General features: G+C 41.3%; 2 long non-coding RNA genes across 2 annotated transcripts; both read left to right on the forward strand.

The window, feature by feature from the left end:
• Window positions 1-3,002: 3,002 nt before the first annotated feature.
• LOC143809154 (uncharacterized) lies at window positions 3,003-40,220 on the forward strand. The gene is made up of 3 exons (XR_013222104.1): window positions 3,003-3,159; window positions 18,974-19,045; window positions 40,208-40,220. It is a non-coding gene; the product is annotated as an uncharacterized LOC143809154 (long non-coding RNA).
• Window positions 40,220-43,021, forward strand: LOC143809153 (uncharacterized). The gene is made up of 3 exons (XR_013222103.1): window positions 40,220-40,384; window positions 40,505-40,550; window positions 41,769-43,021. It is a non-coding gene; the product is annotated as an uncharacterized LOC143809153 (long non-coding RNA).
• Window positions 43,022-72,089: the final 29,068 nt, after the last annotated feature.

Here is a 72,089-nt window from a genome sequence, read left to right on the forward strand (position 1 = left end):
ACGACTTCCACTTGATGGATAGTGTGTTCATCTATAGCAGAGTGGGGTCTCCCTGGAATTGGAGCTGTTTGCACCGAACTCCGACCACATTTGAATTGACGATGCCAGTTCTTGACTATATCATATGATGGGGAATCATCACCATAAACCTCATTCATCTCATCGAACGTCACCTTTGGTGTGTGTGTCCTTTCAAGTAAAGGAACTTGATAACTGCTCTGTATTCTACTAGGTCCATTATCAAACCTAACACCACTTCAGCACCTGTAAAATCAAGACCATTATCAGTTCTGAGTTGCAAATTGAAACGTAACCTATAGAGACTTATATCATTACACATGTGCAGTTTCAGCATCCTGTGAAGTGGGTCAGGGGAAATCTTTAATGAACGCCCCTTGTATCTACAAAAGCTAAAGTTAGAGCAGCACTACATGAAAGATAAGATACTGCTGCAGGACTTGTGATCTTTGTATTGTTTAAATAAAATTTTGTGTTAGAAGTTTTTAAATGTTAATTTTTTAACTTATCACAATCTGTAATAATAATAAAAAACTCACAAAACTGAAATCTTGCAATTTTCACACCTGTTACTAGGGATTTTTTAAACTCCAACTTCATGATGTTTCAGGAAACAATACATGTACATAGCAACAATAGTCAGACCTCATCCCTATCTTTTATATTGAAGCATATAATGAGCGTCATTATGAGGTCATTGTGAAGGGAAGAGTGGCAGGGTCAGCTGTGACTTTGCCTGATGGGTGGATACTGTGATATCTTTTGTATATAGAAATGTTAGCTGCCATTTTAATCCTGTCTTGTTTGTAAGAAACCCGTCTGAAAACTCTTCCTGAAACCACAGGAAGGAATTGAATTAAAATGTTTAACACCATCTAATGTGCAGCAATGTATCTGGCTTCCTTCACACACTGTGATGTCACATATCCATTACTAATCCTATAGTAATTAAAGGGTTAAATAAACACACACACAGGCAGAAAAAAAAGTATTTTAATGAAATAAAACGCCACACAGTTTTGATCATCTTTTTATTGTCCTGCCATTCCAAGCAAAGCCATCGACCTTCTGAAATAAAATTAAAATAAAAAAGCAAAAGTATACTCCCTGATCTGTCGTAGTCCAATATAACGAGTGTCCCACGCAGTATCTGGGGGAGATAAAGCTTACAACCAAGAGCGCTGCTAATATTCATTCTATCTATCTACAGGAAGTTGTTTTTTTTCTCTGTGTGCACTCAACTTTATTGGCATGCACAAAGAGAAAAAATACGCATGAAAAAACGCACCAAAAACGCCGCAAAAAACGCACCAAAAATGCACCTAAACCTACATTTTTGGCGCAGATTCTTTCCTGCCAAGATGATCAGGTTTTTGCTGCAGGAAAAAAATGCAGCAAAAACGCCCTGTGTGAACTTACCCTTATAGTGCGTTGATCACAATTTTGCTATTATTGTATATTGAATATTGTAGTCTGTAAATACCCTGCTACCCACAATTTACTTTCTGTTCAAATCACCCCCTTTCTATATTCCCATCCAGAGAATAAATAGTTACGTTGGTTACTTCCGCCTTGTCCTTGTCTGCGTGTTGCATCCAGTGACCTGCTTACACATGTGCGAAATCACATTGCACACCTGCATCTTGTTCTGACATGTGCAGTGGGCTAATTAGTATCCCGAATATGGAGATATTATGTAGATGTTCCTGAGACCTACAAGGTGAGTCATATGAGCTATATTTAATTACTGTGTTTTTTGTTTTTTTGGTCACCTGGTATTTAACAGCATATTTAAGCACTATTACACTTTTTCTCTATGCTATGATACTTTCACTTACAGGCATTTTTAATGTATATGCACATGGTCATATATCTGTTTATTGTATTTTCATCTTTACTGTATATATATTTTTATGCATTTTTATAACATTGTATAATTAGCTTCCTAATCACTTTGCATTTAAATACATGCCATTTATATCCTATCACTGCTTGAGAAAGGTTAATACCTCAGAACCGAAACGTTGCCACTGCCAGTTTTTTTAACATATTGCTTAGGGTGCTATCTATCTATCTATCTATCTATCTATCTATCTATCTATCTATCTATCTATCTAATAGACTAAAAGTCTAAACTAGGTACGGACTGGGGTGAAATTCAGTCCTGGCATTTGAAATCACACAGGCCCATGTTGTCCCCGTCCCCATGAACCAGATGGGATATATTACTAATATTACCCTGGATGGAGGAAGGGAAGATTTTCTACAAGACTAATACTTCTAATGATACCCGTGGCCTGCTGGGGTAAGTGACGGAGTCAGCAACTTTGTGCTCCATCACAACTCTTAACAGTATGGGGGTCTTGAGGACACCAATTCTGTTAACAAAGTAGCAGACAAGGCAGCCCATGACCAGACAGGCCCTTCTGGCATTTGCCAGAATTGCCAGATGGCCAGTCCGGCCCTGGTTTAAACAATCTATCATCAACTGTTTGCACTTATATTTTTCTTTATATATTGAAAAAATAAGCACATAAATTCTAATAATAGTCGGAACAACACCTCTTGAAAAATGGCTGTGAGTCTAAAATGTATAATGAGCTGATCTTTGCATTAGAGATCATTTGCCTTCAGAAGCAATGGGCAATCTAGAGATGCTAAGAATAACATTTTATGGCTAAATGGAAGTTAGAAATATAGTAAGTGTGCAGTAAATTAAAATAAATAACATTTATTCCACAAATCAATCCATTACATATTTAATGTGCATGTTTCTACAAATAAAAAGGAAAGGAGTAAAATTATGAAAATAGAAGTGGATAACATATTTACTAAGGAATCTGTAGTCATGATAAATTATTAGTAAAAATCAGGGCAGGATAAAGCGAGTGTGTTACATATGGAATGTGCGCTATTTACTCTGCTGATAACCAGTAGATACAATTGTGATTCATTGTTAATGAGTGATAGGCTCGGAAAGTTGCACTGAGCACGTAAATGGTTCATGAATCACAATGTCTTTGGGTCCTAGGCACAGAACAGGCCATCCTGTTGTCCCACAGCAAGTCAATAGAGGCGGACACTGAAGACTGACAGATGACTTCCACTTATCAGCAAGGATCAGCTCAGCCTTCACTGGAGGTCAGTAATGTGCCATTCTCCAGAGGTAAGCAGCTGTCTGAAGAGTTGGGATTTTCTACAATATAAGTCACGCCATCCTTCATTGTTGGCTAATGCAATTCCAAAATCATCACACCGTATTAGATAAAAAAAACTTCTTTTATAAAGGTTCTACTATCATTATATTGTTTTTTTTCAACAAGCCTTTTACTTCTATTCCATTAATGTGCACATCTCATTTGTAGCTTTTAGTGAAATATATTTTCCATTCTACTGAAGTAAATGCTTATAATTATCTCTTTAATATTGGAGAAAGGCGTTGATCACATTTGAGTCATTCGTTTTGTTGTACTGGAACCATGATGGCTTTGGTGGATCCATTTTTAAATAGATAGCAAATCCTTAAGGGCTCATTGACCAAATTGGGGTTCACCAGGTTTTCTTGGGGTTTTCAGTTTTTTAATTACCAAGAATAGCACTGCAGTAAAAAATACCAGAAATGACTGGGAGACACTATCATGAGCTCTAGCAGTTGAATTTCTATTACTCATGTACACTGTTTCTATTAATTATGATTGTTAATTTATTATTTTAATATGAAATCTTCTTTAATTGTATAATAGAAATGATGTCACTTATTGAAGGAGTCCATGACCTCTGTTTAGCAATCAAGGGTTTCTAACATGACATCTTATTTAGGATCACAATGGCATTATTATCTCCCATTTTTTTACAATATGAATTGAATAATAATGTTTTTGTATTGTATTATTTTTATTCTTCTGTCTACGAGACGCTTCTATTTTTTCCTCAATTTACTTTTATTTACAGTTGCAGTACTGTGGCAAAACTCAAACTGTGTGAACAAAGCCCTATATCTGGTACCCATCACTCATAGTCTAGCATATAAAAAATGGACAGTGTGCATTATTTGTTTTCATAACGCTACTTTGGAGATGGAATAGTGCAATATGCTTTTACACTATCCAATTTTCCTACCGATGTATACTGGCAAGATAGATTCCAAAAGAGCACTTGTTTTGCTTTCATCTGACTATGGATAGAGTAGCTTGTATATCAGAGACTCTGTAAAAATGTTATTTTCATGGCTCGACTCCAGGACTGAATCTGGTGATCTCTGGCTGTGGGTTGGTTTCCCTCTCTGTTGGACCACAGCCTGTATTGTCTCTGTCCAACTGCTGCTCTTGTCTTTGCTGTGTTGCTTCTGTGCAGATGTTTCCACATCCTCATTTGGTTTGTCCTATCACATCTTGGTAGGGGCTATTTATGCTCATCATGCACATGCTGGTTATATTCCAACGTAGATGGATGTTTGAAGTCCCAGCCCCTGTGTCTCACCTTCTGTGTGCACTTCATTCTGTTGCTTTGGGTTACACTCTGTATATAGTTGAGGGCACAGTTATGGACACTCAGGGTCAGCCGACATTGAGAAGGGGCAACATTGCGGAATTTTAGGGTGCCAATCTCCTTGGTCATCTGTATGCGAACATGTGGTTTGCAGATTTAACATCTCCTCTAGTTTGTTCATCCCCCATTTGAGTGTTAGGGTTCAGTCAAAACAGTTATTTTGAAGTTTGACATGTTTTGACTGAAAAAAACAATCTAAAAATAAATGTTTTATAATTAAAAGGAATCTGTCAGTAGAATCTACCCTCCATTTGAAATTTGACATGTTTTGACTGAAGAAAATAATCTACAAACAAATGTTTTATAATTAAAAGGAATCTATCAGTAGAGTCGACCCTCCATCCATCTATCTGGGCATCCAGAGGAATCCACATTTTTTAATATGTAAATGAGTTGTTAAGATTTATGTTACAAACATATATCTCCCTGAGAATCTGCCTCCAGAGCTTATTATAAATGAAAGTGGGCATTACCAGTGTGAGACATGTTATGAGTGACAGACTGTTCTCCTGTGCAACATGTTTCACACTGGTAACATTCAACATAATTTTCATTTAAAATAATCTCTGCAGGAGATTCTCAGGGAAATCAGTGTCCCACTCATAGCTCTTAACAGTTCATTTACATATTAAGAAAAACACAGATTTCTAGGGAATAAGACATTGGATTGCAGATATCAAGGCTATTTTATTCAATTTTCTATGACCTCCAAACCCCTATAGATGGCTTAGGAAGGTTGATACTACTGACAGATTCCCTATAACTGGAACACATTTACTTCATATATTTGTTCGCTGTAAAGAAAATCCTTTCCATTAACCCGTTAACGACCGATGATATGCCTTTTAACGGTGGTCGATGATATGCCTTTTAACGGTGGTCATTAAAGGACCTTATTCCTCATCGCTGCTCTTTCATGACTCTCAGGAATAAGGGAATAGCGCCACATGGCGGCGGCAGCAATGTCTGTGGGTGTTAGCTGTACATGACAGCTGATACCCTGCTGTATTGGCCCTGGACACCTTTGAAGCTGATCAGAGCTGATTAGCCCCTTAAAAACCTCTGTCAAGTGGTTGCAAGAGGGTTGCAAGACCCACTTGCTTACTATCGAACCCCGCAATGAAAATCGCTGGTCCCGAAGGTTACCATGGTACCCTGAGGTTATATGATGACCCCATAGTACAGTGGCCTGTGAGATCCAGCTATAAGCTGGGTTTCAAAGGCTGTATCAGTAAAACACTGACATTCTCATGCACTGCAGTACACGAGTACTGCAGTGTATGAGACAAGAATAAAAGTTATACATGTCCCATAGTAGGACTAAGTGAAAAAGTAAAAAAGTTACATAAAATATGTAAAAAAAACACAAAAAAGCACACAAAAGTTTCATTGTACAAAGCGCAGCATTTATGATAGAACAAAAAAAAAGTACACATAATTGGTATCACCACATACGGAACGACCCGCTCTATAAAACTGGCATGTTATTTATTCCGTATGGCAAATGCCATAAAAAAAATAATTTAAAAAATGTCAAAAATGTCACTTTTTCATCACACTGATTCACAAAAAAGTGAATAAAAAGCGATAAAAAAGTTGTATGAAGAAAAAGTGGTATAAATGAAAACGCCAAACCATCCTGCAAAAAACAGGCCCTCATTCAGCAAAAAATTAAAACAGTTACAATTCTCCAAATATGATGATGCAAAAACAAATTCATTTTTGCAAAATATTGTTTTAGTGTGTATAAATAGCAAAGCATAAAAAATATATAAATCTGGTATCGCTGTAATCATACCAACCAGATGAACAAATCATTCTTATCACTTTTACAGCACGGTGAACGGCATAAAAAATAACAAACAATAACTGAATTGCTGTTTTTCATGAATTCTGGGTTTGAAAAATCAGAATAAAAAGCCATTAAAAAATATTATGGGCCTTAAAATGGTATAAAAAAATCTGCAACTTGTCCTGCAAAAAAAATAAGCCTTCATACAGCTCTGTTCGCCAGCTCTGTTCGCCAAAAAATAAAAAAGTAACAGCTCTCAGAATACAACAACGAAAAAAGCTATATTTTATAAACAAGCATTTTTACTGTGATAGCAGCAAAATCTTAAAGAGCCCCGATATAAATCTAGTATCGCTGTTATCACATTGACCCGAAGAATAAATCCGCTTTATCACTTATACAGCATAGTGAAATAAAAATAAGAACTGTTCTTGTACTGCTATTTGTTCACTCTACCTCCCAAAAATCGAACAAGGATCATCTCACATTTATCCTGCGATCTCCGCAGAGCGCTTACATAGGGATTTGTGTGTAAATTCCCCAAAACCGTGATTCAGACAAAACTTCAATGGAACATCTCACTCATGAAGCAGATGGAGTCACTTTGGACTGGTCTCTGTTCCGGCGGTGTCCCATCATCTTAGGTGTCTTTTTAGCGCACAAGTATGGATGACCACAAATCTGTGAATGTCTAAAAAGATGGATACCACCAGACCAGATGCCAAATGGAGTCCAAAATGCCTCCATCTTCCTCATTATGATGGGTGGTTCCATTGGGGTTTTGTCTGAATTGCATTTTTGTGAAGAAGGAGAAAGCGCATGTTTGTCTCTTACACACTCTTACATACATCCCTCCTAAAACATAGTCATCCCTGACCATACGGTACCTGAAAAATACCAAACAATTGTATAGGCATACTTTAAAACATTTAGCATAAAATTCAACTCTCTTTACCAGAGTCCTTTTCTGTTCCACATTGACCCTATTTCCATTAGGTTGGGACTCCAGAATTATAGATTAAAATTCTTTATTAATGCAGCGCCCCTTTTGGTCTACAGAAAGCATTGACTACCCAGCAGTCCATGGCTGCAGTTCCTTTTAACCCGGTAAATTCTTCAGATATTCATTTTGTCACAGGGGTCTGCCTGACTCTGGTCCTGACACCATGGGGACCCGACAAAGTGTGTCCATTTTTAAAACACAACAGCCCATTGGCCAACTTACACTAGCTCTGACATTGCAGGAGCTTAGTCCTTGCAGTTATGACTTGGATCAATACTCAGGTCATCCTGTTCCGTTTTCCCCCTCTCTCCTTTTCGAAGAGTGTGCTGCCCAATAGTCCCAGGGGAAAAGTTCAAGGTTAACCACAGTCAAAGTTCATGGGGGAATGGGACAGAATCCTTAGGGCAGTTGCCCACAGTCCTTTTCAGTTACAAAAGGGTGATTGACCCTAAAAGGGTCTTAGTTCTGTAATCTAGCAGGAGGATGCAAAACTTGCGCAAAAGAAATTGGAGGGGGAAAAAACACACACTGCACACATTGACAAATCAAACCTTCTGCCAGACTGGCCACCACAGGCTATCTCCAGTACTTTTTAGGGCTTCTTCACCTTCAGGGATGCAGAACAGTCCCCAGTTCCTCTTTGTGCAACAAGTAAGCTGTACTCCGGCCACCAATTAAAACAAAAATGGCTATACTCACTCCTGAGCATCATTGCAGACAGCATATTGAGCAGCTCCGTGGTCCTGTATGTAAATAAATGTGTTGCCAGAGCATGGTCCATTTTAGGATACCTCCCAATATTCACTGGGGGCATGACCTTGACTTGTGGGGGAATAGCACTTGAGGCACAAGCCAGGGGGGCCACACTGGCTTGACCAGGCTCTGGGGACTTATAGTATCAAGTTGATTGTGAGGCGATAAAGGCGATCTTAGGAGTAGGAGATTCATCAGTTTCTATGTGCCGACATGGGGCACGACATACATGGCAGGACTCCACCCAATTTGGGTTCTGATCCCTTTATACACAACATGTCCATCCTTTCTTTAGGTACAATGTAATGGGGTGGAGTTAATCTGGGAATGGCAGGGAGGTCAGTGCCATCTTTGTTACATACTTTTATATATAAAAACTTATTACTAGTGTTGAGCGATACCGTCCGATACTTGAAAGTATCGGTATTGGAAAGTATCGGCCGATACCGGCAAAGTATCGGAACTAATCCGATACCGATACCCGATACCAATACAAGTCAATGGGACACCAAGTATCGGACGGTATCCTGTATGGTTCCCAGGGTCTGAAGGAGAGGAAACTCTCCTTCAGGCCCTGGGATCCATATCAATGTGTAAAAGAAAGAATTAAAATAAAAAATAGGGATATACTCACCTCTCCGACGCAGCCTGGACTTTTCCGCCGTAACCGGGAGCCGTTGTACCTAAGAATGCGCGCTTGAAGGGCCTTAGATGACGTCACGGCGCTCTGATTGGTCCGTAGCGGTCATGTGACCGCTACGCGACCAATCACAAAGCAGTGACGTCACCTAAGGTCTTTCAAGCGCTTGAAAGACCTTAGGTGACGTCACTGCTTTGTGATTGGTCGCGTAGCGGTCACGCGACCGCTACGGACCAATCAGAGCGCCGTGACGTCATCTAAGGCCCTTCAAGCGTGCATTTTTAGGTACAACGGCTCCCGGTTATGGCGGTAAAGTCCAGGCTGCGTCGGAGAGGTGAGTATATCCCTATTTTTAATTTTAATTCTTTCTTTTACACATTGATATTAATCCCGATACCGATTCCCGATACCACAAAAGTATCGGATCTCGGTATCGGAATTCCGATACCCGCAAGTATCGGCCGATACCCGATACTTGCGGTATCGGAATGCTCAACACTACTTATTACCATGTTTTTCTTCCTTCAACTTGCCTCTAGTTACACATTTAGATGATTTCCACCATATCACCATATCTCAGCCTGATCTAACAAGCCAGCATCACTTAAACATCTTCTCTTCTCCTTCAATAATTTTTTCCAGAAATCTTCATTAAGCCTGCCACGCAGTGGACAACCAGATGCTGAACAAAACTTTTAATTTTACTTTTTAATTTTCTGCACAAATTTATTTCCTTTTTTCTCCTTTGCCTTTTTGACAGCAGCTCTACCTTGCACAGTCTGTCCCTTAGTGGACAGATTACCCATCTTCTGTCTTTTACAACAGGAATACTGGAGCTGAGAGGTAAAGCAGAGGGGACTCTTACCATTAGCTATGGTCTCTTTCTCTGTCTCTCCATGCCTGACATATATAATCAGTCAAAAACCATTGGCCCCTACTTCAATCAACTAATCGTTACAATCCAACCCCACGTACAGATGACCAGTGAAATGCCAAATCCACACTTCCCACAAAACATACAACACTGGAATTCCACACAGTAAACAAGGTCTCCTCAGGGTTATTTTTCTAACAGTAATGGACTCCCGTACTATGAAGAGATCGAATGACCTGCAACACACTTACCCAAAACACACTGAGGCCAAGACAGAGGGTTAAGTTCAGGTAGTGTAAAAATAAAGCTTCTTACCTTTTGCTGCAGCTGTCCTGAGTTGACCATCTGTGTGGGCACAGCAAAACGTTTGGATCAAGCTGTCATTGTGAGCTAGCGGGACCCCCTTTGGGCACCAGGTTTTGTCATCACCACATAATGTGGGACATTCTGAGACATTGTTCCTGTTCCAAATTAATTTGTAAAATCCAAATACGTTCAGGAGAGAGTCACGCAGAAACACACTTACAGGTGCTTCTCTCAAAATTAGAATATCGTCAAAAAGTTAATTTATTTCAGTAGTTCAATACAACATGTTAAACTCATATATTAGAGTCATTACAAACAGTGATTTATTTCAAGTGTTTATTTCTGTTAATGTTGATGATTATGGCTTACAGCCAATGAAAACCCAAAAGTCATTATCTCAGTAAATTAGAATAATTCACAAAAAAATACCTGCAAAGGTTTCCTAAGCATTTAAAAAGATCCCTTAGTCTGTCTCAGTAGGCTCCACAATCATGGGGAAGAATTCTGACTTGACAGATGTCCAGAAGGCAGTCATTGACACACTCCACAAGGAGTGTAAGCCACAAAAGGTCATTGCTATCCAGGACATGGGCTACAAGCAGAGGCTTAGCTAGGGTTTTGGGTCGGGGGCGAAACTTCTCAGTGGGCCCCTAACCAGGTAAACTTGATTACAACTCGGTGACGCACGCTAATAGTGGAGGAGAACCTAGGCAGATGACCGCGCTATTACTGAAAATAATCTACTATATAATTGTCTAAGGGTCACTTCCGTCTGTCTGTCTTTCTGTCTGTCTCTCACGGATATTCATTGATCGCGACCTCTGTCTGTCATGGAAATCCAAGTCGCTGATTGGTCTCGCCAGCTGCCTGTCATGGCTGCCGTGACCAATCAGCGACGGCCACAGTCCAATTAGTCCCTCCCTACTCCCCTGCAGTCAGTGCCCGGCGCCCGCTCCATACGCCCCTCCAGTCAACGTTCACACAGGGTTAATGCCAGTGGTAAAGGACCGCGTTATGCCGCGGGTAACTCAGTTATGCCGCGGGTAACTCACTCCGTTACCGCCGCTATTAACCCTGTGTGACCAAGTTTTTACTATTGATGCTGCCTATGTAACATCAATAGTAAAAAGACCTAATGTTAAAAATAATAAAAAAAAACAAAAAACCTGCTATTCTCACCTTCCGTAGTCCATCAATGCGCTCGCGCCTGCCGCCAGTTTCCATTCCCAGAGATACATTGCGAAATTACCCAGAAGACTTAGCGGTCTCGACCGATAAGTGATCTCGGTAATTTTGCAATGCATCCTGGGAACGAAAGATGGCGGTAGCCGCGTGCACATTACTAGAGGTTCGCTGGCTCTACGCTGGATCCCGACGGGTGAGTATATAACTATTTTATTTTTTTAACAGGGATATCGTGCCCACACTGCTAAATACTACGTGGGCTGTGTTAGATACCGTGTGGCTGCTATATACTACCTGGCCAGTGTTAGATACTATGTGGGCTGCATTATATACTACATGGCTGCTATATACTACCTGGGCAGTGTTATATACTACGTGCTATATACTACGTGGCCACTGTTAGATACTATGTGGGCTGTGCTATATATTACGTGGGCTGTGTTATATATTACGTGGCCAGTGTTACATACTACGTGGGCTGTGTTATATACTGTGTGGCTGCTATATACTGCGTGGCTGCTATATACTGTGTGGGCTGTGTTATATACTACGTGGGCTGTGTTATTTGCTGCGTGGCCTATATTAACGCATCGGGTATTCTACAATATGTATGTATATAGCAGCCACATGGTATATACCACAGGCCACGTACTACTCCTATATACTACGTGGCCTGTTGTGAATTCTGTTCTTGGGCTCCCTCCGGTGGTTGTAAGTGGTAGCGCTGCTGTCTCTGAATCGCAGCATTTATCAGGTGTGTTCACTTTTTGCAAATCTGACTGGGCTATTTAGTCTTGCTTCACCATTTAGTCAGTGCCAGTTGTCCATTGTTCCTGGAGGATTCACATCTCTGCCTGGTCTCTCCTGCTTTGCAGTTCTTTTCAACAAAGATAAGTTCTGGCCTTGATTTTTTGCTGTCCACATGCTGTGGCCTTATTGTTCAGTTCTTTTCCATGTTTTTGTCTTGTCCAGCTTGGTCTGTATAAGGATTTGTTTAGCCAAGCTGGTATCTCTGGAGATGCAGATATACCCTCCATATCTTTAGTTAGCTGTGGAGTTTTTGTATTTTCTGTGGTGGATATTTTCTAGTGTTTTAATACTGACCGCATAGTACTCTGTCCTATCCTTTCTATTTAGCTAGAAGTGGCCTCCTTTGCTAAATTCTGATTTCAGTCTGTGTATGTTTTTTCCCTCTCCTCTCACAGTCAATATTTGTGGGGCGCTGTCTATCCTTTGGGAATTTTCTCTGAGGCAAGATAGTTTTCCGTTTTCTATCTCTAGGGGTAATTAGTCCTCCGGCTGTGTCGAGATGTCCAGGGAGTGCTAGGTACATTCCATGGCTACTTCTAGTTGCGGTGTTAAGTTCAGGGTCTGCGGTCAGTACAGGTACCACCTTCTCCAGAGTACGTCTCATGCTGCTCTTAGGCCACCAGATCATAACAGTGGCCTGTGCTATATACTATGTGGCTGCTATATACATACATACATATTCTAGAATACCCGATGCGTTAGAATCGGGCCACCATCTAGTCTCTATATAAAGACCAACATGGATATTACCGCCATATGGTCAGTGGTAGATACCAGTCCTACAGAACATATAAGAGATCACAGCACAGTTACAGATAGTGACTTACCGCTGACGTTCTTTCTGATGGAATCGTTCACTTTTCCCTTCTTTTCCATCTAGCCCAGACCGACATGACTCTGCTGCAGAGAATACAACAAAGACATATTTCACTTCTCATATTCCAGCCCCATCACCCTCTGTTCCCAACCTGCACAAACTCATCATCCTGCTGATATCCCAATATTGAGCCGCTGCTGCTGTATGTGTCCCTATTATTGCACCTGCTGTGTGGTTCTCTGTGCCTTCTAAATTCTAAAGCAACCCTCTATAATATAGTAATACCAGGTGCAAGTGCCCTAGAAGACAGTGCCCATATTTTGCCCCTAGAAAGTAATATTGTCCTCTGTGTGCCCCTTTGATAGTCACAGTAACCTGAGTTCCCCTATAACAATCAGTGCTCACTTTACATTTAATAATGTCCCGAGTCTCCCCCTGTATAGCTCCCCTATACACAGTATGATGCTCTCTTATACACAGTACAATACCCCCTCACTGTATAGTACCACCCACACAGTATACTGACCCCTTAGTAGCCCCCAAACTGTTTGATGGCTCCAACACTGTATGATGGTCCCCTCACTGTAATCTCCACACTGTATGGTGGCCCCCTAGATAGCCTCCATATAGTATAATGCACCAGATAGTCCTCAATATAGTATAATGCACTCCCCATAGGCCTCCATATAGTATAATGCACTCCCCATAGCAAAAACGCTATTAACCTGCAGATATATGGATAATCTGCAGGTTAATAGCATTGCTAACCTTCTAGGTGCCTGAACTGTTTTCTCCCCTGTAGCATTCAGTTTGAGTCATGGGGATTGTGCCAGCACAGGTTCATTCATCACTCTAAGTATACAAAGCGGTGGCTGTAGCCACGCCCCTGGCCCTGACTGACCACCAGCATCAGAGCATTCGGCTAACTGTAGGCCCCAGTTAATAACGCTATTAAACTGTAAATTAACCCCATATCTGCAAGTTAATAGCATTCTAGATGGTGACAGGTTCCCTTTAATGTGTGCACATCACCTTACACCTACCATTCATAAATTATAATTTGAAAAATATAAAACACTATTAAACTGTTTTATAAAGTTAGTGTTACTTTGAAGCTTAAATATTATGACATATGTTTTTTCCCGTTTTTTTTGTCTATACCGGGATGAGTCCTATAGTACAATATGTCGTACAGTCGTAAAAATTATAGTAATTCTGATTTTGGGACACTTTAAGTATTAAATACAAAAATACAATTTTTTATAACATAATTTCCTAATTATAATTGCTTTGAAAACAAGGCTATCTATAAATACAAGAAAGGTAGTAAACATGTACAGTATTTTCAATTCCTCCATTTGCAATGCAGGTACAGGCTGCACAAATATGTTACGTAATGTATGTTAGAAAGATTTATGACAGTATATAGTCAGAATTACTGGCAGCTTTTTCTGTAAAATTCAGCCGGAATTCTGTGATATTCTGCCATTTGTAGAGGTAAGTCTTCTGAAATTTGAATTGACCAACTTGGACAAATGTCCTTCCAAAATGTGATTCTTGATATTGCGAAACTTCAAACTCACTATAACATCTGATGTCTCCTGGAACTGTCTAAAATCCCTTTAAAGTTATTTTAGGCAAATACATAATTAGGTTGTGGTAACCAATAGCCTATTTAACAGGACTCTGCAGTGTCAGACTTTTTAGGCTACTTAAATAGTATAAAAAGATCCAGTGCAGGCAGTGCAAATGAAAGAAGCTGTGGCTTTTTCACATGTGGAGTGCAAAAATTCAATCCATGTTCAACAAATGTCAAGGGACTTGATAAATAATAGTCTGCAAAAAGAATGTCTGGTTTGGCTTCTTATCTCAAATCATATGGCAAGGCTCAGTACATGGTTGATATTGACTTTTAGTATTGGTACATCCAATAGTGGAAATAGAGATCCAATTCAATTCTTCTCTGAGAGGTGACTTACATATTTAACTTCCCAGAGGAGCATTGCATGGCCTATAAGTCTTTTATGCCAGTTCGAAGCCTCTGATCCAGCCAAATCAAACCTCATTCTTTGCACTGATGAGTGGCAAATACCCCAAAACAAGTGTCTGGTTTGGCCTATTATCCTAAATCATGTGGCAAGGCTCATTAAAGGGTCAATATTGACTTTTAGGATTGGACATCTAATAGGGGGCGCTGGAGCTCCTGTCCTTTTCCTCTCTGAACATACATTAGTAAGTGAAGAAGCAATAACACTTTCACAAGCCAATTATCCCTTTATTTAGGGAACAGGAACAGGTGAGCTTTTTTTAATTTGAAGACGCAAAGGCTTCTCAACTTGTAGTGAAAAAATTATCACTTTTTTGCATTCTGCAAAAGGTTTGCTGTTTTTAAAATGAATGACATGCAAGCTTTGGTTTCAGTATTTTTCCTTCGAACAAAAACTTAGGAGAAATAGGTATTAAACTGTTTTCCTTGTTTGTAGTATGTCAAGAATAAAAATACAATTGTGTTATTAATGTGCTGCTACAGCAAAATATCACGGATCAATCAATTAACATTCCCACTGGTTCTGCAGGTTCAGTACCTCCCTATCACTAGACTCTTTGAATTAATTATTATTCACAGAAAGAGACTACCATGACCATCTTTAAAGGGAATCTGTCACCTACTTTTTCGTATATAAGCTTCGGACACCGCCATCAGGGGCTTATCTGCAGCATTCTGTAAAGCTGTAGATAAGCCCCAGATGTAACCTGAAAGGTAAGAAAAACAAGTAAGATTATACTCACCTCGGGGGGCGGTCCGGTGCGGTCCAGCCCGATGGGCGTCGCGGTCCGGATCCGGCGCCTCCCATCTTCATGCGATGACTTCTTCTTCCTTGCTTCTGTCTTGGCTCATGCACAGGCGTATTTTATCTCCCCTGTTGAGGGTGAAGGCACCAGGAAAGGTCCGAGAAGCCCAGCACCTGCGCACTGCAGTACTTTACGCTGCCCTCAACAGGGCAGATAAACTATGCCTACGCAGGAGCCAGGACAGAAGCAAGGAAGATGATGTCATCACATGAAGATGGGAGGTCCTGGACTCGGACCGTGACGCCCATCAGACCAGACTGGACCGCTCCCCCCAGGTGAGTGTAATATAAGTTGTTTTTCTTATCTTTCAATTTACATCAGGGGCTTATCTACAGCATTACAGAATGCTGTAGATAAGCCCCTGATGGGGGTGGCTGAAGCTTATATACGAAAAAGTAGGTGACAGATTCCCTTTAATGTGTTTCAGCACTGCATTAGTACACCTCAATCAGTTTAAGCCTTTATTTATCCCTATATGTAATGGCACTCAGAATGTCTATCCCTACACATTGGTTTTTCTAGACTTTGTGATTTAACAGTTACAAAGCAATATGGTGCCATGAGCTATAACTGTAGAAAAAAACATGGACCGCGAATACCAAAATTCATTCTTTGATCTAATGCCGCTAGGCAGACATTTACAAACTGAGGTTCTTAGTTTAACATTATGATCAGACTGTATGAAGCCCACTACCTCTGTCTGTCACAGTGAACCTCTCAGTGGGTCCATAGCCTAAAAGGTGCGGCACCGGGTGCAAACCACCATCTCAGCCACAGTGCACCAGCAGGGCCTGGTGACCTGATACTCCAAAGCACCTGTGCTGCGAGACTGAGTCCTCATAACTCCAGGCCACACCGCCCACAGGAACATTACCACAGCTACAATGGCCGCCACACAACACCAAAACAGGAGACTGCAATCGTAGTTACCTCTATTTCGTTCATCTCACCGACAGAGATCTTGTAGAAGGTGAGTTTTTTCACATCTATTCACCTGGTGTAGGTGCTGTGTGCATGGATGTGCGGTCCGTGTCTTTTTCTACAATTATGGAACATGGTGCCATGAGCCTAGTCTCTGCTCTGCAATTTTCAGCAGCATGTGAAATGGCGGATAGCATTTTTTTCCTTCTTAAATTGAATCACAAAGTATTCCTTTTTGCCAGAAACGGCGAATTTCAGGAATTCTACTCTAAGTCAATTTGTCATTGATCGATCGGCTCATTTCTAGTCAGTGAAAAATGCATCACCATCTAAGAGGAACCACCTCAAGACAGCACACAGTACGGCGCTTTGGCAGTATTAATACATGAGTGTTGATAGGGAAGATCAATATATGAAAATATCCACCATCAGACCATCCATCAATTCTTTGGAGATCTCGTTAACATACCTGATTTGAAATCACAAGCATTCTTCTCCTACCGCTTTTCAAGTCTGTGCCTATTGTAACCATTGTAGAAGAAAATATAAAGAAATCTTTATTTCATCATAACTATACAATAATACAATATTAACAATTAATACATTAAATAAGTAAATATACAGTGGGTACGGAAAATATTCATACCCCTTTAAATTTTTTATTCTTTGTTTCATTGCAGCCAGTTTGTAAATTCAAAAAAGTTCATTTTTTTCTTAATAATGTACACTCTGCACCCCATCTTGACTGAAAAAACAGAAATGTAGAAATTTTTGCAAATTTATTAAAAAAGAAAATCTGAAATATCACATGGTCATAAGTATTCAGACTCTTTGCTCAGGATTGAGTAGAAGCACCCTTTTGAGCTAGTACAGCCATGAGTCTTCTTGGGAATGATGCAACAAGTTTTTCACACCTGGATTTGGGAATCCTCTGCCATTGTTCCTTGCAGATCCTCTAAAGTTCCATCAGGTTGGATGGTGAACGTTGCTGGACAGTCATTTTCAGGTCTTTCCAGAGATGTTCAATTGGGTTTAGGTCAGGGCTCTGGCTGGGCCAGTCAGGAATGGTCACAGAGTTGTCCTGAAGCCACTCCTTTGTTATTTTAGCTGTGTGCTTAGGGTCATTGTCTTGTTGGAAGATGAGCCTTCAGCCAAGTGTGAGGTCCAGAGCACTCTGGAAGAGGTTTTCATCCAGGATATCTCTGTACTTGGCCGCATTCATGTTTCCTTCAATGACAAGTTGACAACCAGTTGTCCTAACCCTGCAGTTGAAAAACACCCCCATTGCATGATGCTGACACTACCATGGGATTGTATTGGGCAGGTGATGAGCAGTGCCTGGTTTTCTCCACACATACCGCTTAGAATTATCACCTAAAACGTCTATCTTCATCTCATCAGACCAGAGAATCTTATTTCTCATAGTCTGGGAGTCCTTCATTTGTTTTTTAGCAAACTCTATTTGGGCTTCCATATGTCTTGCACTGAGGAGAGGCTTCCGTTGGGCCACTCTGCCATAGAGGCCCGACTGGTGGAGGGCTGCAGTGATAGCTGACTTTGTAGAACTTTCTCCCATCTCCCTACTGCATCTCTGGAGCTCAGCCACAGTGATCTTGGGGTTCTTCTTTACCTCTCTCACCAAGGCTCGTCTCCCATAATTGCTCAGTTTGGCTGGATGGCCAGGTCTAGGAAGACTTCTGGTGGTCCCAAACGTCTTCCATTTAAGGATTATGGAGGCCACTGTGCTCTTAGTAACCTTGAGTACTGAAGAAATTCTGTTGTAACCTTGGCCAGATCTGTGCCTTGCCACAATTCTGTCTCTGAGCTCCTTGGCCAGTACCTTTGACCTCATGATTCTCATTTGGTCTGACATGCGCTGTGAGCTGTGAGGTCTTATATAGACAGGTGTGCGCCTTTCCAAATCAAGTCCTATCAATTTAATTAAACACAGCTGGACTCCAGTGAAGGAGTAGAACCATCTCAAAGAGGATCACAAGGAAATGGACAGCATGTAACTTAAATATGAGTGTCTGGGCAAAGGGTCTGAATACTTATGACCATGTGATATTTCAATTTTTCTTTTTTAATAAATTTGCAAAAATTTCTGCATTTCTGTTTTTTTCAGTCAAGATGGGGAGCAGAGTGTACATTAATGTGAAAAAATGAAGTTTTTGAATTTACCAAATGGCTGCAATGAAACAAAGAGTGAAAAATTTAAAGGGGTCTGAATACTTTCCATGCCCACTGTACATGCATATGTATAGATATATACATATGTACAGTACAGATCAAAAGTTTGGACACACCTTCTCATTTAAAGATTTTTCAGTATTTTCATGACTATGAAAATTGTACATTCACACTGAAGGCATCAAAACTATGAATTAACACATGTGTGATTATATACTTAACAAAAAAGTGGGAAACAACTGAAAATATGTCTTATATTCTAGGTTCTTCAAAGTAGCCACCTTTTGCTTTGATGACTGCTTTGCACACTCTTGGCATTCTCTTGATGATGAAAGGTCAGTATGTCATTTTTTTGTTTAATCGCAGCAGCAACATATGGGACATATTATTCTATGGAGCATCTTATGGGGCCATCAACCATTATGGAGCAGCATATGGGGCATAATATGTTATGGAGCATCTTATTGGGCCATCAACCTTTGTGCAGCATTATATGGGGCATAATATTCTATGGAGCATCTTATGGGTCCATCAACCTTTGTGCAGAATTATATGGGGCATAATATTCTATGGAGCATCTTATGGGGCCATCAAGCTTTATGGAGCAACATATGGGGCATATTATTCTATTGAGCATCTTATGGGGCCATCAACCTTTGAGGAGCATTATATGGTGCATAATATTCTATTGAGGATCTTATGGGGCCATCAACCTTTGTGCAGCATTATATGGGGCATAATATTCTATGGAGCATCTTATGGGGCCATCAACCTTTATTGAGCAGCATATGGGGCATATTATTCTATTGAGCATCTTATGGGGCCATCAACCTTTGTGCAGCATTATATGGGGCATTATATTCTATGGAGCATCTTATGGGGCCATCAACCTTTGTGCAGTATTATATATGGGCATAATATTCTATGGAGCATCTTATGGGGCCCATTAATAACCTTTTATGCAGCATTATAGGGGGCATATTTTAATATGGAGCATCTTATGGGGCCCATCATGAACTTTATGGAGCATTATATGGGGCTCCTGATTCAATATGGATATTCAAAAACACTTAACCTACTAATGTCTCAATTAATTTTACTTTTATTGGTATTTTTGAAATTTACCAGTAGCTGTTGCATTTCCCACCCTAGGCTTATACTCGAGTCAATACGTTTTCCCAGTTTTTTGTGGCAAAATTAAGGGTCTCGACTTATACTCGTGTCGGCTTATACTCAAGTATATACGGTATATGCACAGGGGCTCCTTCTTCATGCAGGTTTACAAATGAATTAGTAAGACAAGAGCACAACATTTAAGTGATATTACAACAGGACATTTGTTCATGAGGTAGAAGGGGGATGCCCCCTAAAGATAAGCCGAGAAAATCAAACTAGGGTTTTTGAGGCAGTTGGAATGTTCCCTTAGTTATGTGTAATCCATCTGGTGGGGGTGTGAATTGTGACCGTGTAATGAGTCATAAATCCAGGTGTTAAACAGAGTCCTATTGTCAAAGAATTGAACATACTGTATATACTCGAGTGTAAGCCGAGATTTTCAGCCCATTTTTTTAGGCTGAAAGTTCCCCTCTCTTCTTATACTTGAGTCATTGTCCCAGGGTGTCGGCGGTGGAGGGGGAGCAGCAGCTGTCACATCATACTCACCTGCTCCCGACGCATCTCTGCATGTCCCTGCTTCTCCGATGCGATGGTTTCTCCTGGCACCGGCAGCTCTTCCTGTGTTTAGCAGTCACATGGTACCACTCATTAAAGTAATGAATATGGATGCGACTCCACTCCCATAGGGGCGGAGCGCATATTCATTACTTTAATGAGCGGTACCAGTAACCGCTGAACACTGGAACAAGCTGCCGGCCCTGGAGAGACCATCGCATCAGAGAAGCTGCCAGGGACCACGTCGGGAGGGTGAGTATGACGGGGAGGGTGAGTATTGCGATATTCACCTATCCCCATTCCATCGCTGGGTTCTATCTTCCGCATCCTCTGGCTGTGAAGTTCAGGTCAGAGGGCGCCATGACGTTTTTAGTGTGCGCGTTGCCCTCTGCCTGAACAGTCACTGCAGAGAGCCGGAAGACAGAGCGGCATGCGGGGGTGGAACGGGGACAGGTGAATATCACAAGTGCCGGTGTCCCCTCCTGCTCAGGACAAGAGGTGAGTATGTCATTTTTTTTTAATAGCAGCAGCAGCATATGGGGCATAATATTTTATAGAGCATCTTATAGGGCCATAATCAACCTTTATGTAGTATTGTATGGGGCAAATGTTTCTATGGAGCTCCTTATGGGGCCATAAACAACCTTTGTGCAGCATTATATGGGGCAAATGTTTCTATGGAGCATCTTATGGGGCCATAATCAACCTTTATGCAGCATTGTATGGGGAAAATGTTTCTATGGAGCATCTTATGGGGCCATAATCAACCTTTGTGCAGCATTATATGGGGCATATTCTTGTATGAAGCATCTTATGGGACCCATCATAAACTTTATGGAGCATTATATGGGGTGTATTTTGTATGGAGCATTATATGGGGCTCCTGATTCAATATAGATATTCAAAAACAAACTACTGATGTCTCAATTAATTTTACTTTTATTGGTATCTATTTTTATTTTTGAAATTTACCAGTAGCTGCTGCATTTCCCACCCTAGGCTTATACTCGAGTCATTAAGTTTTCCCAGGTTTTTGTTGCAAAATTAGGAGTCTCGGATTATACTCGGGTCAGCTTATACTCGAGTATATACGGTAATTATCGTTTTGAATTCCCTAAATTCTCTCTGTTTTCCTTAAAATTACCTTTTAGCATTAAGACTTTTAAATCTGTCATGTTCAACTCTTTGACAATAGGACTAAATTTACCATTCATACCGCCTCTTCATTTCACTGTATACATGTATATATATATTTATATACACAGCTCTGGCAAAAATTACGAGACCACTGGAAAATGTTCAGTTTGTCTGATTTTTCTCTTTATAGGTATATTTTGGAGTAAAATGTAAATTTTTATTTTATTCTATAAACTATTGACAACATGTCTCTGAATTTCCAAGCAATAAATTTTGTATTTTTTTTCTGAAAAAGAAAAATGGTCAAAATTAAAAAAAAACCCAGTGCTTTCAGACCTCAAATAATGCAATGAAAACAAGTTCATAATCATTTAGAAACAACAATACTAATGTTTTAACTTAGGAAGAGTTCAGAAATCAATATTTTGTGGAATTACCATGATTTTTAATCACATCTTTCATGTGTCATGGCATGCTTTCCAGCAGTCTTTCACACTGCTTTCAGCGCAAAAATGTAGGAAGTTCTTCTTTGTTTGATGGCTTGTGACTATTCAGCATCATCTTGATTACATTCCAGAGGTTTTCAATGAGGTTCAGGTCTGGAGATTGGGCTGTCTATTACAGGGTTTTGATGTGGTGGTCTCTTAATTTTTGCCAGAGCTTTATATACACACACACATTGGCGACATTAAGAATTTTTTTGATACACTGCCGATTTTGCAAGTTTCCCCACCTACAAAGAATGGAAAGGTCTGTAATTTTTATCGTAGGTACACTTCAACTGTGAGAGACAGAATCTAAAAAAATGTTCAGAAAAATCACATTGTATGATTTTACATAATTAACTTGCATTTTATTGCATGAAATAAGTATTTAATACAATAGAAAAATAGAACTTAATATTTGGTACAGAAACCTTTGTTTGCAATTACAGAGCTCAGAAGTTTCTTGTAGTTCTTGACCAAGTTTGCACACACTGCAGCAAGGATTTCAACCCATTCCTCCATACAGATCTTCTCCAGATCTTTCAGGTTTTGGTGCTGTTGCTGGGCAACATTGAGTTTCAATTGCCTCCATAGATTTTCAATTGGGTTCAGGTCTGGAGACTGGCTAGGCCACTCCAGGACCTTGAAATACCTCTTACGGAGCCACTCTTTAGTTGCCCTGCCTGTGTGTTTCAGGTCATTGTCATGCTAGAAGACCTAGTCACAATCCATCTTCAATGCTCTTATTGAGAGAAGGAGGCTGTTGGCAAAAATCTCAACATACATGACCCCATTCATCCTCCCTTCAGTACTGTGCAGTCATCCTGCCTCATGGTTGGGACGGTGTTCTTGGGGTTGTACTCATCCTTCTCTTTCCTCCAAATTCGGCGAGTGAAGTTGATAAAAAAAAAATCTATTTTGGTCTCATCTGACCACATGACCTTCTCCCATGCCTCCTCTTTATCATCCATATGGTCATTGGTGAACTTGAAACGGGCCTGGACATGTGATGGCATGAGCAGGAGGACCTTGCGTGCCTGCAGGATTTTATTCCATGACAGCTAGTGTGCTACTAACGGTAATGTTTAAGACTGTGGTACCAGCTCTCTGCAGGTCATTGACCTGGTCCTCCTGTGTACTTCTGGACTGATTCCTGACCTTTCTCAGAGTCATCCTTACCCCACGAGGCGAGATCTTGCATGGAACCCCAGAACGTGGAAAATTGACAGTCATCTTGTGTTTCTTCCATTTTCTAATAATTATGCCAACAGTTGTTGCTTTCTCACCAAGCTGCTTGCATCTTGTCCTGTAGTCCATCTCAGCCTTGGGCAGGTCTACAATTTTGTCCTTGGTCTCCTTAGACAGCTCTTTGTTCTTGGCCACAGGGAAGAGATTGGAATGTGATTGATTGAATGTGTGGACAGGTATCTTTTATACAAGTAACGAGTACAAACCGGTGCAATTAATATAGGTAATCAGTACAGTGTAGGAGGGCTTTTTAAAGAAAAACTAACGGGTCTGTGAGAGCAAGAATTCTTGCTGGTTGGTGATCAAATACTTATTCCATGCAATAAAATACAATGTAATTATGTAAAAAATCATACAATGTGAATTTCTATATTTATTTTTAGATTCTGTCTCTCACAGGTGAAGTGTACCTACGATAAAAATTACAGACCTCTCCATTCTTTGTATGTGTGAAAACTTGCAAAATCGGCAGTGTATCAAATACATATCTTCCCCACTGTATGTATAAATACAATAGGGCTCGATTTAACACCATATATATTGTATAGCAGGGAATGCTATTAATGTAGTCAGTGCATATTTAATAGGCAATGTATCTGTATCCTCTCCAGTTACATGTGGGCGCAGGAACAAAAAACATACTACACCACCTACACTTATAGCAGCAGGTCTCTATAATATCTGAATTGCCGGTCAGCTAAATGTCAACATTTTTCTCCTATCATAATAAAGCAGAGGTTGATCATTTCAGGATGTGATACTTGATATACCTTATAATCATGTTATACTTATGTTTATTTAGTTCCAATCATCTCTCAGCAACTGTATGCTTTATTGATCAATATTCCCAGTCACCCTGTAATAGACCAAATCGTCTGCTGTGCTCTCTAATGGGAAGGAGCAGGCCTATTAGTGCCCAGGTTATGGGAATCAATACGCCTGTAATCTTTTTAGAACATCACTGTCACTTGTATCACAGCACTGCTCTATCAGGCATCAGCCAACTATGTACAGCAAATGTCAAACCGCTTTATACTTAGCATCACCTATCACATTCAAGCAGAAGTCTATACAGACATACACACTGCTCATTTCACATAACGTTCCTGGTATAGCGCTCTGTATATCTATTATCCAATGATCGCACAGGCTCGGGATTGTTTAAGCAATCAATATATAACAACTGGTCAATTGATTCGAGCATTTAGATAATTCTAAGAATTGTACTTAGGTTAATAGTCTGTCATTTCAACATGGCAATTGATTATTTTTATAAAACATGTCAAAATATTCAAAGTATCTCTTTCTTTCTATAAAAAATTAGGAGCAGGAGTATCTAAATACATACAGTGGGCACAGAAAGTATTCTGACCCCTTTAAATTTTTCGCTATTTGTTTCATTGCAGCCATTTGGTAAATTCAAAAAAGTTCATTTTTTTCACATTAATGTACACTCTGAACCCCATATTGACTCAAAAAAACAGAAATGTAGACATTTTTGCTAATTTAATAAACAAGAAAAACTGAAATATCAAATGGTCATAAGCATTCAGACCCTTTGCTCAGACACTCATATTTAAGTCAAATGCTGTCCAGCTCCTTGTGATCCTACTTGAGATGGTTCTACTCCTTCATTGGAGTCCAGCTGTGTTTAATTAAACTTATAGGACTTAATTTGGAAAGGCACACACCTGTCTGTATAAGAACTGATTGCTCACAGTGCATGTCAAATCAAATGAGAATCATGTGGTCAAAGGAACTGGCCAAGGCGCTCAGAGACAGAATTGTGGCAAGGCACAGATCTGGCCAAGGTTACAACAGAATTTCTGCAGTACTCAAGGTTCCTAAGAGCACAGTGGCCTCCATAATCCTTAAATGGAAGAAGTTTGGGACCACCAGAAGTCTTCCTAGGCCTGGCCCTCCAGCCAAACTGAACAATCGTGAGGGAAGAGCCTTGGTGAGAGAGGTAAAGAAGAACCCCAATATCAGGCTCCAGTGATTCAGTAGGGAGATGGGAGAAAGTTCCACAAAGTCAACTATCACTGCAGCCCTCCACCAGTCGGGCCTTTATGGCACAGTGGCCCTATGGAAGCCTCTCCTCAGTGCAAGACATATAAAAGTTCGGATAGATTTTGCTAAAAAACAAATGAAGGACTCCCAGACTATGAGAAATAAGATTCTCTGGTCTGATGAGACGAAGATAGACCTTTTTGGTGATAATTCTAAGCGGTATGTTTGGAGAAATCCAGGCACTTCTCATCACCTGCCCAATATAAGCCCAACAGTGAAACATGGTGGTGACAAGATCATGCTATGGGGGTGTTTTTCAGCTGCAGGGACAGGACGACTGGTTGTCATTGAAGGAAACATTAATGTGGCCAAGTGCAGAGATATCCTGGATGAAAACCTCTTCCAGAGTGCTCTGGACCTCAGACTTGGCAAAAGGTTCACCTTCCAACAAGACAATGATGCTAAGCACACAGCTAAAATAACAAAGGAGTGGCTTCAGAACAACTCTGTGACCATTCTTGACTGGCCCAGCCAGAGCCCTGACCTATACCCAATTGAGCTTCTCTGGAGAGACCTGAAAATGGCTGTCCACCAACGTTCACCATCCAACCTGACGGAACTGTAGAGGATCTGCAAGGAACAATGGCAGAGGATCCCCAAATCCAGGTGTGAAAAACTAGTTGCATCATTCCCAAGAAGACTCATGGCTGTACTAGTTCAAAAGAATGATTCTACTCAATACTGAGCAAAGGGTCTGAATACTTATGACCATGTGATATTGCAGTATTTCTTTTTTAATAAGTTTGCAAAAATTACAACATTTCTGTTTTTTACCAATTGGCTGCAATGAAACAAACAGTGAAAAATTTAAAGGGGTATGAATACTTTCCGTACCCACTGTACTGTATGTATATATATTTATATTTGTATGTATTGACATCACTAATTGAAGAATAATAAAATAACAATATAAAATAATTAGTTCAAAGTTGCTGTAGCAAAAATTAAGAGATCACCACATCAAACCCCTGTCATAGGCAGCCCAATCTCCAGACCTGAACCCCATGGAAAACCTCTGGAATGTAATCAAGAGGATGATGGATAGTCACAAGCCATCAAAGAAGAACTGCTTACATTTTTGAGCCAAAAGCAGTGTGAAAAACTGGTGGAAAGCATGCCAAGACGCATGGAAGCTGTGATTAAAAATCATGGTTATTCCACAAACTATTGATTTCTGAACTCTTTCTGAGTTAAAACATTAGTATTGTTGTTTCTAAATGATTATGAACTTGTTTTCTTTGCATTATTTGAGATCTGAAAGCACTGTTTGTTTTATTTACATTTTTTAACCATTTTTCTTTTTCAGAAAAAAAATACAAAATTTATTGCTTGGAAATTCGGAGACATGTTGTCAGAAGTTTATAGAATAAAAGAAAAATTTTACTCAAAAATATACCTATAAAGAGAAAAATCAGACAAACTGAACATTTTGCAGTGGTCTCTTAATTTTTGCCAGAGCTGTATATATATACAGTACAGACCAAACGTTTGGACACACCTTCTCATTTAAAGATTTTTCTGTATTTTCAGCACTATGAAAATTGTACATTCACACTGAAGGCATCAAAACTATGAGTTAACACATGTGGAATTATATACTTAACAAAAAAGTGTGAAACAACTGAAATTATGTCTTATATTCTAGGTTCTTCAAAGTAGCCACCTTTTGCTTTGATGACTGCTTTGCACACTCTTGGCATTCTCTTGATGAGCTTCAAAAGGTAGTCGCTGGGAATGGTCTTTCAACAATATTGAAGGAGTTCCCAGAGATGCTTAGCACTTGTTGGCCCTTTTGCCTTCACTATGCGGTCCAGCTCACCCCAAACCATCTCGATTGGGTTCAGGTCTGGTGACTGTGGAGGCCACGTCATCTGGCGTAGCTCCCCATCACTCTCCTTCTTGGTCAAATAGCCCTTACACAGCCTGGAGGTGTGTTTGGGGTCATTGTCCTGTTGAAAAATAAATGATGGTCCAACTAAACACAAACCGGATGGAATAGCATGCCTGTCATGGTTCCCAATGGCAAGGGAACGTAAGAAACATATAAGCAATGAACGAGCTCTCGGGTGATGGAAACTATAGTTGACCGTGAGCTAAATCTACCACACAACTAACAGTAGCCAGGGAGCATACCTACGGCTTCCTATATGCCACGCGCCAGCCGGAGGACTAACTACGCCTGGTAGAGGAAGAAACAGACCTGGCTTACCTCTAGGGAAATACCCCAAAAGATGATAGCAGCCCCCCACATGTAATAACGGTGAATTAAGAGGAAAAGACATACACAGTATGAAAGTAGATTTAGCAAAGAGAGGTCCACTTACTAGATAGCAGAAGGATACAAAAGAGGACTTCACGGTCAACTGAAAACCCTTTCAAAAACCATCCTGAAATTACTTTAAGACTCCTGTGTCAACTCATGACACAGGAGTGGCAATTTCAGCCCGCAAGAGCTTCCAGCTACAGAGAATTACAAAAACTGCAAACTGGACAAAAGGTACAAAACAAAAGGACAAAGTCCACTTAGCTGATCAGCAGACTAGTAGCAGGAACATGCAACCGAAGGCTCTGGTTACAATGATGACCGGCAAGGAAATGACTGGAGAGCAAGGCTAAATAGGAAACTCCCAAACACTGATGGAAGCAGGTGAACAGAAGCAGCAAAGTGCAAACAAGTCACCAGTACCACCAGCAACCACCAGGGGAGCCCAAAAAGCGGATACACAACAGTACCCTCCCCTTAAGGAGGGGGCACCGAACCCTCACAAGAACCGCCAGGGCGATCTGGATGAGCCCTATGAAAGGCACGAACCAAATCCGAGGCATGAACATCAGAGGCAGTTACCCAAGAATTATCTTCCTGACCATAGCCTTTCCATTTAACCAGATACTGAAGTCTCCGTCTGGAAATACGGGAGTCCAAGATCTTCTCTACGACGTACTCCAATTCACCCTCCACCAGCACAGGAGCAGGAGGTTCAGTAGAAGGAACCACCGGTACCTCATATCTCCGCAACAACGACCGATGGAACACATTATGGATAGCGAAAGATGCCGGGAGGTCCAAACGAAAGGAAACAGGGTTAAGAATCTCCAAAATCCTATAAGGACCGATGAACCGAGGCTTAAATTTGGGAGAAGAAACCCTCATAGGGACAAAACGGGAAGACAACCACACCAAGTCCCCAACGCGAAGGTGGGGACCAACACGACGACGACGGTTAGCAAACTGCTGAGTCCTCTCCTGGGACAATTCCAAATTATCCACCACTTGTCCCCAAATCCGATGCAACCGATCCACCACCGCATCCACTCCAGGACAATCCGAAGATTCAACCTGACCAGATGAAAAACGCGGATGAAACCCTGAATTGCAAAAGAAAGGAGAAACCAAAGTGGCAGAACTAGCCCGATTATTAAGAGCAAACTCCGCCAACGGCAGAAAGGCAACCCAATCATCCTGATCCGCAGACACAAAACACCTCAAATAAGTCTCCAAAGTTTGATTAGTTCGCTCCGTCTGGCCATTGGTCTGAGGATGGAATGCAGACGAAAAGGACAAATCAATGCCCAACCTGGCACAGACTGCCCGCCAAAATCTAGACACGAACTGGGTACCCCTGTCAGAAACGATGTTTTCTGGAATACCATGCAAGCGAACCACATTTTGAAAAAACAGAGGGACCAACTCAGATGAGGAAGGCAACTTAGGCAATGGCACCAAATGAACCATTTTAGAAAAACGGTCACACACCACCCAGATGACAGACATCTTCTGAGAAACAGGGAGATCCGAGATAAAGTCCATAGAGATGTGCGTCCAAGGCCTCTTCGGAATAGGCAAGGGGAACAACAACCCACTAGCCCTAGAACAACAAGGCTTGGCCCGAGCACACACATCGCAAGACTGCACAAAAACACGCACATCTCGAGACAGGGAAGGCCACCAGAAGGATCTAGCCACCAAATCTCTGGTGCCAAAAATTCCCGGATGACCTGCCAGAGTAGAAGAATGAACTTCCGAGATGACTCTAGTGGTCCACTCGTCAGGAACAAACAGTCTACCAGACGGACAACGATCAGGTCTATCCGCCTGAAATTCTTGCAAAGCACGTCGCAAATCTGGAGAGACAACAGACAAAACCACTCCATCCTTAAGGACACCAGCAGGTTCAGAATTCCCAGGAGAGTCAGGCTCAAAACTCCTAGAAAGAGCATCTGCTTTCACATTCCTAGAACCCGGTAAGTACGAGACCACAAAATTAAACCGGGAAAAGAACAACGACCAACGTGCCTGTCTAGGATTCAGGCGCCTGGCAGACTCCAAATAAATTAAATTCTTGTGATCAGTCAAAACTACCACCTGATGTCTGGCACCCTCAAGCCAATGACGCCACTCCTCAAATGCCCACTTCATGGCCAAAAGCTCCCGATTACCAACATCATAGTTTCGCTCAGCGGCCGAAAATTTTCGCGAAAAGAACGCACAAGGTCTCATCACTGAGCAGTCGGAACTTTTCTGCGACAAAACCGCCCCCGCTCCGATCTCGGAAGCATCGACCTCAACCTGAAAGGGAAGAGAAACATCAGGCTGGCGCAACACAGGGGCAGACAAAAAGCGGCGCTTAAGCTCCCGAAAGGCCTCCACGGCAGCAGGGGACCAATTGGCAACATCAGCACCCTTTTTAGTCAAATCCGTCAGAGGTTCAGCAACGCCAGAAAAACCAGCTATAAATCGACGATAAAAATTAGCAAAGCCCAAGAATTTCTGGAGACTCTTCAAAGAAGTAGGCTGCGTCCAGTCGTAAATAGCCCGAACCTTGACAGGGTCCATCTCAATAGAAGAAGGGGAAAAAATATACCCCAAAAATGAAATTTTTTGAACCCCAAAAACACACTTTGAACCCTTTACACACAAAGAATTCTCCCGCAAAACCTGAAAAACCCTCCTGACCTGCTGAACATGAGACTCCCAGTCATCAGAAAAAATCAAAATATCATCCAAGTACACAATCATAAATTTATCCAAATATTCACAGAAAATATCATGCATCAAGGACTGAAAGACAGAAGGTGCATTAGAAAGGCCGAAAGGCATTACCAAATACTCAAAATGGCCCTCAGGCGTATTAAGTGCGGTCTTCCACTCATCTCACTGAGTAAGCACAGACCACCTACGAAATTTTTGGCAGTATATCTCCGCTTCATCTTGCCCTTGAGATAGGGCTATCAAAGCTTTTTCAGCTTGAATCTCCAAATTAGGTTCCTCATAAAGCAACCCTAAAGCCAGGAAAAACGCATCCACATTGAGCAACGCAGGATCCCCTGGTGCCAATGAAAATGCCCAATTTTGAGGGTCACCTCGCAGCAAAGAGATTACAATCTTAACCTGCTGGACAGGATCTCCTGAGGAGTGAGGTCTGAGAGAAAGGAATAATTTACAATTATATTTGAAATTCAAAAACCGAGATCTATCTCCGGAAAACACCTCTGGTGTAGGGATTTTAGGTTCAGAAATAGGAGCATGTATAACAAAATCTTGTAAATTTTGAACCTTCGTAGCAAGATTATTTAAACCTGCAGCCAAACTCTGAGGATCCATCTTTAAACAGGTGAGTTCAGAGCCATTCAAGGATTATAAGGAGAGAAAGGCAAAGGCTGTAATTAAAGCTGAAATACAACTGATCCAACTATGGAGCAAGCATAGAGGAAAAAGGGAAAAAAAAAAAAAAATTTACAGACTACTTTTTTCTCTCCTTTCTTCTGCCAATAAGTTTAACACAGGCCGGTCATACTGTCATGGTTCCCAATGGCAAGGGAACGTAAGAAACATATAAGCAACGAACGAGCTCTCGGGTGATGGAAACTATAGTTGACCGTGAGCTAAATCTACCACACAACTAACAGTAGCCAGGGAGCATACCTACGGCTTCCTATATGCCACGCGCCAGCCGGAGGACTAACTACGCCTGGTAGAGGAAGAAACAGACCTGGCTTACCTCTAGGGAAATACCCCAAAAGATGATAGCAGCCCCCCACATGTAATAACGGTGAATTAAGAGGAAAAGACATACACAGTATGAAAGTAGATTTAGCAAAGAGAGGTCCACTTACTAGATAGCAGAAGGATACAAAAGAGGACTTCACGGTCAACTGAAAACCCTTTCAAAAACCATCCTGAAATTACTTTAAGACTCCTGTGTCAACTCATGACACAGGAGTGGCAATTTCAGCCCGCAAGAGCTTCCAGCTACAGAGAATTACAAAAACTGCAAACTGGACAAAAGGTACAAAACAAAAGGACAAAGTCCACTTAGCTGATCAGCAGACTAGTAGCAGGAACATGCAACCGAAGGCTCTGGTTACAATGATGACCGGCAAGGAAATGACTGGAGAGCAAGACTAAATAGGAAACTCCCAAACACTGATGGAAGCAGGTGAACAGAAGCAGCAAAGTGCAAACAAGTCACCAGTACCACCAGCAACCACCAGGGGAGCCCAAAAAGCGGATACACAACACATGCCGCTGCAAGATGCTGTGGTAGCCATGCTGGTACAGTATGCCTTGAATTTTGAATACATCTCCAACAGTGTCACCAGCAAAGCACCCTCACACATAACACCTCCTCCTCAATGCTTCACGGTGGGAACCAGGCATGTAGAGTTCATCCGTTCATCTTTTCTGCGTCGCACAAAGACACGGTGGTTGGAACCAAAAATCTCAAATTTGGACTCATCAGACCAAAGCACGGATTTCCACTGGTCTAATGTCCATTCCTTGTGTTCTTTAGCCCAAACAAGTCTCTTCTGCTTGTTGCCTGTCCTTAGCAGTGGATTCCTAGCAGCTATTTTACCATGAAGGCCTGCTGCACAAAGTCTCCTTTTAACAGTTGTTGTAGAGATGTGTCTGCTGCTAGAACTCTGTGTGACATTGACCTGGTCTCTAATCTGAGCTGCTGTTAACCTGTGATTTCTGAGGCTGGTGACTCTGATAAACTTATCCTCAGAAGCAGAGGTGACTCTTGGTCTTCCTTTCCTTGGGCTTTCCTCATGTGAGCCAGTTTCTTTGTAGCGCTTGATGGTTTTTGCCACTGCACTTTGGGACACTTTCAAAGTTTGCCCAATTTTCCCGACTGACTGACCTTCATTTCTTAAAGTAATGATGGCCACTCGTTTTTACTTACTTAGCTGCTTTTTCTTGCCATAATACAAATTCTAACAGTCTATGCAGTAGGACCATCAGCTGTATCCACCAGACTTCTGCACAACACAACTGATGGTCCCAACCCCATTTATAAGGCAAGAAATCCCACTTATTAAACCTGACAGGGCACACCTGTGAATTGAAAACCATTCCAGGTGACTACCTTTTGAAGCTCATCAAGAGAATGCCAAGAGTGTGCAAAGCAGTCATCAAAGCAAAAGGTGGATACTTTGAAGAACCTAGAATATAAGACATAATTTCAGTTGTTTCACACTTTTTTGTTAAGTATATAATTCCACATGCGTTAATTCATAGTTTTGATGCCTTCAGTGTGAATGTACAATTTTCATAGTCATGAAAATACAGAAAAATCTTTAACCCCTTTCTGTCATTGGACGTACTATTCTGTCCATGTGGGGTGGGCCCTACTTCCCAAGGACGGAATAGTACGTCCAGCGCGATCGGCCGCGCTCACGGGGGGAGCGCGGCCGATCGCGGCCGGGTGTCAGTTGACTATCGCAGCTGACATCCGGCACTATGTGCCAGGAGCGGTCATGGACCGCCCCCGGCACATTAACCCCCGGCACACTGCGATCAAACATGATCGCAGTGTTCCGGCGGTATAGGGAAGCATTGCGCAGGGAGGGGGCTCCCTGCGTGCGTCCCTGAGATGATCGGTACAAGGCGAAGTGCTCACCTTGTACCGAGCGTCCCCTTCCTGCAAGCCCCGGATCCAAAATGGCCGCGGGGCTGCATCCAGGTCCTCAGAGCAGGCGCCGGGAAGCCTGGAGCTGTGCACGCCAGATCGACGATCTGACACAGTGCACAGCAAAGTGTCAGATCGGCGATCTGTCACTTTACTGTGATGTCCCCCCCCCCCCCCCCCCCGGGGCAAAGTAAAAATGTAAAAAAAAAAAATTACATGTTTAAAAAAAAAAAATAAATTCCTAAATAAATAATATTGTTCCAATAAATATTTTCCTTTAGCTAAATAAAAAAAACAAAACAATAAAAGTACACATATTTAGTATCGCCGCGTCCATAACGACCCGACCTATAAAACTATCCCACTAGTTAACCCCTTCAGTGAACACCGTAAAAAAAAAAAAAAAAATGAGGCAAAAAACAACGCTTTATTATCATACTGCCGAACAAAAAGTGGAATAACACGCGATCAAACAGACAGAAATAAATAACCATGGTACCGCTGAAAACGTCATCTTGTCCCACAAAAAACAAGCTGCCATACAGCATCATCAGCGAAAAAATAAAAAAGTTATAGTCCTCAGAATAAAGCGATGCAAAAATAATTATTTTTTCTATAAAATAGTTTTTATCGTATAAAAGCGCCAAAACATAAAAAAATGATATAAATGAGATATCGCTGTAATTGTACTGACCCAAACAATAAAACTGCTTTATCCATTTTACCAAACGCAGAACAGTATAAACGCCTCCCCAAAAGAAATTCATGAATAGCTGGATTTTGGTCATTCTGCCTCACAAAAATCGGAATAAAAAGCGATCAAAAAATGTCACGTGCCCGAAAATGATACCAATAAAAATGTCAACTCATCCCGCAAAAAACAAGACCTCACATGACTCTGTGGACCAAAATATGGAAAAATTATAGCACTCAAAATGTGGTAACGCAAAAAACATTTTTTGCAATAAAAAGCGTCTTTTAGTGTGTGACGGCTGCCAATCAAAAATCCACTAGAAAACGCGCTATAAATAGTAAATCAAACCCCCCTTCATCACCCCCTTAGTTACAAAAAATTAAAAAAATGTATTTATTTCCATTTTCCCGTTAGGGTTAGGGTTAGGGCTAGGGTTAGGGCTAGGGCTAGGGTTAGGGTTAGGGCTAGGGCTAGGGCTAGGGTTAGGGCTAGGGTTAGGGCTAGGGTTAATGTTAGGGCTAGGGTTAGGGCTAGGGTTAGGGTTAGGGTTAGGGCTAGGGTTAGGGCTAGGGTTAGGGTTAGGGCTAGGATTAGGGCTAGGGTTAGGGGTAGGGTTAGGGTTAGGGCTAGGGTTAGTGTTAGGGTAAGGGCTAGGGCTAGGGTTAGGGTTAGGGCTAGGGTTAGGGCTAGGGCTAGGGTTAGGGTTAGGGTTGGGGCTAGGGTTGGGGCTACAGTTAGGGTTAGGGTTTGGATTACATTTACGGTTGGGAATAGGGTTGGGATTAGGGTTGGGATTAGGGTTAGGGGTGTGTCAGGGTTAGGGGTGTGGTTGGATTAGGGTTTCAGTTATAATTGGGGGTTTCCACTGTTTAGGCGCATCAGGGGCTCTCCAAATGCGACATTGCGTCCGATCTCAATTCCAGCCAATTCTGCGTTGAAAAAGTAAAACAGTGCTCCTTCCCTTCCGAGCTCTCCCGTGCGCACAAACAGGGGTTTACCTCAACATATGGGTATCAGCGTACTCAGGACACATTGGACAACAACTTTTGGGGTCCAATTTCTCTTGTTACCCTTGGGAAAATACAAAACTGGGGGCTAAAAAATAATTTTTGTGGGGAAAAAAAAGAATTTTTATTTTCACGGCTCTGCGTTATAAACACTTGGGGGTTCAAAGTTCTCACAACACATCTAGATAAGTTCCTTGGGAGGTCTAGTTTCCAATATGGGGTCACTTGTAAGGGTTTTCTACAGTTTAGGTACATTAGGGGCTCTGCAAATGCAACGTGATGCCTGCTGACCATTCTATCTAAGTCTGCATTCCAAATGGCGCTCCTTCCCTTCCGAGTTCTCCCATGCACCCAAATGGTTGTTTTCCCCCCCACATATGGGGTAAAACTGGGGGCTAAAAAATAATTTTTGTGGGGAAAAAAAAATAATTTTTATTTTCACGGCTCTGCGTTATAAACTGTAGTGAAACACTTGGGGGCTCAAAGTTCTCACAACACATCTAGATGAGTTCCTTAGGGAGTCTACTTTCCAAAATGGTGTCACTTGTGGGGGGTTTCAATGTTTAGGCACATCAGTGGCTCTCCAAACGCAACATGGCGTCCCATCTCAATTCCAGTCAATTTTGCATTGAAAAGTCAAATGGCGCTCCTTCCCTTCCGAGCTCTGCCATGCGCCCAAACAGTGGTTTACCCCCACATATGAGGTATCAGCGTACTCAGGACAAATTGTACAACAACTTTTGGGGTCCAATTTCTTCTCTTACCCTTGGGAAAATAAAAAACTGGGGCCGAAAAAATCATTTTTGTGAAAAAATATGATTTTTTAGTTTTACGGCTCTGCATTATAAACTTCTGTGAAGCACTTGGTAGGTCAAAATGCTCACCACACATCTAGATAAGTTCCTTAGGTGGTCTACTTTCCAAAATGGTGTCACTTGTGGGGGGTTTCAATGTTTAGGCACATCAGGGGCTCTCCAAACACAACATGGCGTCCCATCTGAATTCCAGTCAATTTTGCATTGAAAAGTCAAATGGCGCTCATTCCCTTCCGAGCTCTCCCTTTGCACCCAAACAGTGGTTTACCCCCACATATGGGGTATCAGCGTACTCAGGACAAATTGTACAGCAACTTTTGGAGTCCAATTTCTTCTCTTACCCTTGGGAAAATAAAAAATTGGGGGCAAAAAGATCATTTTTGTGAAAAAATATGATTTTTTATTTTCACGGCTCTGCATTATAAACTTCTGTGAATCACTTAATAGGTCAAAGTGCTCACCACACATCTAGATAAGTTCCTTAGGGGGTCTACTTTCCAAAATGGTGTCACTTTTGGGGGGTTTCAATGTTTATGCACATCACGGGCTCCCCAAACGCAACATGGCGTCCCATCTGAATTCCAGTCAATTTTGCATTGAAAAGTCAAATGGCGCTCCTTCGCTTCCGAGCTCTGCCATGCGCCCAAACAGTGGTTTACCCCCACATATGGGGTATCGGTGTACTCAGGACAAATTGTACAACAACTTTTGCGGTCCATTTCCTCCTGTTACCCTTGGTAAAATAAAACAAATTGGAATCGAAGTACATTTTTTGTGTAAAAAAGTTAAATGTTCATTTTTATTTAAACATTCCAAAAATTCCTGTGAAACACCTGAAGGGTTAATAAACTTCTTGAATGTGGTTTTGAGCACCTTGAGGGGTGCAGTTTTTAGAATGGTGTCACACTTGGATATTTTCCATCATATAGACCCCTCAAAATGACTTCAAATGAGATGTGTACGAAATAAACTTTGGCACTCAACTTATGATGATGTGAAATTTTAATGGCAGCCACTTGTACAAACGTTTCGGTCAGACATATTGACCTTCTTCAGTGTACTGGTCTCACAAAACTTTATTTGTGTGTGGCCTGAGATCGGATTGAGGTCCTATATGTGGATCCTATGTACAAGTATGAATGAAGATACGTCGGTGAAGGACAGTATGAAGATGTACCAATGCTTGTCTGGGATGGGTCCAAGGAGGCACAAACTAGTGTAATATCCAGGGATATGAACCTGTATATAAGTAAGCAGCATGGATCCAAAGTAGACAAAAATGTGGAGTCCCTTGTCGGGAGAGGCAGGAGTATGGACATAGAACGCGGTGTCCGCCGCTTGTTCCGAGGTGTCACTGCCATTAAACTTTCACATCATCATAAGTTGAGTGCCAAAGTTTATTTCGTATATAGCTACTGGTTTGGGAACCTTCTTTGTGCACCTCTACAGCTGTGCCACGTTACACTACACTTCAAATGAGATGTGGTCCCTAAAAAAAATGGTGTTGTAAAAATGAGAAATTGCTGGTCAACTTTTAACCCTTATAACTCCCTAACAAAAAAAAATTTTGGTTCCAAAATTATGCTGATGTAAAGTAGACATGTGGGAAATGTATTTTGTGTGACATATCTCTATGATTTAATTGTATAAAAATTCAAAGTTGGAAAATTGTGAAATTTTCTAAATTTTCGCCAAATTTCCATTTTTTTCACAAATAAACGCAGGTAATATCAAAGAAATTTTACCACTATCATGAAGTACAATATGTCACGAGAAAACAATGTCAGAATCACCGGGATCCGTTGAAGCGTACCAGAGTTATAACCTCATAAAAGGACAGAGGTCAGAATTGTAAAAATTGGCCCAGTCATTAACGTGCAAACCACCCTTGGGGGTAAGGGGGTTAAATGAGAAGGTGTGTCCAAACTTTTAGTCTGTACTGTATATCCACACTCCTGCTCCTATTTAAGAATATCAAGATATTTTGACATTTTTTATAAGAATAATCATTTGAGATATATGCATCATTTGAAATATATATATATATTTGTCTATATATATATATATATACACAGTATATATATATATATATATACATATATATATACATATTCACATGTACAGTACCCTAGAGTTAATAGTACCCTAATAGTTAATATATCCATAATAAGTAAATATATACACTGCTCAGCTATAAAGATATACTGTATATGTTTAGCTCAACATTGTTGTGTTTTTATATATATATATATATATATATATATATATATATATATATATATATATATAAATTCAGCACACCCAAATCAGATGCGAGAAAAAAAGAAGAATTTTTATTGACGTTTCGATACATCCACTGATCTCCAGCGCTTCATTCGGTCTTACTAATACTCCACTGCTCAGGTGTAACTGATTTTTTTCTTTCGTCCTCAAGAGCTCGAAATAATTTCTGATGAAAGCCTAATTGTGGGGCCGAAGCTTGAAGTGTTCAATCAGTGGATGTATCCAAACATCAATAAAGTTTCTTCAATTTTTTTTGCATCTGATTTGGGTGTGCTGAATATATTTTTAGATAATTGTGGAGTAGTATCCGATTCGTGCACCCCTAAATATTGGAGTGCTGCGTTTATATAGTGCCGTGTTTATATATATATATATATATATATATATATATATATATATATATATATATATATATGTACATATGTTTGTGTGTGCATTTATACATATATTTTGTTATGTATACATATATATATTTATATATGTATACGGTATATATATTCAATTCAAAGAAGCTTTATTGGCAGGACCAGATAAACATTAGTTTTGCCAAAGCACATTACAGTAGGGAATAGGGAGTAGGGACTGTTTAGCTATATATAGCTAAACAGTATCCAGATATCCAGATAAGTGATGGATGCAGAACCCACATGAATAGTGAACAGTGCCCAGATACATTTTATGAAGGGCCCAGATACATAGAGCATATAGTGCCAAGTTAGTGACAGCCATTGTCCAAATATCATCCTACTGAGTTCTAATACATTCCAAGTTCACATATATTGGCAAAATACTCAGAAGAATAGTCTCCAAATGCCTATTGCTGCAATTGCTGTTATTGTCATGCCATCTACATTTTGACTCCATTTAAGTCAGTGGGAATTTTAACAATTGAATTAGGATACCCAATGAGAAACAACCAAATGCCATCCAAGTCTGTGTGAATATAATAATGTCCAAATACATAAACTGTAGATTTTTGTTTTATTATTTATATTTTGTAATTAATGCAATTAGCTAAGTCACTTCTATATTAAAGAGTATAATAAATATCTTCTATCAAATCTATTCAGGGAAAAGGAGCATTTCACTGTTAGACTGTTGCTAAAATACTGACGGTAAATGTCATTTGTAACCTTGATTGAAAAAAAAAAAATAGTAATTTTGTTTCCTCATGTGGCATCAAAGGCTCCTTGAGAATGATGTTTTCATCTCTTCTGAGTGGAGCATTTGACTTGCAGAGCAAAACTGTCGTTTATGAAAATTGATTGCATCAGACCACCAAAGATTACCCCAAATAACTGGTTGGAGGCTTCAGAGCCGCTTGATTCGAATCACTTTAAAAGGCCAGTAGCATTTTCTGCTTTGGTGATTCCCAATTTTGCATGAAGCATATGATAAATAATCAGCTCAGCTGGCATGTGCTGTTGCAAAGTTCCCAACTATTACTACACAGGTCTTGTCACCGGAATTCTCACTGTGGTTACCCAAGTGGAAGGATCTCTGAACGCCGGGAGAAATCGGCTCAGCCTCCTCATTTAGGGCTTAAATATTGTCTTATACTTATTGCATATAAGATGAAGTTGTCTGTGTGTAAGTGCTTCTTTTAGTAGAAATGGTAGGGGGGCGAGAACCTGGGGCAAGATATATGGAGTAAGAGGGTCGGGAAGGGAATCAAAGGTTCTAGTGTCTCAGATCTTTACATTTCAATATTTCTAGTCAATAAAAAATATTACATCTAAAATTTATATATTCAAGAAAGCAATTTCCCTTTCATTTGCAAGATTGAGAAGAAGGAATAATGGATAGATGGATAGAAAGACAGATAGATAGATAGACAGACAGACAGACAGACAGACAGACAGATAGATAGATAGATAGATAGATAGATAGATAGATAGATAGATACTGTAGATGTTTGTGTACCATGAGTTTAAAAAATGGTGAAAAAATGTATTTAGTAATTAAAATAAATGTATATATACATATATTTATACATAAATTAGGTTTGTGTATTTTGATCTACTGTCACATCAATTTTTACTCAATATGACCCAAAGTAATATAAAAACTGGGTTAAAAAAAATTGAAAATTCTAGCTATTTTCTAAATAAAAAAATGGTAATTTTGGTTTACTATCTAGCACCAGTCATATAACAATTCTGTTTCTTTATTCTCAGTGGTATATGGCAGAAAATGAACATCTGAAAGAGCACCTAAGAAGTGCACCCAAAAGTCATCATCCTATGTAACATCTCCCGTTCACTCCATGTCAGGAACTCGTTTAAAGCAAAACAACAGGTAGAAGCCCACTATCTGGCCTCGAGCCCCCAGAAGACGATCCCCTCCCTTTAATGGTAAGCAGCCAGTGCACAGACTTGTACAGGATAATTGTTGGAAGGAAATGGGAGAGAAGATGAGAGACCAAATCAGAAAGAAACAATCTGAAATGCTCTTCTGTCTCAAATCACTGGTAGACTAGGCACCAGAAGACTGCAGCTGCTGATGGACAGATCCTTATTTGTAAGTATTTAATGTTCCTTAGGAAGCACTTCTAAAAGAAATTGGTATGTAATGACAGCTCTCACTGGAAGACAGGCCGATTATAAAATGCACTAACTTATCTGGTATTCAATTGAAAAGTAAATGGATGCAAGTAAGGTGAGAGTTCACTACCAATTCAAATATTTTGCTTTAACAGGCTGTAGCACTCCTGCTTTAATTCAAGCAGAAACACAAGTATGAATAATCAAACTGGATGATGCTCGTCGCAAACCTTTGTGCCTTGCACCATTTCAAATGGTCATTGAAGCTTAATGGCAAAAAAATTTACATTATCTCTTTAATTTGTATTCTGTGCCTTCCTCCCGAGTGATGTGATTGTGATTTTTCTGAAGCCCCGCTGTATTATTTGGATGCTAATTCCACATAGTGCATATTCTGGGCCCAATTTCCTATGTGTATATACACTTGTATATGTGTGTGTCTATTTAGCTATTTATGTCTTTTGCCTTTATTTCATTTAAAAAAAAAAAAAAAAAGCTAGTTACGAAATAGGCTATCAAGCCCGTTCTTTGTTGCCACTCCTAATTAGAGTCAACAAGAGCTTTGCAAAAGTAATACAAATCCTCAAGAATCACGAGTACTGGATTAATGCCTGTCAATCACGGAACATCATTGCACTCTTGATGTCTTTTATAGCATGTCAGTCTTGTTCTTTCCCACCTCTTCGCTCTCCTTCATATCCTTGCCCTTTCAGTAACACAAACGCAAACTGCACAATTGTACAAAACACACAAAGACATAAAAACAAAGACATAAAAACACATGCACAAGCAGCCAATAAAACACAGCCTTAACACACTGCTTCATTTATATCAACAAAATACCAACATATTATTGGGAAATAGGAAAAAAACTGGAAAAAGTAATAAAAAAACCCAACAGGACATGTTTGAATAAGGATTACAGCCACAAAAAGAATATATTTTAGTTTTAACAACAAGAAATCCACTCTTAGCAGCCAGATAATCATAAAGAGATGAATGGTTTATTGAGATACATGAGGTTGCAAGCCAAACACAACAACTATAAGGCCCCGAGGGTGTTCATTGCATGTAATATATGCACAAGCTAATTTATTATACTGTGACTAATTTCCATTTCTTGTGCTTAGAGTTGCCTTGCTAATTACAGGGATGTTTTCTTAAGTTTGGTAATTATGTTTTTTGCTTTATACAGGCAACAGAGGAAATGAGTAAGGGTGAATTTTGCTCGGCACTCAGAGGCAGATGCACCCAAGTGAGAAGAAATCTGTGTCAGACCCTAACAGGGACATCATATCTAATCAGAAGATCCAAATCTTTGATCAGTCCAACAGGCTGCAATGGGATGTATTTTTGTGAAATATTTGATATAGCTCTATATAATTAGATTGGCTGCCTTAATTAGAGGAGGGAGAGAGAGAGGAAAAAAATGGAGCTTTATTTCTAAATAGGAGCTGTGTCTTTTGCGGTGAGCTGTGATGGTTTGGCGGACTGATCCCAGGAGGTCTCCTATACAAGGCTCGCCTCCTGCTGAGAATATACACTCTTCTGTGTTTTAACATCCAAATCAGTCCACCAAGGGTATTTCGAAATTCACAACATTGTTACAGGGTCTTAAGGCATAGAGTACAAACAGCTCCGGGAAAAATAACTGCATTTTTTTTTATATATCTTTGCTCTTTAAAACATCGCATAAGAGATCACAAGTTGCTCAGAAGTATGGGAAGAGATTTCTTCAAGAGCAAGAATATTAATGAAGAACAACATGGAATAGTTGTCTCTTTGTAAATGCATGTATCATACCGTCATGGGTGTCTGAGCACCCAATAATATAAACCTTTTTTATCATACAGTACAGTGTACACATGTTGCTGAAAAGGACATTATTGACCTGCGTACAGGGATCGTGCACATTGATACTGAGGAGGCTTCAATGATTAACAATCACTGATAGGATGCCTTTTAGTCTGATTTCTTACATCTCTAAATATATTTGTATCTCATCTTGTGACTCTGCTCATTCATCTCTCTTCTTCCAACACTAGACCAGTTTTAAAGAGATATTCTAGTTAGAACAAGGCCTTATTTATATGCAGGACTGGTGATTACTACATGTGACTACTGAGACCTCCATCAATCACCAGAATGGGAGACTTGTGCCCCCTTTTAAATGGAGAAGCAGTTACACATGTACTTTGCTACATAATTCATTTATGTTTGACCTATATACAGTGAATTGAGTGGAAGTGCACATGTAGGAGCCACTCAAACAGGGCCGATGAGTCTTCTATTGTGGCAGCCAAGTGGTGGTCGAAGAAGTAGGATTAGTGAGTTATCACCTATCCTGAGGAATCCTTTGATGTGCTTCTACAAAACTGGAAGCCAACAGACTAACCAAAACTGGTGCACTCCGCTAATCATTTTTACAGTTTAAATTGTTTTCTTGTTAATAACTCCCCTCTACAAAATGAAAACTAATTGAGTTTGGTTATTGATTGCTTTGTCTTTTGTTGAACCAAAGTATCATTAAGTGAGCTAAAAAAAACTTCCAAAAAACAGCACAGCATGTCATATCTGACATTAAATTTTTAGGTCTCACCTAGCATTCTAGGTGATTGTTCAGGGTGAGCAGTGTGGACTGGAGGTGATGTTGCAGTGGAGCAGGTCATGCAAGATGCCACGTGGATCAGCAAGCTCGACGACAGCAGGGCAGGCAGGCTGGACAACAGACAAGTGGAGCTGCAATTACCAGATAAAGCAGAGCCAGTTGTGTGGCTATACATCAGGACAGTAGATGTTTAGGCTATATGGTTACTGCTTGCACAGATGCTGTTACACACAGAAATAGTAGCTGTATAGACAACCTGTGGCTGAGATATAGTCACTCAATGGAATAAAAAAGCTGAGCACATGGGTAGGATAGAAATAGCAGAGAGGAATAATAACAGGATCCTTGATTGAAGAGACAAAAAAGTATGAATAGCACCAGATTTTGCAGAGATGAATTATCAGTAGCAAAGTTGAGAATGCAAAAGCACCAGGATTCAGAATACTGAGCTAGAAAGCACTTGCAGATTCATGGATTGTGTTCAGGAAAGATTATTAGACACCTGGTTGGAGCAAACTGAAGTGAATGAGGAAGCAAACTGCAGAAAAACACGCGGTCACTGGGAACCATGGTTCCTTAAAGGGAACCTGTCACTCCCAAAATGGAAGGTGAGCTAAGCCCTCTGGCATCAGGGGCTTATCTACAGCATTCTGGAATGCTGTAGATAAACCCCCGATGTAACCTGAAAGATGAGAAAAAGAGGTTAGATTATACTCACCCAGGGGCGTTCCCGCTGCTGGTCCGGTCCGATGGGTGTCGCGGTCCGGGGCCTCTTATCTTCATAGGACGACGTCCTCTTCTAGTCTTCACGCTGCGGCTCTGGCGCAGGCGTACTTTGTCTGCCTTGTTGAGGGCAGAGCAAAGTACTGCCTCTCTGATCTTTCCCGGCACCTGCGCACTGCAGTACTTTGCTCTGCCCTCAACAAGGCAGACAAAGTACGCCTGCGCCAGAGCTGTGGCGTGAAGACAAGAAGAGGACGTCATCGTAAGAAGATGGAAGGCCCCGGACTGGACCGCGATGCCCACCGCAGCGGGACTGCCTCTGGGTGAGTATAATATAACCTCTTTTTCTTATCTTTCAGGTTACATCGGGGGCTTATCTACAGCATTCCAGAATGCTGTAGATAAGCCCCTGATGCCGGTGGGCTTAGCTCACTTTCCATTTTGGGGGTGACAGGTTCCCTTTAATTCTCTGGCTGGAAACTTCTGTAACTTCCCTTAAAAGATCTAGGATTATGATGTCAGAGGTGTTTGTTGAGTTACCAAACACAAGGGCAGAGGGAGTTGGCCACAGGAGAAGGAGAAAAGACCCAGCACTGAAGCCATGATAGGTGCCAAACAAAATTTAAATGGTTACAGTGTTTCACACAACTTGATCTCGTTTGATGCGCTCCTTTCTGTCAAGCTGCAAACAGACATAACGGAGAGGCTGGATTTCAGTTCATGGCAGACATGCCATTGTATGAAAAAAGTGAATGCCTTGTTGTTACAGAGAAATAGAATTGTGACAGTTTCTGGACATATTTGGCTGCTATATGGACCAAAAGCAATTGTAACTTGTTGGGTTCTAGAGCAACAAGACCATGCTTTTCTACAGATTTTGTGTAAAAGTATGGGTACGCTTTGAATGTAGTTCAATATGGCTACCATATTTGAACAACAGTTAGACCAAAATGCATGACTCTTATTATTTTTTGCAAATTTTACATGGTGGATTTAAAAGTTGATGGACTATATAGAACTGAGAATATTATGTTGATTCTTTATTATTTTACTTTTGCTCTACTGTTCTCAAGTCCTTATCCCACTTTTAAAAATGAATAGTTAAAAGGAAAAAAAAGCAATGAAAGATACGACTGACTGGTATAAAGGTACCATAAGTTTTTTCTGAACAACTAAGTGGATTTTTGTGGTTGGTCAGCAGGAACAAAGTCACAAGGCTGGGGCTTGTGAAACTAAAATAACTTCACTGCTAGGCTTGTATATCTTTCTAAGGGAAGGCACAGGACTTAAACATTTTGCAATACTGTTACATGATTCACTTCAGCATTGTTTGTACAAATAACAAATGGAGCCCTGAGGTGCTTTCCCTTCTGTTCTGCTCTATCACAATAGTGTGGGTACTATAATTCCTTTTATACTTCCCTCCAGTGCACACACGTTTCTAGTCACTCGAGTATGCTTATCTTGGTTCCACACCTCTGAGTTCTCACATACAGTAGTGCTTGAAAGTTTGTGAATCTTTTGGATTTTTCCATACTTCTGCATAAATTTGGCCTACAACTACATCAGATTTTCACAGCACTCCTACAATTAGATAAAAAGAACTAAATCAAACAGGTAAAAAATGTTCGGATCTCACATGTCTGAGAGTGTCAAAACTGTGAACTTTTAGAATTAGCAAATAAATTGAATGTGAAATTATAGACTGGGACTTTCAATCAATGGGTTGACAAACAGATGTGGGTGGGCAACCTGTTTTATTTAAAGAACAGGGATTTTTCAAAGTCGGATCTTCACAACACATGTTTGTGGAAGTGTATTATGGCACACGCAATTGAGATGTTTGAGGACCTAACAAGAGTTGTCGATGATGGCTGGAAATGGTTACAAAACCACCAATCCGCAATCAGACAGATTGTGTACAAATCGAGAAAATTCAAGACCATTATTACTCTAGCCAGTTGTGGTCAATTGACAAAGATCTCTCAAAGAGGTAGGGGGACAATAGTCTTCAGGTCAAAAAGGAACCTAAGGTAACTTCTAAGCAACTAAAGTCTTCTCTCAGAATAGCTAATATTAAAGATCTTGTATCCACCATCAGGCGGATACTGAAAAGCAATGGTGTGCATGGCAGGATTTCACAGGATTTCATCTGCTGTTTTCTTTAGACAACTTGGATAAGCTAGAAGCCAATTGGAACAAAATTTTGAGGATGAATGAAACCAAAATGTAACGTTTTGGTTTAAATAAGAACCACTATGTTTGGAGAAAGTAAAATTGTCATTTAGTGAATAGGTACTGTGGGCCTGTTTGTTGGGCTCTCCATGCATGTGTTGTGACTGTCACACAGCCGTTACACATGCAGCTACGGCACTGAACAGCTGATTATCGGGAGCGCTTCAGGTATCCAGGTTACCGATAGCTATTCTAAGCTAAGCGCTGTAGATATTCGGATAAGCACTTATCTGAAGCTATTCGATCAACCCTAACAATGACCCAAAGCACACAAGTCATTCTACAAAAGATAGGCTATAAAAAATAACTATTAAGTTTTGAATTGGCCAAATCAAAGTTCTGAACTTAACCCTATCAAAATTTTGTTGAATGAGCTGAAGCTGGCAGTTAAGCAGTTACGAACCTAAAAGAGTTGAAGCTATTTTGAAGCACGGAATGAGCTAAAATTCCTCCAAGCTAATGTACGGGACCAATCAATAATTTAATTGAAGGGGTTAATATACACATTATGCAGAACTTGTAACAATTCAGAAACTATGGTACATATCAGGAAGGTAGGGAAGGATTCATAAACTTATAACGGCAAAATCAGTGCCTCTCTATTCTATTCGGTAAAAAGAATCAAATTTAAAGACAAGTCAAAGAGTTTCATTGAGTATTCTTGTTTCAACATGAATCTTATCTAATCCTCCATAACTATCATGGCTTCTATGGAACAAAGAAAACATGACAAAAGTTTGAAGAGAGGGTTATTGTTTTATCTGGTGCCAAGTTCTAGTAATGACATGGTATCACTGGTGCCACAAGTGAACAATAGTATCTAGAGCTTCCAAGTCCTGGGGCACCACATTCAGGGTGACTGAGCTTCACTAGGTGGGCAACACTGCTGCACAATGCAAAATTCTCCATTGCTACTCTCTTGCTCAAAAAAATAAATGAACCAAGCCTAGTTAAAGCCATTTATTGTTTAATTTAGATTTTTCACCTGTACATTTTGTATTGTAGAAATATCAGAATAAAGAGATGCAGTCACTAAGTCATGGTACAAGTAATTTAAAACACATTTATAAGACCAATTGTAGAAAACATGTTCCTTGTGCTAAAAGTCTTAATCACAGGGATTTAGTTTTGCAGGAAAGTGTTTGCCCCTGTCCAAGTGTCTGGTGTTATTGTATATTTAGGTTTTGCAATAGTCATTGTGTTTATCACATTAAGTGCCTTGGAGGGATTTTCCATTTTAAGAAAATTGGACCCCAAATGCTTTTTTATACTTAACATAAAAAATATTGTACTCACTTTCTCTGGGTTCAGAACCGACTCCCTGATCTGGTCTCAGTATTTTGGCTGTAGCAGTGATTTCATGTACACAGGTCACATCACCGGGGCAGCTAATCACAGAGCTTGAAGGCTAGCGCCATCTACATCGGCAGAGCATTGTTTATAAATTTAGGGGTGCCAGTGAGTCTAGTGGGGGAACTAGACAAGAGAGTAAAGTAGTGTATACTTTTCTCTTTGAAGTTTTTGAGATAGCTTGAATATATACTTTGATGGGGCTGTGCCATTGTAGTGCTAATATATTAATGACCATCAGGAACCCATATTGGTGGTCTGTCTTTAAAGACTCCTTTAAACAGCCTGTCTTTGAAGATCCCTTTAAGTCTTCTTTAAGAGATATTTGACAGTAACAGTATAGTTTTTATTAGTTCTGTAGCTCTCTTGACATCTGGTGATTAATGTTAAGGTACCTTCACACGAAGCGACGCTGCAGCGATAGCGACAACGATGCCGATCGCTGCAGCGTCGCTGTTTGATCGCTGGGGAGCTGTCACACAGACCGCTCTCCAGCGACCAACGATGCCGAGGTCCCCGGGTAACCAGGGTAAACATCGGGTTACTAAGCGCAGGGCCGCGCTTAGTAACCCGATGTTTACCCTGGTTACCAGCGTAAAAGTAAAAAAAACAAACAGTACATGTTCACCTGCGCGTCCCCCAGCGTCTGCTTCCTCTGCTTCCTGAAACTGACTGAGCTCCGGCCTTAACAGCACAGTGGTGACGTCACCGATGTGCTTTCACTTTCACTTTAGGGCCGGCGCTCAGTCAGTGTCAGGAAGCAGACGCTGGGGGACGCGCAGGTGAGCATGTACTGTTTGTTTTTTTTACTTTTACGCTGGTAACCAGGGTAAACATCGGGTTACTAAGCGCAGCCCTGGGCTTGGTAACCCGATGTTTACCCTGGTTACCAGTGTAAAATATCGCTGGTATCGTTGCTTTTGCTTTCAAACACAACGATACACGGCGATCGGACGACCAAATAAAGTTCTGGACTTTATTCAGCGACCAGCGACATCACAGCAGGATCCTGATCGCTGCTGCGTGTCAAACGAAACGATATCGCTAGCGAGGACGCTGCAACGTCACGGATCGCTAGCGATGTCGTTTCGTGTGAAGGTACCTTTAGTCTGAGTTAGTCTGTTATCAGTGTCCAGAGAGAACATGTTTATAGTACCAGCTAATTACAACAGTTCGCTATCAGTGTGCCTGTGTGATTAATGCTAGAGAGAAACAAGTATTATTATTATTATTCAATGTGTAAGGCTAAGTTCACATTTGCGTATATGTCCGCAGCGTATCATCTGCATGCCAAAATGCATATTTACGCAGCATTTTTTATCCGCATCAGCTTACACATGATGGCAACACAAATGCTGCTTGTGCATGCGTTTGTATGCGGTTTGCGGTTTTTGCCTGTGTTTACATTTTTATGCACATGCGTTCGATATTTCCAGGATGGCGTATCTCAATGGGCGTGTCTCAATTAATTACTGGAAATGCACAGTCTGAAGTACGCAAGCGCATGCGCAAAGACATGCGTACGCATGCGTTACAATAGACAGTAATACTTTTTTTAATGCACTCATCCACATACGCATGCCTGCGCATATTTGATGGATTTTTGACACCTCCAAAAATGCAACATGTTGCGTTCGCCGGGCCCAGCCGCACACCTTGAAAAGATGCATGCGTACGCTAAAGCATGCGAGCGCATGCAAATGCATGTCCATGTGTACACCATGTTAAATATATGTACGCATGACGCATGCGGATGTATGCGGATCAAACGCTGCGCGAACAGACGCAAACGTGAAACCAGTCTAAGTCTTTGTATTATGGTAGACTATTCGGTGCCAGGAAAGCTTTTGGGCATCTTCTGTGTGATGATGTATTTGTCTGGGCTAGAGTGACATCTGAAGAGCTGGCCACTCAGAAGAGAGATACTATACTGGCAAATAGAATCTGTTAGAGCTTGTGTAACACTTGATTATGTAAGCATTTTTTCAAAAGTAAAGATATAAGCTGGTGAAAACTTCAGCTATGATAGAAGCCTGTAACCTATAGATCGGAAGGGGACGCCCGTGTGGATCTACAGTGTGGATATCCCAGGAATTCTCTGTCTTCGCCGTTTGGCTTCTCGCGGTTGACGTTAAGGATAGATGATGCTCTTTCCTGGTGAAGTTTTTCTTGTGTCGTGTGTAATGTAAGTATTTAACCATCCCAGGACTACTATGTCTTTGGATAGATGATGCTCTTTTCCTGGTGAAGTTTTTCTTGTGAAGTATGTAATGTAAGTATTTAACCTTTTTAATGTACATTATGCAAAAGTGTACACAATACCACACTATTTCCTATATACTGTAATCATTGAATTATTGTAATAAAATTAATTGCTTCTTTAAAGCCATATCTGAAAACAGCCATATATTACGAGATCATGCTCTAACTCCTATCAATAGAATAAATCCTTAACGACCAGAGGTATTTTTGTTTTTGCATTTTGTTTTTTGCTTCCCTTCTTCCCAGAGCCATAACTTTTTATTTTTTGGTCAATATGGCCATGTAAGGGCTTGTTTTTTGCAGGACGAGTTGTACTTTTGAAAGATACCATTGGTATTAATATATGTACTGGAAAATGGGAAAAAAATACAAGTGTGGTGAAATTGCAAAAAAGTGCAATCCCACGGGTGTTTTTTTTTGCCATTTTTTATTAAATGCTAAAACTGACCTGCCATTATGATTCTCCAGGTCACTACGAGTTCATAGACATCGAACATGTCTAAGTTCTTGTATATTTAAATGGTGAAAAAAATTCTAAAGTTTGTTAAAATAAATTGCGCCATTTTCCACGTATTTTTTGCATGCCGAGCTGACATTTTTAATGATACCAATTTGGTGCAGATGCGATCTTTTGAACGCCCGTTATTACATTTTAATGCAATGTTGCAGTGACGGAAAAAACGTAAATCTGGCATTTTGACTTTGTTTTCTCTCATTACATCGTTTAGTGATCATGTTAATTTTTTTTTACATTGATAGATCGGACGATTCTGAACACGGCGATACCAAATATGTGTACATTTGATTTTTTTAAATTGTTTTACTTTGAATGAGGCAAACGGTGAGTGATTTTAATTTTTATATTTTTACATTTTTTAAATATTTTTAAAAACTTTTTTTTACTTTTTACTTGCTTCAATAGTCTCCATAGGAGACTAGAAGCTGCAGTTGTCCGATTGGCTCTGTTACATACAGGCAATGATCTGATCGCCTGTATGTAGCATAAATGCTCACTTGCTATGAGCGCCGACCACTGGGCAGTGCTCATAGCAATCTGGCTATGACAATCATAGAGGTGTGCTGGAGACCTCTGGTTGTCATGCCAACCCATCGGTGACCCGCGATCATGTGACGCGGTCACTGATGGGCGGGATTTCCGGCGCACTTACCGGAACAGTGAGTTAAATGCCGCTGTCAGAGACATATTCGTTATCCTAATATATTTTGTTTTTGTTAGTCATAATTGGTTTTATTTTGCTCCCTTTGTATTACAGCATCATGCTAAACATCTGTCACTTATGTCACTCTGAACCCTGAATCCCATTAGCCTGAGTTGTTACTAGTGGCCCTTCTATTACAATTTCTCATCCAATGCCTTTTCCTCTGCCTTCTATGCACAAAATATTAGCATAATACCTCCACATTTATTATTGTCTTTACTTGTCATCTTTCATTTACCCCCGTTTCCTTAAGTCATTTCAGACACCATTAGCAATCCATCCCCCACTGTAAAAAACAGCCTTTGCCCACAGGTTCTGCAAATGCTTTGGTCAAATATGCCACAAATAGTTTACCCAAAGCAAATGTAGATTCCAAGGGTCTTGAATGAGTGATGGTTGATTAGTCAGGCAGGCACATGTCTGGTATAGTTTTGGCCATAAACTTTAATTGGAAACAAAGCTACTGACTGAAAAATAATACTGTACATAAATGGGCTCCTCGAAGACCTGAAGTCCAATATAAAAAATATGAACAAGTCAAAAAGATTTGCACTTAAAATATTTTACTATAGACATAGGAAAGTCAGTGTTCCCCCGAAACGTGGCTAAAGGTACCTTCACACTAAGCGACGCTGCAGCGATACAGACAACGATGCCGATCGCTGCAGCGTCGCTGTTTGGTCGCTGGAGAGCTGTCACACAGACAGCTCTCCAGCGACCAACGATGCCGAGGTCCCCAGGTAACCAGGGTAAACGTCGGGTTGCTAAGTGCAGGGCCACGCTTAGTAACCCGATGTTTACCCTGGTTACCAGTGTAAAATGTAAAAAAAACAAACAGTACATACTCACCTTCACGTCCCCCGGCGTCCGCTTCCCTGCACTGACTGAGTGCCGGCCCTAACAGCAGAGCGGTGACGTCACCGCTGCGCTCTGCTTTTACTTTACGGCCGGCACTCAGTCAGTGCGGGAAGCGAACGGCAGGGGACGTGAAGGTGAGTATGTACTGTTTGTTTTTTTTACATTTTACACTGGTAACCAGGGTAAACATCGGGTTACTAAGCGCGGCCCTGTGCTTAGTAACCCGATATTTACCCTGGTTACCATTGTAAAACATCGCTGGCATCGTTGCTTTTGGGGTCAAACACGACGATACACGCCGATCTGACGACCAAATAAAGTTCTGAACTTTCAGCAACGACCAGCGATATCACAGCAGGATCCTGATCGCTGCTGCGTGTCAAACACAACGATATCGCTATCCAGGACGCTGCAACGTCACGGATCGCTAGCGATATCGTTTAGTGTGAAGGTACCTTTACTACAATGCTGCATTATAGCAAGACGGACAAGGGTTATAAAAGGACTGACATGGGGGAATATATTTGATGAAACATGATGATAATTTTTGAATATATAATCGTCTATAGTCAAACATTTTCACTGCCAACCTTTTCGACATAGCTTTGTATCTTCAAGATCCTTTTGGAACATACAGTAATTGGTGTAACATAGCAGATGCTTTGTGGGTAACCTTGTAATGAATGGGCAAGTAAGTTCTACCAAGAAAGGAAATGTGATTAGTTGGCTTTAAGCCTTATACAACCTACAGTAGGTCTTTATGTGGTCAATATCGTTATTCTTCAATCTCCTTTCACATTATTATCAATACCACCTTCCGTCGTCACCCTTAGTAATCATTGCTTTGATTAATCCAGAAACATTGTCAATATTTGCCTTTGTCTTTGTAATAAGTTGAAATGTGCAACTGACCCTTCGATTGCTGTAACTAATTATTCTTCAATCCCACCTTGGATAACTGTAGAATGTAAGTCCGCAAGGACAGGGTCCTCTCCTCTCTACCAGTCTGTCATCGTAAATTTGTGTACTGTAAATGATACCTATAACCCTGTATGTAACCCCTTTCTCATGTACAGCACCATGGAATTAATGGTGCTATATAAATAAATAATAATAATAATAATAACATCTGCAAGAAGTTTGTATGTTCTCCCCGTGTTTAAGTGGGTTTCCTCTGGGTTCTCCGGTTTCCTCCCACATTCCAAAGACATACTGATAGGGAATTTAGATTGTGAGCCCATTCGGGGACAGCGATGATAATGTGTGCAAAACTGTAAAGCGCTGCGGAATATGTTAGCGCTATATAAAAATAAAGATTATTATTATTATTATTCATTCTAATAGTCATCAGCTTTCTATTGTCGCCATTTCCTTAATTGCCCTCCTCATTTATGGTGTGCTTCTGCAGCAAGGGATCAAATACTATTTTCCTTCACTGTATATGTATATATATATATATATATATATATATATATATATATATATATATATATATATATACACACACACACGTGTATATGCACACACATATACAGTATATACACACACCACACACACATATAAATACATGCAAATTGCCTCTTTAGAGAAAAAGAGGTCTTGAACTCTATAGCGCCACCTGTTGGAAGTAGCGATCCTACAAGTCACAATCAAGCCTTTAACGAGTCTTGCAATATGACTTAGGATAAAAGTCAAATCAGTATCTCAATTCTGGCTTGACAAGCCAGAGCTGCTATGTCACTCTCCACAAGGAGAAACCTTACCTCTTAGACTTCAGTCCAGAGCCTCTCACCTAGCCCAATCAGTTCTCGTGCTTCGCACTGATGAGGGCCAACAGCCCGAAACACTGTGTCTGCGAATTGAGATACTGATTTGGCTCTTATTCTAAGTCATATTGCAAGACTCATTAAAGGGTTGATTGTGACTTGTAGGATCGCTACTTCCAACAGGTGGTGCTATAGAGTTCAAGTCCTCTTTTTCTCTGAAGAGGCAATTTTCATATTAAATTTCCCAGAGGAGCATTGCATGGCGAATAAGCCTCCTTACCTTGACAAGCCAGAGCTGGTATGTCACTCTCCACAAGGAGAAACCTTACCCATATATATATATATATATATATATATATATATATATATATATGCATGTTTTGTGTGTATATATAAATTTTAATGTATATATATATATATATATATATATATATATATATATAAAGTTAAGTCCATGTATATTTGGACAGAGACAACATTTTTCAAATTTTGGTTATAGACATTACCACAATGAATTTTAAACAAAACAATTCAGATGCAGTTGAAGTTCAGACTTTCAGCTTTCATTTGAGGGTATTCACATTAAAATTGAATGAAGGGTTTAGGAGTTTCAGCTCCTTAACATGTGCCATCCTGTTTTTAAAGGGACCAAAAGTAATTGGACAATTGACTCCAAGGCTATTTCATGGACAGGTGTGGGCAATCCCTTCGTTATGTCATTCTCAATTAAGCAGATAAAAGGCCTCGAGTTGATTTGAATTGTGGTGCTTGCATTTGGAAGGCTTTGCTGTGAAGTAAACATGCGGTCAAAGGAGCTCTCCATGCAGGTGAAACAAGCCATCCTTAAGCTGCGAAAACAGAAAAAAAACATCAGAGAAATTGCTACAGTATTAGGAGTGGCAAAATCTACAGTTTGGTACATCCTGAGAAAGAAAGAAAGCACTGGTGAACTCATCAATGCAAAAAGACCTGGGCGCCTACAGAAGACAAGAGTGGTGGATGATCGCAGAATAATTTCCATGGTGAAGAGAAACCCCTTCACAACAGCCAACCAAGTGAACAACAGTCTCCAGGAGGTCGGCGTATCAATATCCAAATCTACCATAAAGAGAAGACTGCATGAAAGTAAATACAGAGGGTTCACTGCACGGTGCAAGCCACTCAAGCATCAAGAATAAAAAGGCTAGACTGGACTTTGCTAAAAAACATCTAAAAAAGCCAGCACAGTTCTGGAAGAACATTCTTTGGACAGATGAAACCAAGATCAACCTCTACCAGAATGATGGAAAGAGAAAAGTATGGCGAAGGCGTGGTACAGCTCATGAGCTAAAGCATACCACATCATCTGTAAAACACGGCGGAGGCAGTATGATGGCTTGGGCATGCATGGCTGCCAGTGGCACTGGGTCACTAGTGTTTATTGATGATGTGACACAGGACAGAAGCAGCCGAATGATTTCTGAGGTATTCAGAGCCATACTGTGCTCAGATCAAGCCAAATGCAGCCAAACTGATTGGTTGTCGTTTCATACTACAGATGGACAATGACTCAAAACATAAAGCCAAAGCAACCCAGGAGTTTATGAAAGCAAAGAAGTGGAATATTCTTGAATGGCCAAGTCAGTCACCTGATCTCAACCAATTTGAGCATGCATTTCACTTGTTAAAGACTAAACTTCAGACAGAAAGGCCCACAAACAAACAGCAACTGAAAACCACCGCAGTGAAGGCCTGGCAAAGCATCAAAAAGGAGGAAACACAACGTCTGCTGATGTGCATGAGTTCAAGACTTCAGTCAGTCATTGCCAACAAAGGGTTTTCAACCAAGTACTAGAAATGAACATTTTACTTAAAATTATTTAATGTGTCCAATTATTTTTGGTCCCTTTGAAAACAGGTTGGCACATGTTAATTAGCTGAAAATCCTAAACCCTTCATCCAATTTTAATGTGGATACCCTCAAATGAAAGCTGAAAGTCTGAACTTCAACTGCATCGAAATTGTTTTGTTTAAAATTCATTGTGGTAATGTCTATAACCAAAGTTAGAAAAATGTTGTCTCTGTCCAAATACATATGGACGTAACTGTATATATATATAGATATATATGTATATTTAGACATGTGCATATAGTGTGTGTGCATATAATAGACTAAAAGTTAGCAGTATATACATCCTTTTAAGAAGTAATATTCACTTAATACAGCCTTGCTTCATTCCATCTAGAGCACACAGTCACACAGTGAGCATTAACCTGGTTTGCTTGCCAAGACAGTGCAAAGAAAAACCTTCACATAATCATTTCCAAACATTAAAATGACTCCATTGTCATTATAGCTGAGAGATTGAATTCGCCTCATCAAAGCGGAGTATGACAGGTGACTCAATAGGATGGTGCCAAGCGGAGAGGCAAGAAGATTAGCAGGGCACTGATATCATTATTTCCGCCTATCACAGATTCGGCAGGGAGGCAATTGTAATTTCTGGGCTTATTAGTCTGCATTCGGAGGAAAAAGCCGAGTGATAAACCTCACTCTGACAGCTAGGCATTTGTGCAGCAAGTGCTGTCATAGTGACACTTACAAAATGCCAATGTGGATATGTCCTTATAATCCTCACTAATAGAGGTTAAAGCATAGTACAAAGGCATGCTTATCAACAATCAGTCCACTAATAGCATTTGCATTTTTACTGTTAAATATAGTAATTAGAATGTTAGTTTTTAAGTTGAAGCAATTAATGTTGCAGGTAACACATAACATTTTTTGACAGTTTTATGAGTCTTCTTGCATTTGATGAATTGTTAAAAATCCGTCTCAAGCAAATGTTGTTTTCTGCTGGGTTATGTTTGTAATTAGATGAGTGACTATTAAGGGTCAAATGCGTCCTTATAAAAGCATTTCTATTGCATGTAACACATTATGTAATGGTATTCCGTCTCTAGCATGCTCTTAGGAACCTTTCTCATCTTGGATGGTCATTTGTTACTCCAGAACATTTCACCTATAACATCCATCCAGGAACAGAGACAAAGATCCCTGTCCAACATGGGCGGGGACTCTTTTTCTGCCAAGGGCCATTTGGATATTCATATCATCCTTCGGGGGCATACAAATTGCACGTTATCTCCACCCACAAAATACGTCCTGATGCTGGCACTGGTGTCAGGACGTAATATTTCATTGCATGCGCCTCAGCGTTCAGTAGTTCATAAAGCAAGAAGAAATTACTGGACTGGCAAAATACAGCTGCGGTCCCCGGGAATCTACCCAGGGGCCGGATAAAAGGCAATAGAGGGCCGTAAATGGCGCCTGGGCCTGAGGCTCCCCACCTCTTCTGTACAAGAACAATATATGAGCCATTTGCAGTCCAATAGCTCATCATAATGCACATTTCTACCTGCTTTGAAGCTGGTAGAGGGCGAATGCCCAGGTTGCACCTATGTCGTGTCCACCCATGTATCCAATATATCTCATTATCAGAAGCACAGAGCATGCCTCAAGACAGATCAATAAGGTAAATGCAAAAAAACAAGCAATACTGGTTAGGAGAGGTTCACACCTACATTCTGAGTCCTATTTTTCAGGCAAGAAACAACAAACAGCGTCTCACAGACCTCAGTCATCATACTTTTGTTGGTTGGTTTTCTGTTAGATTGTACATCATTTTAATGGAAAAAATAGTTGAATTAATGAAAAAATTGTAGAAATGCAAAGGAGACTCCTAACCTAAATCTTAAAGAGGCTGTCTACTACTTTAACATTTGTGACCTATCCTGAGGATAGGTCGTCAATATCGGATCATTGAGGGTGCGACGCCCTGCACGCTTGCAGATCAGCTGTTCAGGGTGTCGGTGGCGGCCGGAACTTCTCAATTAATGGGGGGTGGATGTGCAGTACCAACAGCAGACACTATATAGTAGATCGAGCAGTGCTGTAGAGCTCTGTAACTGAGCAGTTCCAATGACCACCGGGAACAGCAGATCTACAGCAATGTTGGCTCCAGGGCTGGTTTTAGGCAAAGTGGGGCCCTAGGCAAAAGTTTAAAATGGGACCCCAAATACTAACATATTGCACATCACACAGATACATTTCTGTTGTATTTTTCGTGCGCTGTGTTCAGGTTGCTAAACAAGTGTGATCGACAATATTGAAGTCGTTCGACACTTGTTTCCTGGCCTCTTTACACCGGCTGAGAAAGAATGATGGGGACAGAACAATCACTATTAGATCAATCTTTCCCCATACAGTATTATGTTATCAGCAGCATATCTACAGGTTACACGGCGTGATGTGCTGCTGAGAACAATGACTTTTGTTCCGGCATAAACAATCCAATCACTCGATGAATAGGCACATTTTGCTTGTTTAGTATAATACACCCCATAGTCCTCCATATCTTATAATATACAGGGAGAAAAATACTTTATCTAAAAAACTAATTAAAGCTGCCAAAAAGGAAACAGAGAAGCACATTGCTAAGGAGAGTAAAACTAATCCCAAACTGTTCTTCAACTACATCAATAGTAAAAGAATAAAAACTGAAAATGTAGGCCCCTTAAAAAATAGTGAGGAAAGAATGGTTGTAGATGACGAGGAAAAGGCTAACATATTAAACACCTTCTTCTCCACGGTATTCACGGTGGAAAATGACATGCTAGGTGAAATCCCAAGAAACAATGAAAACCCTATATTAAGGGTTACCAATCTAACCCAAGAAGAGGTGCGAAACCGGCTAAATAAGATTAAAATAGATAAATCTCCGGGTCCGGATGGCATACACCCACGAGTACTAAGAGAACTAAGTAATGTAATAGATAAACCATTATTTCTTATTTTTAGGGACTCTATAGCGACGGGGTCTGTTCCGCAGGACTGGCGCATAGCAAATGTGGTGCCAATATTCAAAAAGTGCTCTAAAAGTGAACCTGGAAATTATAGGCCAGTAAGTTTAACCTCTACTGTTGGTAAAATATTTGAAGGGTTTCTGAAGGATGTTATTCTGGATTATCTCAATGAGAATAACTGTTTAACTCCATATCAGCATGGGTTTATGAGAAATCGCTCATGTCAAACCAATCTAATCAGTTTTTATGAAGAGGTAAGCTATAGGCTAGACCACGGTGAGTCATTGGACGTGGTATATCTCGATTTTTCCAAAGCGTTTGATACCGTGCCGCACAAGAGGTTGGTACACAAAATGAGAATGCTTGGTCTGGGGGAAAATGTGTGTAAATGGGTTAGTAACTGGCTTAGTGATAGAAAGCAGAGGGTGGTTATAAATGGTATAGTCTCTAACTGGGTCGCTGTGACCAGTGGGGTACCGCAGGGGTCGGTATTGGGACCTGTTCTCTTCAACATATTCATTAATGATCTGGTAGAAGGTTTACACAGTAAAATATTGATATTTGCAGATGATACAAAACTATGTAAAGCAGTTAATACAAGAGAAGATTGTATTCTGCTACAGATGGATCTGGATAAGTTGGAAACTTGGGCTGAAAGGTGGCAGATGAGGTTTAACAATGATAAATGTAAGGTTATACACATGGGAAGAAGGAATCAATATCACCATTACACACTGAACGGGAAACCACTGGGTAAATCTGACAGGGAGAAGGACTTGGGGATCCTAGTTAATGATAAACTTACCTGGAGCAGCCAGTGCCAGGCAGCAGCTGCCAAGGCAAACAGGATCATGGGGTGCATTAAAAGAGGTCTGGATACACATGATGAGAGCATTATACTGCCTCTGTACAAATCCCTAGTTAGACCGCACATGGAGTACTGTGTCCAGTTTTGGGCACCGGTGCTCAGGAAGGATATAATGGAACTAGAGAGAGTACAAAGGAGGGCAACAAAGTTAATAAAGGGGATGGGAGAACTACAATACCCAGATAGATTAGCGAAATTAGGATTATTTAGTCTAGAAAAAAGACGACTGAGGGGCAATCTAATAACCATGCATAAGTATATAAGGGGACAATACAAATATCTCGCTGAGGATCTGTTTATACCAAGGAAGGTGACGGGCACAAGGGGGCATTCTTTGCGTCTGGAGGAGAGAAGGTTTTTCCACCAACATAGAAGAGGATTCTTTACTGTTAGGGCAGTGAGAATCTGGAATTGCTTGCCTGAGGAGGTGGTGATGGCGAACTCAGTCGAGGGGTTCAAGAGAGGCCTGGATGTCTTCCTGGAGCAGAACAATATTGTATCATACAATTATTAGGTTCTGTAGAAGGATGTAGATCTGGGGATTTATTATGATGGAATATAGGAATATAGGCTGAACTGGATGGACAAATGTCTTTTTTCGGCCTTACTAACTATGTTACTATAATGTGCACCACAGTCCTCCATATTGTAAAATGCAAACCCCATAGTCCTCCATATAATATAATGTGCCCCATAGTCCTCCATATAGTATAGTAGACTCCCCATAACACTCTCCATAGTCCTCCATATAGTATTATACACTCCCCATAGTTCTCCATATAGTATAATACACTCCTGTTGTGATTTTGCTTTTTGCTCCCTCTAGTGGTCATTAGTGATTTGACTCTGGAGCGTCTGTCTTTTCCTATATCCTCACCTGGGCCGTTAGTTCAGGGGCGTTGCTATATAAGCTCCCTGGACCTTCAGTTCAATGCCTGGCATCGTTGAAATCAGAGCTAATCTGTTGTGCTCTTGTCCTCTGATCCTGGTTCCTGCGTGTTTAAGCTAAGTCTGCTTCTTTGCTTTTTGCTTTTGTTTTGTTTGGTATTTTTGTCCAGCTTGTTCCTATCTGTATCCTGACCTTTGCTGGAAGCTCTAGGGGGCTGGTGTTCTCCCCCCGGACCGTTAGACGGTTCGGGGGTTCTTGAATCTCCAGCGTGGATTTTGATAGGGTTTTTGTTGACCAGATAAGTTATCTTGCTATATTCTGCTATTAGTAAGCTGGCCTCTCTTTGCTGAACCTGGTTCATTTCTGTGTTTGTCATTTCCTCTTACCTCACCGTTATTATTTGTGGGGGGCTTGTATCTTGCTTTGGGGTCCCTTTCTCTGGAGGCAAGAGAGGTCTTTGTTTTCTTCTCCTAGGGGTAGTTAGATTCTCCGGCTGGCGCGAGTCATCTAGCGATCACCGTAGGCATGATCCCCGGCTACTTCTAGTGTTGGCGTTAGGAGTAGCTATTTGGTCAACCCAGTTACCACAGCCCTATGAGCTGGATTTTTGTATCTTGCAGACTTACACGTTCCTCTGAGATCCTGTCCACTGGGGTCATAACAGTATGCCAGGACAGTATTAAATGTTTAATGCATTGCAGAAGTGGGATTATAAGAAAGAAAATTTTGAGGTTTTTTTTCCCTCTCTCATTTTTTTTTTTTCTTTTCCCCTTTACCTCAGAGTGGCTTAAGCTTGCTGCAGACATGAATGTCCAGACCTTGATTACAAGTGTGGACCAGCTTGCCGCTCGTGTGCAGGGTATACAAGATTATGTTACCAGAAATCCTAGGTCTGAACCCTAGATTCCGATTCCTGAACTGTTTTCAGGAGACCGATTTAAGTTTAGGAATTTCAGGAATAATTGTAAATTATTTTTGTCCCTGAAACCTTGTTCGTCTGGAGACTCTGCTCAACAAGTAAAAATTGTTATTTCATTCTTACGGGGTGACCCTCAGGATTGGGCTTTTTCGTTGGCGCCAGGAGATCCGGCATTGGCTGATATTGATGCGTTTTTTCTGGCGCTCGGTTTACTTTATGAGGAACCCAATCTTGAGATTCAGGCAGAGAAAGCCTTGCTGGCTATGTCTCAGGGCCAGGACGAGGCTGAGGTGTATTGCCAAAAATTTCGGAAATGGTCCGTGCTGACACATTGGAACGAGTGTGCACTGGCCGCTAATTTTAGAAATGGCCTTTCTGAGGCCATTAAGAATGTTATGGTGGGTTTTCCCATTCCCACAGGTCTGAATGATACCATGTCCCTGGCTATTCAAATTGACCGGCGGTTGCGGGAGCGCAAAACCGCAAATTCCCTCATGTTGTTGTCTGAACAGACACCTGATGTGATGCAATGTGATAGAAAAACCGCAAATTCCCTCATGGTGTTGTCTGAACGGACACCTGATTTGATGCAATGTGATAGAATCCTGACTAGAAATGAGAGGAAAATTCATAGACGCCGGAATGGCTTGTGCTACTACTGTGGTGATTCTACACATGTTATCTCAGCATGCTCTAAACGTATATCTAAGGTTGTTAGTCCTGTCACCGTTGGTAATTTGCATCCTAAGTTTATTATGTCTGTAACTTTGATTTGCTCACTGTCATCTTATCCTGTCATGGCGTTTGTAGATTCAGGTGCTGCCCTGAGTCTTATGGATCTCTCATTTGCTAAGCGCTGTGGTTTTATTCTTGAACCATTAGAAAATCCTATCCCTCTTAGGGGTATTGATGCTACGCCATTGGCAGAAAATAAGCCGCAGTATTGGACACAGGTTACCATGTGCATGACTCCTGAACACCGCGAGGTGATACGTTTTCTCGTTCTACATAAAATGCATGATTTGGTTGTTTTGGGGCTGCCATGGTTACAGACCCATAATCCAGTCCTTGACTGGAAGGCTATGTCAGTGTCTAGTTGGGGCTGTCGTGGTATTCATGAGGATTCCCTGCCTGTGTCTATTGCTTCTTCTACGCCTTCGGAAGTTCCGGAGTACTTGTCTGATTATCAGGATGTCTTTAGCGAGTCCAGGTCCAGTGCATTGCCTCCTCATAGGGAATGTGACTGTGCAATAGATTTGATTCCAGGCAGTAAATTTCCTAAGGGAAGACTGTTTAATCTGTCGATACCTGAACATACCGCTATGCGTTCATATATCAAGGAGTCTCTGGAGAAAGGACACATCCGTCCGTCTTCTTCCCCTCTTGGTGCGGGATTCTTTTTTGTGGCTAAAAAGGACGGATCTTTGAGGCCTTGTATTGACTATCGGCTTTTAAATAAGATCACTGTCAAATTTCAGTATCCTTTGCCGCTGTTGTCTGACTTGTTTGCCCGGATTAAAGGTGCCAAGTGGTTTACCAAGATAGACCTTCGTGGTGCGTACAACCTTGTGCGCATAAAGCAAGGGGATGAATGGAAAACCGCATTCAATACGCCCGAAGGTCATTTTGAGTACTTGGTGATGCCTTTTGGGCTCTCTAATGCCCCTTCAGTTTTTCAGTCCTTTATGCATGACATTTTCCGGAACTATCTGGATAAATTTCTGATCGTTTATCTGGATGATATTCTGGTTTTTTCTGATAATTGGGACTCGCATGTGGAGCAGGTCAGGATGGTCTTTAAAATTTTGCGTGAAAATTCTTTGTTTGTCAAGGGCTCAAAGTGTCTTTTTGGTGTACAGAAGGTTCCCTTTTTGGGGTTCATTTTTTCCCCTTCTGCTGTGGAGATGGACCCAGTCAAGGTCCGAGCTATTCTTGATTGGACTCAGCCCTCGTCAGTTAAGAGTCTTCAGAAGTTCTTGGGTTTCGCTAACTTCTACCGTCGTTTTATCGCTAACTTTTCTAGCATTGTGAAACCTTTGACGGATATGACCAAGAAGGGCTCCGATGTGGTTAATTGGGCTCCTGCTGCCGTGGAGGCTTTCCAGGAGTTGAAACGTCGGTTTACTTCGGTGCCTGTTTTGTGCCAGCCTGATGTCTCGCTTCCCTTTCAAGTTGAGGTGGATGCTTCAGAGATTGGAGCAGGGGCCGTTTTGTCGCAGAGAGGCCCTGGTTGCTCTGTTATGAGACCTTGCGCCTTTTTCTCTAGGAAGTTTTCGCCTGCGGAGCGAAATTATGATGTGGGCAATCGGGAGTTGTTGGCCATGAAATGGGCATTTGAGGAGTGGCGTCATTGGCTCGAGGGTGCTAAGCATCGTGTGGTGGTCTTGACTGATCACAAAAATCTGATGTATCTCGAGTCTGCTAAACGCCTGAATCCTAGACAGGCCCGCTGGTCATTGTTTTTCTCCCGATTTGACTTTGTTGTCTCGTATTTACCAGGTTCAAAGAATGTGAAGGCCGATGCTCTTTCCAGGAGCTTTGTGCCTGATGCTCCTGGAGTCGCTGAACCTGTTGGTATTCTTAAGGATGGTATTATCTTGTCAGCTATTTCTCCTGATCTGCGACGTGTGTTGCAGAGATTTCAGGCTGATAGGCCTGATTCTTGTCCACCTGACAGACTGTTTGTGCCTGATAAGTGGACCAGCAGAGTCATTTCCGAGGTTCATTCCTCGGTGTTGGCAGGTCACCCAGGAATTTTTGGCACCAGAGATCTGGTGGCCAGATCCTTTTGGTGGCCTTCCTTGTCTAGGGATGTGCGGTCATTTGTACAGTCCTGTGGGACTTGTGCTCGAGCTAAGCCTTGCTGTTCTCGTGCCAGCGGGTTGCTCTTGCCCTTGCCTGTCCCTAAGAGACCTTGGACACATATCTCCATGGATTTCATTTCTGATCTTCCGGTGTCTCAGGGCATGTCTGTTATCTGGGTGATATGTGATCGCTTCTCCAAGATGGTCCATTTGGTTCCTTTGCCTAAACTGCCTTCCTCTTCCGATCTGGTTCCTGTGTTTTTCCAGAACGTGGTTCGTTTGCACGGCATCCCTGAGAATATTGTGTCAGACAGAGGATCCCAGTTCGTTTCCAGATTCTGGCGATCCTTTTGTAGTAGGATGGGCATTGACTTGTCGTTTTCGTCTGCTTTCCATCCTCAGACTAATGGACAGACGGAGCGAACTAATCAGACTTTGGAGGCTTATTTGAGGTGTTTTGTCTCTGCTGATCAGGACGATTGGGTGACCTTCTTGCCGTTAGCTGAGTTTGCCCTTAATAATCGGGCTAGTTCCGCCACCTTGGTTTCGCCGTTTTTCTGCAACTCTGGTTTCCACCCTCGTTTTTCTTCGGGTCATGTGGAACCTTCTGACTGCCCTGGGGTGGATTCTGTGGTGGATAGGTTGCAGCGGATCTGGAATCTTGTGGTGGACAACTTGAAGTTGTCACAGGAGAGGGCTCAGCGCTTTGCCAACCGCCGCCGCGGTGTGGGTCCCCGACTATGTGTTGGGGATTTGGTATGGCTTTCTTCCCGCTTTGTTCCTATGAAGGTTTCCTCTCCCAAATTTAAACCTCGTTTTATTGGTCCTTACAAGATATTGGAAATTCTTAATCCTGTATCCTTTCGCCTGGATCTACCTGTGTCGTTTGCTATCCACAACGTGTTTCATAGGTCCTTGTTGCGGCGGTACGTTGTGCCTGTGGTTCCTTCTGCTGAGCCTCCTGCTCCAGTGTTGGTTGAGGGCGAGTTGGAGTACGTGGTGGAGAAGATCTTGGATTCTCGTCTCTCCAGGCGGAGGCTTCAGTACCTGGTCAAGTGGAAGGGCTATGGTCAGGAAGATAATTCCTGGGTGGTCGCCTCTGATGTTCATGCGGCCGATTTAGTTCGTGCCTTTCACGCCGCTCATCCTGATCGCCCTGGTGGTCGTGGTGAGGGTTCGGTGACCCCTCACTAAGGGGGGGGTACTGTTGTGATTTTGCTTTTTGCTCCCTCTAGTGGTCATTAGTGATTTGACTCTGGAGCGTCTGTCTTTTCCTATATCCTCACCTGGGCCGTTAGTTCAGGGGCATTGCTATATAAGCTCCCTGGACCTTCAGTTCAATGCCTGGCATCGTTGAAATCAGAGCTAATCTGTTGTGCTCTTGTCCTCTGATCCTGGTTCCTGCGTGTTTAAGCTAAGTCTGCTTCTTTGCTTTTTGCTTTTGTTTTGTTTGGTATTTTTGTCCAGCTTGTTCCTATCTGTATCCTGACCTTTGCTGGAAGCTCTAGGGGGCTGGTGTTCTCCCCCCGGACCGTTAGACGGTTCGGGGGTTCTTGAATCTCCAGCGTGGATTTTTATAGGGTTTTTGTTGACCAGATAAGTTATCTTGCTATATTCTGCTATTAGTAAGCTGGCCTCTCTTTGCTGAACCTGGTTCATTTCTGTGTTTGTCATTTCCTCTTACCTCACCGTTATTATTTGTGGGGGGCTTGTATCTTGCTTTGGGGTCCCTTTCTCTGGAGGCAAGAGAGGTCTTTGTTTTCTTCTCCTAGGGGTAGTTAGATTCTCCGGCTGGCGCGAGTCATCTAGCGATCACCGTAGGCATGATCCCCGGCTACTTCTAGTGTTGGCGTTAGGAGTAGCTATTTGGTCAACCCAGTTACCACAGCCCTATGAGCTGGATTTTTGTATCTTGCAGACTTACACGTTCCTCTGAGATCCTGTCCACTGGGGTCATAACACACTCCCTATAGGCCTCCATATATTAAAATACACTCCTCATTCCTCCATATAGTATTATACACTTCCCATAGTCCTCCATATAGTATAATACACTCCTCAGTCCTTCATATAGTATAATACATGCCTCATAGTATGTATTAGTGCTCCATATAGTATAGTGCACCGCCATCGTCATCCATGTAGTACAATTCACTTCCCATAGTATAATGAACCCCATAGTTCTTCATATAGTATAATGTATTCCCCATAGTCCTCGATACAGTATAATGCAGCCACCCCATAGAGTATAATGCAGCTACCCCATAGTGTATAATGCAGCCACCCCATAAAGCATAATGCAGCCACCCCATAGATTATATATCAGCCACCCCACAGAGTATAGTGCAGGTACACCACAGAGTATAATGCAGCCACCCCACAGAGTATAATGCAGCCCTATAATGCAGCCCTGCCATACAATATAATGTAACCCCCCTAGAATATAATGCAGCCCCCCTCATAGAATAATGCAGCCTGTCCATAGAATATATGGTAGCCCCCCACAGAATATAATGCAGCCCCTCCATAGAATATAATGCAACCCCCTTATATAGTATAATGCACCCCCCTATAGAATATAATGTAGCCCCCTCATAGACTATAATGAAGCCCCCATACAATATAATCTAGCCCTCCCATAGAATATAATGCAGCCCCCCACAGAATACAATGTAGCCCTCTCATATGGTATAATATAGCCCCTCATAGAGTATGATACAATCACCAATCATAGAATATAATAAATATGATACAGACCCCTTAGAATATAATGTATCCCCCATAGAATATAATACAGCCCACTTCCCCATAGAGTAAAATGTAGCCCCCATAGAATATAATACAGCCCACCTCCTCATAGAATATAATGTAGCCCCATCAAAAATCGTGATGCAATCCTTCCTCATAAAATATAATTTAGCCCCCCATAGAATATAATGTAGCCCCCATAGAATAAATACAGCCCACCTTCCCATAGTATATAATTTTGCCCCATCAAAGAGTATGATGCAATCATCCCTTATAGAATATAATTCAGCCCCCATGGAATATAATGTAGCCCCCCATAGAATATAATACAGCCCACCTCCCCATAGAATATAATGTAGCCCCATCAAAGAGTATGATGCAATCCTCCATCATAGAATATAATACAGAATATAATGTAGCCCCCACAGAATATAATACAGCCCACTCCCCAAGAATGGCCTCACAGTCCAGTACTCACTGATATATTTTAAAAAAACCATAATCCTCACCGTTCCTCATGCCCCGCGTTGCTCCAGGCTCTGCTCCGGTCTCAGATGCTGCACTGCCCGGGACCTGCACACAGCGGGTGTGCAATGAAGTGATGTCATTGCGAATTCGCAGTGTCAGAGGCAGAGGGGAATGATGGGAGAGGGAGCATCATCTGACGCGATCACCTCCATCATTGCTTTCAACTGTATCGGCGTCTATGACGCTGGTATAGTTCAATGCGGCGGGGGGAGTCAGCGTTGGTGGCAAGCAGGCCCCCTTGACCCACGGGCCCTATTGCAGCTGCATCATGTGCCTCTATTAGTGGCACGCCACTGGTTGGGGGCCCCTAGGGGAGCGGGGGCCCTATGCAGCTGCCTGGTCTGCCTGCCGCTAACGCCGGCCCTGGGCAGCATTGATCAGACATTGATGACCTATACTAAGGATAGGCTATCAATGTAAAAGTAGTGGACAATCTCTTCAATGTTATTATCTACCAAAATAGTAGTAATAAAAAAAAATCACTGGATATCCATAAGGCATATGTTCACATGATCATATTCAGTGGCATGTAAACATTTGGGCATCCCTGGTCTAAATTACTGTTAATGTGAACAGTTAAGCAAGTTGAAGATAAAATGATCTCTAAAAGGCCTAAAGATAAATATGACACATTTCTTTGTATTTTAGACAAAAATATATATATATTTTAATTTTTTACACTTTAAAAATTACAGTAAGGAAAATAGTCCATTGCTAAAATTTGGAAACCCTTGCAGATTTGTAAGGTCGGGTAACTTTGACCAAGGTTTCAAATCTTAACCCCTTAGTGACAGAGCCAATTTGGTACCTAATTTTAATACCTAATTTTACAATTCTGACCACTGTCAATTTATGAGGTCATATCTCTGAAACGCTTCAATGTATCCCACTGATTCTGAGATTGTTTTTTCTTGACATATTGTACTTCATGATGGTGGTAACATTTCTTCAATATAACTTGCGTTTATTTATCAAATAAACTGAAATTTGGCAAAAATTTTGAAAATTTTGCAATTTTCAAACTTTTAATTTTTGTACCCTTAAATCAGAGTGGTGTCACACAAAATAGTTAATAAATAATATTTCCAACATGTCAACTATACATCAGCACAATTTTGGAAACATATTTTTTTTTGTTAGGACGTTATAAGGATTACATTTTGAACAGCGATTTCTCATTTTTGCATCAAAATTTACAAAACCATTTTTTCTAGTGACCACCTCACATTTAAAGTAAGTTTAGGGGTCAATATGACAGAAAATACCCCAAAACAACACCATTCTTAAAACTGCACCCGTCAAGGTGCACAAAACCACATTCAAGAAGTTTATTAAACCTTCAAGTGCTTCACGAGAACTAAAGCAATGTGGAAGGAAAAAATTTACATTTTACTTTTTTCACAAAAAATGTAATTTGAAAACAATTTTTTTATTTTCATCAAGAGTATCAGGAGAAAATGAACCACAAAATTCAGCATTCAGCACCGGTTGACTTTTTGAACGCAAAATTGACTGGTATCAATGGTGGGCGCCATGTCACGTTTCGAGACCCCCTGATGTACCTAAACAGTGGAAACCTCCCAATTCTAACTCCAATCCTAACCCCAACACCCCCAACACACCTCTTACCCTAATCTCAACCCTAACCATAACCCTAACCACAATCCTAACCCTAATCCCAACCCTAACACACCCATAACTGTCATGGTTCCCAATGGCAAGGGAACGTAAAAACACATAAGTAACGAACGAGCTCTCGGGTGATGGAAACTCGAGTTGACCGTGAGCTAAATCTACCACACAACTAACAGTAGCCAGGGAGCATACCTACGGCTTCCTATATGCCACGCGCCAGCCGGAGGACTAACTACGCCTGGTAGAGGAAGAAACAGACCTGGCTTACCTCTAGGGAAATACCCCAAAAGATGATAGCAGCCCCCCACATGTAATAACGGTGAATTAAGAGGAAAAGACATACACAGTATGAAAGTAGATTTAGCAAAGAGAGGTCCACTTACTAGATAGCAGAAGGATACAAAAGAGGACTTCACGGTCAACTGAAAACCCTTTCAAAAACCATCCTGAAATTACTTTAAGACTCCTGTGTCAACTCATGACACAGGAGTGGCAATTTCAGCCCGCAAGAGCTTCCAGCTACAGAGAATTACAAAAACTGCAAACTGGACAAAAGATACAAAACAAAAGGACAAAGTCCACTTAGCTGATCAGCAGACTAGTAGCAGGAACATGCAACCGAAGGCTCTGGTTACAATGATGACCGGCAAGGAAATGACTGGAGAGCAAGGCTAAATAGGAAACTCCCAAACACTGATGGAAGCAGGTGAACAGAAGAAGCAAAGTGCAAACAAGTCACCAGTACCACCAGCAACCACCAGGGGAGCCCAAAAAGCGGATACACAACAGTACCCTCCCCTTAAGGAGGGGGCACCGAACCCTCACAAGAACCACCAGGGCGATCTGGATGAGCCCTATGAAAGGCACGAACCAAATCCGAGGCATGAACATCAGAGGCAGTTACCCAAGAATTATCTTCCTGACCATAGCCTTTCCATTTAACCAGATATTGAAGTCTCCGTCTGGAAATACGGGAGTCCAAGATCTTCTCCACGACGTACTCCAATTCACCCTCCACCAGCACAGGAGCAGGAGGTTCAATAGAAGGAACCACCGGTAGCTCATATCTCCGCAACAACGACCGATGGAACACATTATGGATAGCGAAAGATGCCGGGAGGTCCAAACGAAAGGAAACAGGGTTAAGAATCTCCAAAATCCTATAAGGACCGATGAACCGAGGCTTAAATTTGGGAGAAGAAACCCTCATAGGGACAAAACGGGAAGACAACCACACCAAGTCCCCAACGCGAAGGTGGGGACCAACACGACGACGACAGTTAGCAAACTGCTGAGTCCTCTCCTGGGACAATTCCAAATTATCCACTACTTGTCCCCAAATCCGATGCAACCGATCCACCACCGCATCCACTCCAGGACAATCCGAAGATTCAACCTGACCAGATGAAAAACGCGGATGAAACCCTGAATTGCAAAAGAAAGGAGAAACCAAAGTGGCAGAACTAGCCCGATTATTAAGAGCAAACTCCGCCAACGGCAGAAAGGTAACCCAATCATCCTGATCCGCAGACACAAAACACCTCAAATAAGTCTCCAAAGTTTGATTAGTTCGCTCCGTCTGGCCATTGGTCTGAGGATGGAATGCAGACGAAAAGGACAAATCAATGCCCAACCTGGCACAGACTGCCCGCCAAAATCTAGACACGAACTGGGTACCCCTGTCAGAAACGATGTTTTCCGGAATACCATGCAAGCGAACCACATTTTGAACAGAACAGAGGGACCAACTCAGATGAGGAAGGCAACTTAGGCAATGGCACCAAATGAACCATTTTAGAAAAACGGTCACACACCACCCAGATGACAGACATCTTCTGAGAAACAGGGAGATCCGAGATAAAGTCCATAGAGATGTGCGTCCAAGGCCTCTTCGGAATAGGCAAGGGCAACAACAACCCACTAGCCCTAGAACAACAAGGCTTGGCCCGAGCACACACATCGCAAGACTGCACAAAAACATGCACATCTCGAGACAGGGAAGGCCACCAGAAGGATCTAGCCACCAAATCTCTGGTGCCAAAAATTCCCGGATGACCTGCCAGAGTAGAAGAATGAACTTCCGAGATGACTCTAGTGGTCCACTCGTCAGGAACAAACAGTCTACCAGACGGACAACGATCAGGTCTATCCGCCTGAAATTCTTGCAAAGCACATCGCAAATCTGGAGAGACAGCAGACAAAACCACTCCATCCTTAAGGACACCAGCAGGTTCAGAATTCCCAGGAGAGTCAGGCTCAAAACTCCTAGAAAGAGCATCTGCTTTCACATTCCTAGAACCCGGTAAGTACGAGACCACAAAATTAAACCGGGAAAAGAACAACGACCAACGTGCCTGTCTAGGATTCAGGCGCCTGGCAGACTCCAAATAAATTAAATTCTTGTGATCAGTCAAAACTACCACCTGATGTCTGGCACCCTCAAGCCAATGACGCCACTCCTCAAATGCCCACTTCATGGCCAAAAGCTCCTGATTACCAACATCATAGTTTCGCTCGGCGGCCGAAAATTTTTGCGAAAAGAACGCACAAGGTCTCATCACTGAGCAGTCGGAACTTTTCTGCGACAAAACCGCCCCCGCTCCGATCTCGGAAGCATCGACCTCAACCTGAAAGGGAAGAGAAACATCAGGCTGGCGCAACAGAGGGGCAGACAAAAAGCGGCGCTTAAGCTCCCGAAAGGCCTCCACGGCAGCAGGGGACCAATTGGCAACATCAGCACCCTTTTTAGTCAAATCCGTCAGAGGTTTAGCAACGCCAGAAAAAACAGCTATAAATCGACGATAAAAATTAGCAAAGCCCAAGAATTTCTGGAGACACTTCAGAGAAGTTGGCTGCGTCCAGTCGTAAATAGCCCGAACCTTGACAGGGTCCATCTCAATAGAAGAAGGGGAAAAAATATACCCCAAAAATGAAATTTTTTGAACCCCAAAAACACACTTTGAACCCTTTACACACAAAAATTCTCCCGCAAAACCTGAAAAACCCTCCTGACCTGCTGAACATGAGACTCCCAGTCATCAGAAAAAATCAAAATATCATCCAAGTACACAATCATAAATTTATCCAAATATTCCCGGAAAATATCATGCATTAAGGACTGAAAGACAGAAGGTGCATTAGAAAGGCCGAAAGGCATTACCAAATACTCAAAATGGCCCTCAGGCGTATTAAATGCGGTCTTCCACTCATCCCCCTGTGTAATTCGCACCAAATTATACGCCCCACGAAGATCAATCT

Source organism: Ranitomeya variabilis, chromosome 2 (assembly GCF_051348905.1).
Source record: "Ranitomeya variabilis isolate aRanVar5 chromosome 2, aRanVar5.hap1, whole genome shotgun sequence".
NCBI classification, from domain to species: Eukaryota; Metazoa; Chordata; class Amphibia; order Anura; family Dendrobatidae; genus Ranitomeya; species Ranitomeya variabilis.